The 72,089-nt window shown below is 40.3% G+C and overlaps 1 protein-coding gene and 1 long non-coding RNA gene across 3 annotated transcripts; one reads left to right on the top strand and one right to left on the bottom strand.

The window, feature by feature from the left end:
• The first annotated feature begins 23,156 nt into the window (after window positions 1-23,156).
• On the top strand, window positions 23,157-46,917 carry LOC102542348 (placenta-specific gene 8 protein-like). The gene is made up of 5 exons (XM_006198195.4): window positions 23,157-23,200; window positions 38,405-38,533; window positions 40,265-40,389; window positions 45,010-45,124; window positions 46,824-46,917. The coding sequence occupies exons 2-4, from the start codon at window positions 38,437-38,439 to the stop codon at window positions 45,112-45,114; spliced, it is 327 nt and encodes a 108-aa protein (XP_006198257.1). The 5' UTR covers window positions 23,157-23,200; window positions 38,405-38,436; the 3' UTR covers window positions 45,115-45,124; window positions 46,824-46,917.
• Window positions 29,590-39,344, bottom strand: LOC140687047 (uncharacterized). 2 transcript variants are annotated; one of them, XR_012061080.1, is made up of 3 exons: window positions 39,085-39,344; window positions 33,307-33,649; window positions 29,590-32,430 (listed from the first exon to the last, which is right to left on the bottom strand). It is a non-coding gene; the product is annotated as an uncharacterized lncRNA (long non-coding RNA). The 2 variants fall into 2 exon arrangements; XR_012061078.1 differs by having other exon boundaries at window positions 33,307-33,598.
• Window positions 46,918-72,089: the final 25,172 nt, after the last annotated feature.

Below are 72,089 nucleotides of genomic sequence, written 5' to 3'. Positions count from 1 at the left end.
AGAAGTGAGCACATTAGCATGTTACTTTTGATTTCCCAGCAACCATGAGGGGAAACCGAAAATACTTTGTTCCTCTCCACTCCCCACCCCTCCCCTGCAAGCTTGCTTTCATGTCCTGGGTAGTTTTTCAAAACCAGACCAGAGAATTGGATTTGAAGTATCTTGATTAGCACTGAAATTAAAGTTAAGCTGCTCAGGCCAAGGGGACATGGGATCTTTCTGTAATATTTCTTACAGTTCCATGAGAATCTACAATAAGCTCAAAATTAAAAGCTCAAAACAAAATAATCAAACTACTCAGGATGTACTGAGACAGGAAGAAAGAACAATGCCTGCCCCTCCAAAAAAAAAAAAAAAGCCCCACTCTGAAAATCACTTTTTTGTTATTTTGTTAGATGAACTTCCTCAGTCAAGCGATTGCTATGTAGATGCTGTTCTGTGCCAAGTGGAAGGTCATGCCACAGAAAATGATACCTGCTCCCATCTTCTCCCTTCCCCTGACCAAACTGACAAGTTCCTCAGTAGCAACGGCAAAGAATTATATCTGGTAGTAGAAACAAGAACTGATGAGAGTCGTTCGCCCCAGAGAGGGGAACAGGGGAGGGGTCCAGGAGAGAAAGGAAGATACATCTTTCAAGATAGATCTTTATGGACTTTTGAATTTTACATCACGTATACATGTTACGTAGTCCAAAGCCATCGTCCCCCCAGTCTCTCACAGTCTTCAAAGGTCCAGCACAAATGTGACCAGTTCTGGGAGCCTCTTCCATCCTACCAGTCTGAACTCACTGTTCCCTCCTCTGTGTTTGATCCCACAGTGGTTTTCAAGTCTGGCCACCAGTTGAAACACCTGAGAGCTTTTTAAAAAATGCCCACGTTCAGGCTACTCCCCTGACCAACTGAATGCGAATCCCTCCCAGTGGAGAGGAGGTCAACAGGGATATTTTTTTAATTCCCCAGGTAATAACGTGCGCTCAGGATTGAGAACTTCTGCCCTGACACTTTATAGAGTCAAGATTTAAACACTCGCCCTAAAAGTAAACACTGAATAGCTGATTACAGAAATAAAGACACTTTCACACTTCTTATCTCATTTTGTCTCCAGAACCACCCTGTGAGCTAGCTGGACGTCATTGCACCACTGCCCTGAAGAGGAAGGGGTGAGTCCAAGTGCTGGAAGTTATACCAAGGGGCCCTTTGAGCTTTCTGCTTCTATACTGTATCTTTGATGGTCTCCCCTGGGGTTAAAACTGTATTTTGTATTCCTCACCCATATCCTGGCCCAGTGCCTTACATGCAGGTTGTATTCAACCACAGTGAACTGTGTTGAACCACAATATCAGCAAAGTGAAACTGAGTAGTTCAGCAGAGCAGCAGGAAGTGTCTCTCAATCATCCAGAGCGCCACAGGGCGGCTCACCTGAGAGGCTTCCCAGATTATGAGTCAGAGTCTATCCTCCTGTATCTCTAGCTGCTTGTTTACCCTAATCATATCACCACAGCTGCCTGCTCAAAATGCATATTCCTGGGCCTGGATTCACAGAACCAGGGTCTCTGGGAATGACATTCAGGGCTATCTATTTTTTCATGTCTGTTATTTCTTTCTCTCTGTGTTGAAGTACACATAACATAAAATTCACCATCTTAGCCATTTTTAAGGGCACAGTTCAGTGGCATTAAATACCTTCACATTGTTGTGCAGACATCATCACCATCCACCTCCAGAAATTTTTCATCTTCCCAAACTGAAATTCTGTACTGATTAATCAATGTCTCCATTCCCCTCTCCCCCAGCCCCTGGCAACCTCCATTCTACTTTGTCTCTATGGATTTGACCACGTCAGTTACCTCTCGTAACTAGAACCATGCAGTGTTTGTCTTTTTGTGACTGGCTTATTTCATTTAGCACAATATCTTGAAGTTTCATCCACATTAAACCATATGACAGGAGGATTTCCTTCTTTTGTAAGACTCAGTAATATTTCATGTTACACACATGACACATTTTCTTTATTCATTCACCCATCAGAGGACATCTAAGCTGCTTCCACTTCTTGGCTACTGTGAATAGTCTACAATGAACATGGATGTGTAAGTACTTCTTTCAGATCCTGTTTTCAGGTTTTGGTGTTTTTTTTTTTGATACATACCCAGAAGTGGAGTTGCTGAATCACATAATAGTTCTATTTTTAATTTTTTGACAAAACTCCATACTGTTTTCCTTAGTGGCTTCACCATTTTAAATTCCCATCAACAATGTGCAAGTGTTCCAATTTCTCCACATCCTTGCCAGCAATTGTTATTTCCTTCCTTCCTTCCTTCCCCCCTCTCTCTCTTTCTTTCTTTACTTTTTGGCAGTGGCCATCTTAATGGGTGTGAGGTGGTATCACATTGTGGTTTATATTTGCATTTCCATGATGATTAGTGACGTTAAGTATCTTTTCATGTGCTTGTTAACCATTTGTATACCTTCTTTGGAGAAATGTCTATTTAAGTCCTTCGCCCATTTTTGAATTGGGTTGTTTGTGTTTTTATTGTTGAGTTGCAGGAGTTCTTTATATATTCTGGATATTAACCCCTTATCAGATCTATGATTTGCAAATATTTCCTCCCAGTTCTGTGCGTTGCCTTTTTACTCTGTTGATTGTTTCCTTTGCTGAATAGAAGTTTTAAATTTTGATGTATTTGCATTTGTCTATTTTTACTTTTGTTGCCTATGCTTTTGGCATCATATTGAGAAATAATTCCCAAATACAATATCATAATGTGTGATATGTTTGTGTCTAGGATATTTAGTTTCAGGTCTTACATTAAAGCTTTTAATCCATTTGGAGTTAATTTTTTTCTATGGTGTAAGGTAAGAGTCCAGCTTCATTCTTGGAAGAATGTGTATATCCAGTTTTCTCAGCACCATTTATTGAAGAGACTTTCTTTTCCCCATTGTGGTATTAAAGATCATTTGATCATGTATATGAGGGTTTATTTCTGGGCTCTCTGTTCTGTTCCATTGGCCTAAGTGTCTGTCTTTATGCCAGTACTATATTGTTTTGATTACTGTAACTTTGTAATATGTCTTGAAATCAGAAAATATAAGGCCTACAGTTTTGTTTTTCTTTCTCAAGATTGTTTTGGCTATTCAAGGTCCTTTGATTTCCCATATGAATTTTAGGGTGGATTTTTCTATTTCCACAAGAACTGCTGTTGGGATTTTAATGAGGATTGCATTGAATCTGTGGCTTGCTTTGGGTGGTATTAACTTTTAACAATAGTAAGTCTTCCAATATAAGAACACGAGATACCTTTTAATTTACTTATGTCTTTTTAAGTTTCTTTCAGCAGTATTTCATAGTGTACAATGCATAAGCTTTGACTCCTTGGTTAAGTTTATTTCCAAGCATTTTATTATTTTGGATGCTATTTAAGTGGGATTGTTTTTTAATATTTTATTTTCAGATTGTTCATTGTTAGTGTATAGAAATAGTGTATAGATATTTGTGTGTTAATTTTGTATTCTGCAATGTTGCTGAAATTGTTTATTAGATTTAAGTTTTTTGGTGGAGTCTTTAGAGTTTTCAACATATAAGATAATGTCATCTGGAAATAGAAATATTTTACTTCTTCTTTTCCAATTTGAATGCCTTTTATTTCTTTATCTTGCTTAATTGTCTGGCTGGGACATCCAGTACTACGTTGAATAGATGCAGTAATAGTGGGCATCTTTGCTTTGTTCTGATCTTAGAGGAAAAGCTTTCAGTTTTTCACCATTGAATATGTTAACTATGGGCTTTTCACATATGGCCTTTATTACATTCAGGTAATTTCCTTCTGATCTTGATTTGTTCAATGAATGAAAGAGTATTGAATTTTGTCAAACACTTTTTCTGCATCAATTGAGGTAATCTTTTGAGTTTTCCCTTCATTCTATTAAAATAGTGTATACGTTGATGGATTTTTGTATGTTGAACTATCCTTGCATTCCAAAGATAAATGCACCTGGACATGGTGTATAAACCTTTCAATGTGTTGTTTAATTCAGTTTGCTAGTATTTTGTTGAGGGTTTTTACCTCAATATTTATCAAGAATATTGATGTGTAATTTTTCTCTTTTAGTATTTTTGTCTGATTTGGGTATCAGGGTAAAGCTGGGACTCAAAATGAATTTGGAAGTGTTTCCTTCTCTTTCTTTTGGGGAAGAATTTGAGAAGAATTGGTGTTAATTCTTCTTTAAATGTTTGGTAGAATTCTCCAGTGAAGCCATTTAGTCCTGGGCTTTTCTTTGTTGGGAGGTCTTTGATTACTAATTCAATCTCCTTACTAATTAGAAGTCTATTTAGATCTTTTATTTCTTCATGATTCAGTCTTGCTGGGTTGTATGTTTCTAGAAATTTATCCATTTCTTATCTAATTTGTTAGCATATAATTGTTGAAAGTAGTCTATTATGATCCATTTTATTTCTGTGGCACCAGTTGTAATATCGCCTCTCTATTTCTGATTTTTGTTTTTTGAGTCTTCTCTTTTTTCTCTTGCTCTAGCTAAAGGTTTGTAAATTTTATGGATCTCTTCTTAAATACTCAACTTTGTTAATTTTCTTCTATTGTTTTTCTGTTCCCTGTTTCATTTGTTTTTGCTCTAATCTTTATTAAGCCTTCTTTCTGGTAACTTTGGGTTTTGCTTATTCTTCTTTCTCTAGTTCTGAGATGTGTAAGTTTAGTTTGTTGATCTGAGATCTTTCTTCATTTTTAAAATATAGATATTTCCCTCTTAGTTGTGTTTTGCTACATCTCATAAGTTTTTGTATGTTGTGGTTTTGTTTTCATTTGTCTTAATATTTCCTAATTCCCCTTATGATTTATTCTTTGACACATTGGTTCAAGAATTAACTTCCTAGTTTAGCGGGGATGGGGGGGGCGATTCTATCTGAATGAGGCTGTAGAGCAGGTGCAAAGCAGGGTAGGGCTCTCCTCAGGCATGGCACGGGCTTGGGAGGCTCAGGCAATGAGACACCCATAGTCTGGAGAAGGGTCATCAGAACCAGCTGTGGAGACCATGGGGCTTGTTGAGCATCTTGACCATTATGTCTACCTGGGGCTTTGTGTGTCTTTGTGGTTCTGTCCAGATGGATCTTTGGTTTGTGGTGCAGTGACTATCCCCAGAGCCTAGCACAGCTTTGTCTATATCTGATCTTGTTCCTGTTCTTGAGAGAACTAGCCACAGGCAGAGAGATGGCCTGCATAAGGGCTCATCAAACAACTCACAGGCTTCAGAGTTTTCTAATGCTGAGTGGCAAATTGTCCGCTTGGTCTCCTTATCACGTCCTCTACCTACTTCTTCCTTGGAAACCACTGCTCTCCTTTCTTGTCCCCTCTCTCTTCCCTCATTCAAAGTGAAGAATAATATACCATGTGCTCTATATGCATTATCTCACTGAAGTCTCACTAAGTATTACTAACCCCATTTTATAGTTGAAAGAACTAAAGCTCACAAAGGTTAAGTAATTTGTTCAATCAATGTTGTATAAGTAGATAGTAAGAGGAAGAGACTGGACCTCAAAATAGGTCTTTTGCCTCTAACAGCCAGACTCTTCCTATTGTAGCAACCTCTCTTATTTATTCAACAGATACCTATTATGTGCTTGCCCTGTGCTAGGAGCTCAGAAATCTATACAGAAAAATAAGATATGGTTCCTGGCATCCAGGAAAGCTACTGCTAGTAGAGAAGATAGATACCAAACCTGTAATTACAGTAGGTTAAAAAACTTGCTACGGATATATAAATACTAAGGGAGCATAGAGAAGCAGGGATTCTAGGGTAGAAGTAGGGAAACATGTCACATTTAGGGCAGGACTTCACCAGGAAAACAGGTGGAGGGAAAAGATTGGGGAGCCGTTTTTTTTAAGTATGCCAGATAGTAAATATTTTAAGCTCTGCCGGCCAGACGGTTCCTGTCGCAGCTACTTAATGCCACCACTGTAGCGCACAAGCAGACGCAACCAAAGGGAAAACAAATGAACATGGCTGCGTTCCAATTAGACTTCATTCACAAAAACAAGAAAGCACCTGGATTTTGCCTGGGTGCCTGAGTTTGCAGAGCCCTGCAAAATCAATGATTAAAACAGGGAAGTGACCACATTTTTGTTCTAGAAAGACCACTCTGGGCACTGTCGAGGTAAGAGTCTATGGTCTCGCTATCTTTTTCCTCGGGGCAGCTTGGAGACATCTGTACCACGGTAGGCCCGTGAGGCTTGGATTCTCTAAGTTGAGGGAAGTAGTGGGCCTGGGTATTTGCACACAATTTTCTCACTTGCCCTCCCAGTTCCATTTCCTCTTATATAAGCTTATTGGTTCCCCTTTGGAGTGTTGAGTTGCCAGATTTAGCAAATAAAAATACAAGACACCCAGTTAAATTTGAATTTCAAATAAACAAATAAATGTTTATTGTAAGTATGTCTCATGCAGTATTTGGGACATATGATGAAATGTATTCATCGTTTATCTGAAATTCAAATGTAACTACGCATTCTGTGTTTTATCTGGCAATACTACTGGGGCCCCTTTAGTAAGAATTCCTGAAAAACTTAAGGAAATACAAGAGGACATGGATCAGGGTCCCTGATGTCTTGATTGGGTTGTGGCTGTTGGGCATGTGGGTAGCAGGTAGGTAGTGGGTAAGACAGTAGAGGGAAACCCAGTAAAATGCGTATCAAGGTAGATCACAGCAAAATCCAGAGGCTGAAGGAAGGCAGTGGCCTGAGAAATGTAGGCTGGGCCAGGATGTGAAGCAAGGATAGTTGTGGTGGCTTTTGTAATCCCTTCCGTTTGAATAGAGTTTCATGGCTTCTCAAAAGCTGTCTCCATCAACGCTCAGAAATCTTTCAGGGAGAGGGCTTGAGTCAACGGTCCCACTTTAAAATGAGGAAACTAAAGATTCGATATGAGTCAGGCAAGTTCCCCTGGATAATGATCAAGTTATCAAGTTAATATCCCAGGTGAAGTCTGGGAGAGTTATTCCTCCAGCCTCTTTCTTTCTCTTCAGTAATGCTTTGGCAATTCTAGGTCTTTAATGGTTCCATATAAATTTTATTATGATTTGTTCTAGTTCTGTGAAATATGTCCTGGGTAATTAGATAGGGATTGCATTAAATCTGTAGATTGCCTTGGGTAGTGTGACCATTTTAACAATATTGATTCTTCCAATCCAAGAGCATGGGATATCTTTCCATTTTTTTACAGTCTTCTTTAATTTCCTTCATCTATGGTTTATAATTTTCTGTGTATAATTCTTTCACCTCCTTGGTTAGATTTATTCCCAGATATTTTATTACTTTGGGTGCTATTTTAAAGGGGATTGTTTCTTTACTTTCTTCTTCTGTTGATTCATCATTAGTGTAAAGAAATGCAACTGATTTTTGAACATTAATTTTGTAACCTGCTACCTTGCTGAATTCTTCCATCAGATCTAGTAGTTTTTGTGTGGACCTTTTAGGGTTTTCTATATATGGTAATATGTTGTCGGCATATAGTGACACTTTGACCTCTTCTTTTCCAATTTGGATCCCTTTTAATTCTCTCTCGTGCCTGATTGCTGTGGCTAGGACTTCAAAGACTATGTTGAATAGGAGTGGTGATAGTGGGCATCCTTGTCTTGTCCCAGATTTTAGTGGGAAGCTTTTGAGTTTTTCACCATTGAGTACTATGCTGGCTGTAGGTTTGTCATATATAGCTTTTATTATGTTGAGATATGTTCACTCTATACCTACTTTGGTGAGAGTTTTTATCATAAATGGGTAGAGCTACAGTCATCAAGACAGCATGGTATTGGTACAAAAACAGACATATAGACCAATGGAACAGAATAGAGAGCCCAGAAATGAACCCACAAACTTTTGGTCAACTAATCTTCGACAAAGGAGGAAAGAATATACAATGGAATAAAGACAGTCTCTTCAGCAAATGGTGTTGGGAAAACAGGACAGCAGCATGTAAAACAATGAAGCTACAACACTCCCTTACACCATATACAAAAATCAACTCAGAATAGATCAAAGACTTAAACATAAGACAAGATACAATAAACCTCCTAAAGGAAAACATAGGCAAAACATTATCTGACATACATCTCAAAAATTTCCTCCTAGAAGAAATAAAAGCAAGAATAAACAAATGGGATCTAATGAAACTTATAAGCTTCTGCACAGCAAACGAAACCATAAGTAAAACAAAAAGACAACCTATGGAATGGGAGAAAATTTTTGCAAATGAAACTGACAAAGGCTTGATCTCCAGAATTTATAAGCAGCTCATATGACTCAATAAGAAAAAAATAAACAACCCAATCCAAAAATGGGCAGAAGACCTAAACAAGCAATTCTCCAAGGAAGACATACAAATGATCAAAAGGTGCATGAAAAAATGCTCAATATCACTAATTATCAGAGAAATGCAAATCAAAACTACAATGAGGTATCACCTCACACCAGTCAGAATGGCTGTCATTCAAAAATCCAAAAATGACAAATGCTGGAGAGGCTGTGGAGAAAGGGGAACCCTCCTACACTGCTGGTGGGAATGCAGTTTGGTGCAGCCACTATGGAAAACAGTGTGGAGATTCCTCAAAAGACTAGGAATAGACTTACCATATGACCCAGAAATCCCACTCCTGGGCTTATTTCCAGAAGGAACCCTACCTCAGGATGACACCTGCACCCCACTGTTCACAGCAGCACTATTTACAATAGTCAAGACATGGAAACAGCCTAAATGTCCATCAACAGATGACTGGATAAAGAAAAAGTGGTATATTTATACAATGGAATACTACTCAGCCATAAAAACCAACAACATAACGCCATTTGCAGCAACATGGATGCTCCTGGAGAATGTCATTCTAAGTGAAGTAAGCCAGAAGGAGAAAGAAAAATACCATATGAGATCGCTCATATTTGGAATCTAAAAAACAAAAACAAACAAACAAACAAAAACAAAGCATGAATACAGGACAGAAATAAATTCATAGACATAGAATACAGACTTGTGGTTGCCAGGGGGCGGAGGGTGGGAAGGGATAGACTGGAATTTCAAAATTGTAGAATAAATAACCAAGATTATACTGTATAGCACAGGGAATCACAGAGGAAAAAATGTGATAATGAGTGTGTATATGTCCATGTATGACTGAAAAATTGTGCTGAACACTAGAATTTGACACAACATTGTAAAATGATTATAAGTCAATAAAAAATGTTAAAAAAAAATGACCCAGCTGAGATTCAAAATAGGCCTTTGACCACACTTGGCTTCCTCTGCTTATTGAATGTTTTTCCTATGGTCAAAGAAGTTAACAGCAGTAGTAGGAAGAAGCAACACCAGCACCAGCAGATAGCACTTACTGAGCACTTACCTTGTGCCAGGCCCCGTCCTAAGTGCTTTGTACATTTGATCACCTATTTCTCACAGTCTCCCCATGAAGTAGGTATTACAGTTGTCTCTGTATGACTGGCACAGACAGATTGAGCAACCAGCGCAAGATGATACAGGATAAGAATTCAGATCCAGTCCTTCGGTTCAAGAGCACAAGGATCTGATAAAGACTCAGCTCTCCTTAACCAAACTCGGGCTCCTCTGAGCCCTCTTCTCAATGAGGCCCCATCCTTGTCTTCACTCTGTCCTTGCTGAGTCCAGTTGTAACAATCTTGCTAAGTCAGTTTAGACAGAATCCCCTACCCTTGATATCTGATCGAATTCCTCATCCCCTCATTGATTTCTCATCAGCTTGGCCTCTCTTCAGCAAGAATCCTGTTAAGTCAGTTCAGCAAGAATCCCTACCCTTAATGTCTTCTCTTAGTACATTTTCATTTATCTACTGACCTCAGACTTCGTGTCGGCTATAGATCCCTAGCTGTGTTCTCTGTATTCAGAGTTGAGCCTCAGCTCTCTTCCCTATTGTGAGAGTCTTGACTCCTATCACAGTAGTTCTGATTTAAGTCCTTACCATGTTAACAAGTGTCAGACTAAATTTTTCTTTAACATCCCTAACCAGGGGGTATGTTGCCTTCTCAGGTCAGAGGGCTGAAGATGTGTGAAGAAGGAAAGCAGGAGTTAGCACAAAATGAGATAAGCTGGGTGTCAGAACATCTCATCCTTCCCAGACTCCTCTGCCCTTTTATGCCTTTGCACAAACTGTTACTGAAATGGCCCCACCACTGTTCCCCACACCTCCTAACCCTAAACTCCTGTGCGCCCTCCATCAACCTATTCAGGCATCACCAGGTAGAGTTGGCCTCCACTTCCCTAAGTAGGTTTTAGAACTCCTTTCTCTGAGCAGCAGACTTCTCTCTTAATGCCTGTATTAGAATACTGCATTGCCATCATTTATAAGTCTGTCTTCTTTAGTAGACTGAGGACTCTTCTATGTGAAGGCCATGCCACCTTCTTCTTAAATTCAAGACCTTTAAACCACTGCCTGATTCTCAGTGGCTTACATAATAAAAGCTCACTGTGAATCCCAAAAGACAGTTCCTGACCTGCAGGAGAGCTTCCATGTGATCATTTGGAAGCTCCTTTCATCTTACGGCTCCATCTTCTGCTAGGAACTTTAAGTTCTCTGCATTCAACTGGAAGATGAAAGAGAGGGATGAAGGATTGCATGTGAAAGCTGGAAGTAGCGCTCTCCCCTTCTGCTCACATTCCACTGGCTACAACCCAGTCACATGGCCACAACCTAACTGCAAGGGAGTCTGGAAAATGTAGTCTCACTGTTTGGTCTAGAAAAGGAAATGGGCCACAGACAAGCTGGCTAGTTTTGAATTATGGTTCTGTCACTTACTAATTATGTGAACTTGGACAAGTTGCTCCACTTTTTAGACCCACAATTTCCTTATCTGTGTAAACAAGAATAATGCCTATTTCGTGGAGTTGATATAGGGAATAAATGAGTTAATATATGTAAAGTACTTAGAACAGTGCCCAGAATCTAGTAAATGCCATATAAAGGTTGACTATTATCTGCATTAATATCCTCTAACTAGTATAGCACAGGGAACTGTATTCAATGTCTTGTAGTAACCTGTGGTGAAAGAAATGAAAATGAATATATGTATGTTTGACTGAAGCATTATGCTGACACTAGAAATTAACATAACATTGTAAACTGACTGTACTTCAATAAATAAATATATATATACACACACAAAGAAAAAATCCTCTAATCAAAACTCTCTTCACCTTCCCCTCTAACCCAGAGTAAAAGCTCAAGTTTTTATAATGACCTGTGAAATCTTTAATATTCTATTCCCAATCGTCTCCTGCTTCTCTCACCACTGAAACCACCCTGACAGCTTTTTGCTCTTTTTCGAAAGTGCCAGGCACACTCCCACCTCAGGGCCTTTGACTCTCTGCCTGGAAGGCTCTTCGCCAGGTTTCTGCATGGCTCACTCCCAAACTCCTTCAGAGGTCTGCTCAGACGGACCTGCCCTGGAAAGCTGCAAGCATCCCCGCCTCCAACACTCCCCATTCGCCTTCCCTACATTATTCTTTTTCTTGTCTTCTACCATCTAATATGCCATAGATTCACCTTACTTTTCATGTGTATCTGTCTTCCCTGCTGGGCCTTAAGCTCCACAAGGGCAGGAAGTTCTGCCTGTTTTTCCCAATTCTGTATCCCCAGCACCTGTAATACTGTTTATTCAACGTATCAGTAAGAGAGCAAATGAAGGAATGGTGATTTTTCATGACACACTAACATCTCTGACCTTATTAAACACACATCTGTGGTGACTATGATTTCTGTATTGTCAGACATACAACTGAAGGGGTTCAGAACAAGTCTCCCCAAAATGTGCCACTCTGGCATGTGGGTTACTTTGAGCTGAAAACAATCCAGACCCAGCAGACTCAAGAAGAACTTTCACCTCTTTCTTAACTGCTTAAAAGAATTTGGTCAGGGAGCCTGTCCAGAAAGAGCACAGTTGCCAGAGATGACTTTTCTCTGAATGATGTAACTACTTGGGAGGACAGACATCTAATAACTGAGCATCTGCTGGCCTTATCATCCCGTAAATTACCACCCTCCCCTTTGAAGCTCCAGGCCCCACTTCCATCCCATTTCTCAGCCCAGGAGGACATATAAGCCACAATTACCTGACTTGTCCTTGGGTCTCATTGTTTTTGTGGGATTCCTGTATGTATATAGTTAGATTTGTTTTTCTCTTGTTATCTGTATTATGTCAGTTTAATTAGTAGACCAGCTAAAAGAATCTAGAAAGGTAGAAGAAAATATTTCCTCCCCTACACACATAATCCATTAATTATGGGCAATATGCAAACACGCTATAGGAGACAGTGTATAGCAACACATGAGACAATAGAGTCCCTTGTCTCCAAGGAGCCATGGCTTGACCAGGAACTGAATTATCTGAAATTAGGACAGTCTCAGAAATCCCAGGAAGCAAGATTCTTGTAGTCTTAGACTATAACCTGCAGGAGAATGGCAAGAATAAATTTGCTGGTGCTTCTTTAAAACCCAGAGCCCAGTGCAGTGATCCACTCAGCATGTGGAATCTGGCATATTCTGAGCCTCACAGCATCCAGTGACAAAGATTATAGTTCATACAGTGTGTTAAAATGAACACCAATTAATTGCAGCCAGAATGCAAACAACTGAAGAAATGTGTGTCCCCCCCCCTTTTTTTTAACAGAAGTGAATTTCTTCCAGTGTTACTGTGACCTTTTGTGATTGTGTCCTGTCATTTTCCTGTCAATTTTTCCAGTGATTGTGTCAATTCAGAGGAAGAGAGCAATGCAGAAGTCAGTTTTGCAAGATTTGCATCAAGTCAAACAACACCTTTTCCCCCTCAAAAAGATGAAATATTTTTTCATTGCTTAAAGTAGCACTAACAGAATAGGTGATGGACCAGGTGCTACTTCCCCACCCAGGGGCTAATTTTAATTTTTGTCCCAAAATAGATGTATTTAAACAGACACTTCACAGAGTGTGTATTTCACAGGATGTGAAAACACTGAAACCAATTTCACTAGTCTGGGTGGGGTCGGACTTTCTATCCACAATTCAGTTGAACCCACCTATGTGGTAACTGAACCCTCCCACAAAACAAAACAAGTTTGAATGGGTCTGGCTGCAGCCAATAGCAATTAAGGGCAGGGTCCTGAAGCTTTGTTTTCAGAAAAAAAAAATACTTGTCTGTGACTCCCCCCCACCTCAGATGACTCCCCCACTTCCTACCCCACCCCAACCTAGGTGGGGTTCTTATGTTTGATTTTCTCAAAGCACCTCTTTGCAATGCTTAGCATTTGTGATTGTCTGTGGTTACCTGTCTTCTCACACTACAACATCAGCCTGGGAAGGGACTGACTTGCTTAGATCACATTTGCTACAGTATCCTGGATGTCTGGCACAGTTAAGTGCTCAGTAAATATGTGTCTTGTTAACCAACTGACTGAGAACCTTCTAGCTGTGATTAACATGGAGAAGTCAACGGAGCACTGCATTTAATCAGAGCACCCTAGTCTCTTCTTGACTCCACCTTTTCTAGATTTGTGATTCTGGAAAAGTCACCTAGCATTTTTGAGCTTCTATTTCTCCACCTGGAAAATAAGAATGATAATAATAATATCCTCCTCTGGGGCGTTCTAAGGAGCAAATGTTAACATGGACTTGTAAATGCCTGGGAGACATTCAAAGCACATCAGGCAAATTCAGTTATGTGGTGAACATTTCAGTGTTGATGCTATAAAAGATGGTGGGAAGTGAGTAATTTAAAGATTGCAGATATGACCTTCTATATCTTCACCACCTGAAGCCAGTTTATTTGAGATAAAAACATGGGAACTTGTGCAAGTGGCAACAAATAAACACATATTTATTAACTGCCTTCGCTTGTCTGGACTACTTGACTGCAATCTCCCTGCAGCCAGGGAGCTCACTGAGTGCCGAGTCTTCAGCCAGGGTCAGACCTAAGTGTATTCAACACACGTTAACTGAATGAATGAATCCCTGTCCTAAATGATCTCTACGCGTCCTTGGACTGTTGAACCCGCCCGTTCCTTCATGCACGAGGCATGTAACTAATGCCCAGGAATTAAGTTGCTTTACCTGTATCCAAACTCTTTCCATCTTTTAGTGTTTATAAATTCACCCCTGAATTTTGCTTCCTCTTGGCATAGGATTGTATCTAACCGCTAATCGTCTGGATTAGCCAAATGACACCTTAATTTCAATGGGTAGCTACAGATTCGGGATTTCCCAGTGATGTGTTAAGGCGGAATTTCTAGGTAACTGGCGCAGTAAGAAATTTACCATCAAAGTGGTTTCCTGGGGTTGGTGGGGAAGGGAAATGGGGAGTTATTGTTTCATGGGTATAGAGTTTCCGTTTTACAAGATGAAAAAGTTCTGGAGAGTAGTGTCACAGAATGTGAATACATTTAATTCTACCTAACTGTGCTCTTAAAAACAGGTGAGTCAACAAGTTTTATGTTACGTGTATTTTTACCATAACATTTTAAAATGTGATTGTTGAAAGTCTCCACCATACACTAAAGAAAGAGGGTAAGACCGCCAAGCAATAAAGACATTGCATTATATACAGCCTGGGTGTTCTTACCACCTCTGGAATTCTTACAGGTACGTAAAAGTGCAGCTCTGTAGGTCAAATAGGAATGAAATATCTTCCAAATATTTCATATCCCCAGAGTCAGTGAAAAATGAGCTTAGAAAAATGTGTCCACACTATAAAATAGTATGTAAAAGTTATTAAATGAACAAAATGCATTGACCTAAATGAACTCTGACATTTTCTCTAGAGGCAACTCAGAGTAATTGAACTAAGATTCGTTGCCACAGCTGGGATTTTGGGGGCGTTTTTTCCCAGTTTTATTGAGATATGATTGACATACAGCATTGTGTGAGTTTAAGGTGTACAACATGTTGATCTGATACACTTACACACTGGAAAACTATTACCACCTGTAGCTAATACTGCCATGTGTCACAAATTACTGTTTCTTTCTTGTGGTGAGAACACTTTAGATCTAGTCTCTTAGCAACTTTCAAGTATATAATACGGTATTAATTATTATTAATAGTGCTTGTGTTTGAACAAAAGTTTAGTAATTGGGAACTTCTAGCAACAAATACAAACCTATTTGTAATATATCCACACCGGGTTTTCCGGACGTTAAGATTCTACAGCTCCGTTCAAGTTACTCTGCTGATTTCACAAGCCTTTTGTCTTCTTGCTTCATAGGGCAAGATTACCTAAAGTTAAATGCCTAACAGAAGTAGGAAGGGTTTCAGTATTTATATTTCCTTTCTTTAGAAACCTGGAAACTATTTCCAACCAACAGTTCTGCCACTTGTCGTATTTAAACCATTGTTGAAATGGCAGCAACATTCTAATCGCAGCAATGTACAGTTAATCTGGGGCTTTCTCACATTCCTCACTCTATTTTGCTTCTTAAAGCATTCAGCATCGTTGATCTGCTTCTTCTGTGAAAAAGGTTTCTACTACTTTGACTCCCGCAGTGATTTTCTGTTTTTCTTCCACCTTCTCTGACTCTACCCCTCCTGCTGTCTTTGCTTACTTGGTTTCCTCCTATATTCATTCAAGGAATATTTCTGGAGGGACTGCAATATGCCAGACACTGTGCTCCCAACAGGGAGCAGAACGGATGTGGAGCCCCTGAAAGCAGAGGGACAGGTGTGGGCTAAACCAGTAAAAAGGGTGGATTTGCAAGGACAGCCTGTGATGGGGGTACTGGGCCACGGGGAGCTCAGGGAAGGCCACTGGGGCTGAGATCTGAAGAGCAGGTAGGCACCTGTGGATGAGGTGAAGAGGTGAGGCCACAGCCCCAGTGTTTCCATCTTGATCAGCATCCTTGATTTGCATAGTGTTTGCTGGTTTAGAACCACTTCCACACACATCACGTCATGCTGATGCTCTGTGGAGGGGAGGGCAGGCATCAGTATCCCTTCATGTATTGAGGGCACAAGGTTCAGAGCCATTAAATGATGTACTCAGACTCACGTGGTCAGTAAGCAGCACTACTAGATTGATCCCAGGTCTCCAACCCTAAGTTTTGAGAACCCCATTTTCTCTTCCTTGGTGACTCTCTCACTCACTCACGTATGACCTCAACAGAAGACCCACTTCTCTTCAGATGCATGTTTCACATTAGCAGCTGGATAGTTTCACATGGCATCCCAATTATGTCACTTAATGAAATATCAGAAACCATTAGTCTTCCACAGAAAAACAGTTTTGCTCTTAAAGTTTCTTACATTCGTTCTAATAATTTTGTTCTTCCAGAATCTTGAATTCATTCTCTCCTTCTTTGCCTTGGCTTCTGGTGAGCCACCCAGTCCACTGAGGGTCCCGTCACAAAAACTTGTACATCTGTTTTTCCAATTTCATCTCCATTTCCATCCCCTCTCCTTATGTCAGTGTTTCATCACACTTGTCAGGCAAAAAATGTCTCTTGTTCCTTCTGTGTGTAAAATACCATCTTGCCCTCAAGAAGTTTACAACCCAAACTGAAGATCAGACATACCCACAACCATCCAGAGAGCAGGATATCACGAACATGCAAAGTGCTGTGTCGTTAGATCACACATGTCAGGAACTTTTCTAGGCACGAGAATAAAAAGAAGAAGACATGTTTTCTGTGTTTGAGGGGCCTTACAGTTGAGGAGGGAGGGAAGGACCAGAGCATAAGCTCCACGAGAGTGAGGACTTTTGTCCGCTTTGGTTCACTGCTGTACCCCCAACCTTTAGAATAGTGCTGGGCACACAGCAGGGTCTTGGTAAATATTTGCTGAAGGAATCAGTGGATGAGCATATCAGTAACAGCCCTCTGGCTTCACTTGGTTGTTTTCAAAGGTCCCGCCCTAGAACGCAAGCACGAATTGAGACTGGACTGGGTATTAGTTTACAAGGCAGATATGTACTCAGAATTTTCCCTCTGCTCCCACACTGATCAACTGTTCTTGACCCCAACATATGACCCTTGGTTCTTGTTTCCTTTGGGATGAGTTATTTCATAGGGTGCTGCTTAAGTCCTCATAATGATATGAGGGCTCACTCCATCAGTCTTCCTGAGTAAACATCCACTGCACCCAGCTGGCTAGAATCCTAAAATACCATTCCTGGTCCACACCCCCAACACCTTCAGGTCACCTGAACTCACCACCTCGACAAACCTCGTTAATATGTTGATGGATCTCATTGTATATTCATACATCTAGTCTAATTTTAACTAAAGGGGGCCATATCACACATGTTCTTATCATGGATCCCTTTTTCGCTCCTTTCTCCTTTTCTCCCTTTGTAGCCACGTCCTGCCCTCCACCTCCACCCCAGGTAAATCATGCTGACGATCTCATGTGTCTCTCCATATCTCTCTATTTCTCACACAATTCTATGCAGATTTACATATTCATACACATGGATGGCTTTTTGTCACAACTTTACAAAAATGAAGTCGTATCTACTTTTTGCATCTGGCTCTTCCCGCTCAAGAGTACATGGTGAAAATCTCAGCAAGTCATCAGTTAAAACTCCTACTTCATTCTTCTTAAAGGCCACATACAGTGTGGACACATCAGTTTGTGCATCCGTTCTCCTTTGATGGTCATCCACTTTGCTTCTAGCTCTTAGCCACCATGGACAATGCTATAAAAACATCTTTGCATGTCTGTTTGTACCACTAGGATAGAGTCCTAGGAAAGGAACTATTGAGTCAGTAGAGATATGTATTTTATTTTTCAGAGAAGTTTCACTTAATTAACCAGAAAATCCATAGCATTTATTATGTGAAAGCATTTCATGAATATTAACTCATTTTTTGATGCCTTCCAAAAAACTATAACACTTCCCATTTCCACCAGTAGGAAGCCCTGCCCATATTCTACTTCACATTGCTGGTTTTATATAAATACATAGTTTATTAGTTTATCCAAAACTTTTGGAATTATTTTCAGTAGATTTTGACTTATTCATCTTTCCTACTATTTTATCATTTCTGGTTTTTTTTTCTGTCATTAATTTCAACTTTTGCCTTTACTGAGCTCAATTTCCTGATTTCTTTTTCTAAATTAAATAAATATTTAGCTTCTTTTTTTGTTTGGTTTTACTTTTAAATTGCAAAGGCATTTTTAGAGCTCTAAATATTCCTCTTTGGCACCGTTTTCTCAATACAAGTGTAAATCTGTACATTTCAATAGAAGTGATTCCCTTTTCATTGGTTTCTAGAGACTAATGAGTTCCTTTTTATTTCCACTTTGATCCAAGACTTATCAAGGAGTTTTTTCCTTAATTTCTAACTACTTACAATTTTAGGTCACCTTTTATCATGTATCTATAATTTTACATTTTTATGAAAAAAATTTTCTTTATTTTTAGGATGGGAGAGGTCCTTATATGTACTATATCAAGTTGTTTGATTATATTATTGAGTTCATCTGAATAATGTTTTGACTAGTATTACATTGTATTATTTTGGTGGTCTGAATTATTTTTTTTCCAGTTTTATTGAGATGTAATGAAATAGAGCACTGTATAAATTTAAGGTATGTAGCATAATGAATAGGGTTTTTTTTGACTATTACTTCTGGCTAATTGTGAGAGAGCAATTTTGAAATCTCTCATTATAATTGTGTGTTTATAAGGTTTTCCTTGCCTATGCGTGTTTAGCTGCTAAGTCCTTTGATGTCTATTTTATGACTGTTATATCCCCTTTATTATTTGTCTTTTATTATTACTATATAAAGATGTTCTTTAGACTGTAAGTGCTTTTAGACTGCAGTTTCACCGCGTCTGATATTAATGTTACTACCCCTGCTTTCATTTGTTTTTCATTTGCCCAGTATTTCTCTGCCTATTATTTTATTTCCACCCTTTTAATATCACCTTGTTTCAAGTATAACTCAATAGGTCCAATGAGCCACATCTTCACATTAATGCTTTTCTAGCACTTTGAACTCTGGCCTTCTAACACCAAGCTCATCGTCTTCTCCCTAAAACCCTTTTCTCTTCTTTATTTTCTATCTCAGTTGTGATGGAAAGCTCTTGTTTTGCTGTTTGTTCTGAAGAGAGTATCCAAGAGCCATTTGCTGTCCATCTCTCCCTCCGCACCCTCCCCAGCCCAGGAGCTCTAGGTGGCATCTCCCCATGCCCACTTCAGGACAGGCACATGACTGCAGCCTAGGTGACTGGACATCACCTCATTCTAGCCTTAGGAACCCAGACAGAGTGAATGCACTGAGTTGGATCCAAAAAGATTGTGGCTGTCTTTCAGAACAGGCACTTCAGAGCACAGACCTTGAAACCAGACCACCTGGGCCCAAATCCTGGCACTGCCTCTTATTTGTAACTTTGGGCTAATACTTAATCTGCCTCAATTTTCCTGTCTTCCTCATTCTTGTGAAAATTACAAGTTTCAGTATATGCAGAAGGTTATGTACGCAGTAAGCCTGTGATGCAGGAAGCAAGTATGGGTGCTAACTATCGTTGTGATGTGCCTATTTGTTATACAGGCTCTGAGAGGACAAGCCTGGAGCTGTCAGCAGTCCCTGCACCGTTACAGGGCACGCGAAGTCTGAGAGGGAATGAAGTCCACACCGAGGAGAGGGGAGTCAGGAGGACAGGCCTGGGCCCTGATCACAGAGAGGCCCTGGAACAAGTTGGCACTAAAGCCAGTTGTGTGCCCAGGATTCTTCAGAGATGAGGCAATAAACCCCTTTTTTTTTTTGCTTAATATTCTATGACTTAAGTCAGAAAAAGCCTTAAGTGACACAACTGTCAAGCAGTGTTGCAGGCTAGTACTCAAGAACCGTTGCAGTTTTTCTCTCTCCCTCACTGTCCGTATCCCACGTGGACAGCCTGCATGTTCTACTTCTTCTGTTTCTTTTCATTTTTTTCTACTTTCCTAATTCAGGGAAGAAGAAAGAAAAGCAGTATTTTCTGAATACTGATCGTGTGCTTATGTGCTGGGACGTGTTCATGTTTTAATCCTGACGGTTACCCTCTGAGAAATTTGAAGCACAGAAATGGTGGCTACCTAGTCCAAGGTCACACCGTGAGCCAGTGGTGATTCCAGCTCCAGAGGCCACACTCAGCACCACTCTGCTCTATTGTCTTGATAAACATTTACTAAATGGCTAATCCCAGGGACAATGTCAACAGAACTTGCTACATGACACAGGCCAGTGGCTACTTTGCCCTTTTTGAACATGGCAATGACCCTCTGAAGCAGTCTGGTCAATGGCAGGAGTCACACACACCCAGCCTGATCAGTATTCTCAGGGAATTGGTCATCAACCACTAAGTCTACCCATTCTCAGCCCCAAAGCTACAGAGCCTGTTTGCAAAGCAAAGAGCAGCACCAGCTGGGTGGTGTGGCCGTGCCACAGCTCTCAGTCATAAAAAGCCAGACAGACGGCCTGGTGACTTTCCCAGCTCGAATTCACACACGCACGCACGCACGCACGCACGCACTCACCCCAGGGCACGGGTCTGTCTCCTCCAAAGCGTAGCTCTTGGGGAATGGCGCCATCAAACTCTTTCCGCCACCACTCCTGGATTCCTGGGCCCCTCGCAGTGTGCAGGAGAATGCTGAGTGCTTCTCTTCCAGGTGCCTCCTTTCAGTTCCTCGGGTCTGCTGAGCTCACACTGGGACTTGTGCCCTCTCCCTGGACGCCCCTCCCGCCCGTCCACACAGCCAGCACCTGCTCTTGCCCACGTGTCTGCTTCGGGGAGGCCTCTCCTGCCCACCCCCTCATTCAGACCCTCAGCCCCTTGAGGACTTTCTTCCCAGCCCTTAGAACAACGTGCAGCTGTTTCTTTCACTCGTGTGTTGCCTGGGCTGTGTTTGTGTTGCATGCGTTTTCCTTTTGTCTTTCTCCTTTATTAGAATGAAACCGAACAGGCAGCTTGAGAGCGGGAGGAAACCTGTTGTTGCCATTGTACCCTAGCACTGCACACGGGCCAGATGTACAGGTACTCAATTCGTATCTATGTTTGTTGAGTGAATGAATAAAAGAACCAAGGACTAGAACACAGGACCCGGCGGGGGGGTGCTGATTTCACCCCAATTGCAGGTGACTTCATGGGCCCCTTTTAAAATGCTTGATCGGTATAAATGGGCAGAATGGGTAAAGTCCCCGAACATTGGATCCTTCTCCATTAGATAGAATCAATCAATCCCTGGTTCTATTCCTATTCTTGTGTGACTGGCTTAGATCACAACTCTAAAGACATTTCAGCGTGATCCCATAGCTCCCTGAATCTCTCTTGTGCCTTCATCTGACTTGGCTCCAGCTTTTAAAGTCACGCTAATGACAAAGGTCTCCGCCTCTCATTCAGAGGGCTCAGCCTCCAGCTGGGGAGAGAGGCAGATGAGGCTCCTACTGAGGAAGTGAGGGGGACACAGGCGACACTGGAAGAACCTGAAAAACGGAGCTTCGTCCTGAGGAAGAGCAGGGATGACAGGGGAGGGGGAAACACACCCTCCTGCATCTCCTCCATGTATCCGGGCACTCCCATAGTATCTCATTAATCCACACCACATTCCTGTGATATGGAGGCTTCACCACTGTTTTGTGTTTGAGAGTCATAGTGGGGAAAGGGGGGCTTTGTGTCAGAGAGACCTGGGTTCAAATTTCACCCTTCCAAATTATTCATTGTAGAGCCCTTGGGCAAGCTACTTAACTTCTCTGGGCTCAGTCTCCTTATCTTTGCTATGAAGATAATAACAAAGAGGGTTGTTAAGAATATCAGATGGTAAAGATATATATTGACACACTGGTTGAAATGATTTTGTGCTCAGCACACACTAGGTACTCAGTAAGTCACAGCCTTTTTTTATTATGAGATTTGCCCAAGATCCGCTAGAACTTGATGGCCTCTTGCCTCGTAAGATCCTAAGGATATTTTCTATACAGCCCATAGGCTTGTCTCACTTCCCAGGATGTGAGCCCTTCCAGGTCGGGAATGATGTCACCTCCCTCTTTGGTTTAGTGGCCTCGCTATGCAGGCCTAACTCACACCCCAGTCTCCTGAAATAAGATAGCACTGATCGTGCAGACATTTGGTTTTCTACTCAAAGGTATGTGCGAATGTTCGCAGACAAGGCAAATGCCCCTCTGAAATAAATGAGCACCCAGGTACCCCTCTTTTCCCCTTTCACCTCCAGGAGCAACTCCCTTTGTGCACACACCTTACCTAGGGTAAAACCGTTCTAGTGAAGTGACTCATTTGCGTTTTCTGTTCAAATCTCATGACAGAAAATACGACTTGCCAGAGTCACACTGAGAGGAAGGAAGGGCATTTTAACCTCTGCTAAACTAACAGATTTTCAGTCAGCAACCGGAAACAATTGAGGTTTTTATTTACAATATTGTGCATCTTATGAGCCTATCTAATGACTCATGAGGTGATTCATTCCCTCTCTCATCCCTCTGCCCAGTTCCTAAGATCTGCCCATCCGTCTTAAGATTTCCTGCTAAAGCCATCCTTTGCTTTCCATCTCTGTTCAGGCCCCTGCCTCCTCCTTCTCTTTGTGAAATTGCCCCTCCAGTGGGTTCTCTGACGACAGTCATGCCTTCTAGAACCCCACACTGGCACCAGACAGGTAGCTCCACATCCCACGCCACCCACCACCCTTCAATACCTTCCCTTGTCTCCACCACTCAGCTCTTGAGCTTGAACAGAAGTCTCAACAACCTGACGAGAAGGAAGGATGAATAAATCGTTCGCCTTTTAGAGACCTAAGACCAGTTGCCCAGTTCTTACTTTTAAACGTGTTTCAAGATCCTTAAATGCCTTAGGAAGTAAATGAATTATAGAAATCCTAAATAAATAAGCAAGCTTTGCGCTTTCATAAAATATTTTGTTGCCCAATCATAAATCAGTCTTGCTGTCTAAGGGAGCAGCGTTGTCAGCCAAATATCACATAAAATAAATGGAATGAGATACAATGAGGTGCTCACTTTCTTAAAAGGAAAGCATGGATCCCCAGGCAGTAGAGACAACCTTGGCACAGTTCCTCTTTCCCAGATCTGCCTCCTAAGTTACCACACCCCTAATCCCACCCCTGCTAATTACACCCTGGGCTACGGCAACAAAACAGTCCTGTTCCAGAGGCTCCACCTGGTTGATCTGGGCTGCTGTCCTCTGTAGATAACCTGAGTGTGGTAAGTTACTTTTGCAGTAATTTCCATGTAGCAAACCTCTTGTCTTTCTCTTTCATCTTCTTTCAAAAGAAGAAAAATTATTTTAAAAATTATAAATTATGGAGCCAGTAAAATTTTACCATGTATCAGGATAAGGCAGAATTGAATGGTAGGTATGAATCATTTGCCCAGGTGAATTTTTGTTAAAACCCGCATGTCTGCAACATGTAATTGTCTTTTAAATTAAATCTGACAGTGGTGATTCTTAAGAGCCTGTGTATATCATGACTTTCTTTAAAATGTGTTACTCGTAAGAGGAAAAACATTCTTAATCATGAAAGAAGAAATAATTGTATCATCATTAAGACTGTTGTGTATAAACAGAATAGTCTAAATTCCTTCTAGAATCTGTCTTATTTTGTAATTGGTTTCAAACCACCTGCAATTTGCTGTTGAATTACTTTTGCCAGTGGTTGGGACACAATGTCTGCTTCAGTCATTTTGATGTGTATTACTATTTTATTGTCTGAAGTTCATTCTAAATGTCTCTGTTTCTATATAACAAAAACAATTTTTTGAGATCATCACAATCTGGCCTCTCGTTACCTTTCCTGATTTGTATCCTTGCTATTATTGTCACTATTACCAAGGCAGGTCTCTGTATTTTCACTGTTGAGGGGGGAAAAAAAAGCGTCTCACTTGCATGATTTAAAGAAATGAGAAAAAAAGAAGCTTTTTTTCCTCCATCTTACTTCCAGATCCCTAAAGGCAAATATATTTCTTAAAGATGGTTGATAAAAGGCAGAGGGTTTCAGGAGGTGGCATTTCTGTTATATAGATAGATATCAAACGTAGAGATTTTGAAATTGTGCATAGGAGACCTGCAGTTTCTATATTCATACACTTGTTCACTCATTCATTTTTTTAAAAATACTCATTGAGCATCTACTGTGCTCCAGGCACTGTTTTAGGATAAAAAGGTGAATGGCCAGCACCTGTGGAGCTCAGACTCCAGTAGAGGCAAGAGACCTGAAAACAGCTGATCTTAAGATACAACCAGGACCAGATAGGCATCTTGAGAGGTCTCAGACACTTCAAAAAATGTGTGGTATGCTGCCCATCCACACCACTCCCTATGTAAAGAAGTCCAATATAATTGTGGTTATTTTCCTCAAAAATTACTTTTATTTGAAGAAGAGGGCTAAATACTTTCCCCAAGCTTTCCCTCTTTTGTTTCACTTTGTTGCTCTAAGTTTATTGGTGCCCTGAGGTTACGCTTAGTTTTACCTCTTGGCAGGTAATCAACTCTAAGAATAACCCTAACAGCACTTGAACACCTTAGCAAAATGCAGAGGAAACTGGGAGGACTGAGCGGGCATCCATGGTCAGCCAATAGTTTTATTGAGAAATTGGCACCTGACACCACTTTGAAACTCAGTTGGGTTTTATGGAGGGAGGGAGGGAAGATGGAGACAAATGCACGTGAATTTAATGGCTGCCCATCTTAGTGCACAGATCGTGTTCTGTAAGAGTACACCTGGGAGAAAACATACTATATAATGTTTATACAATATATAATGCATATTATACATTATATATCAAGTGTTTGTCTAGGCTGCTGCCTTTCTCCTGAATTAAACTTGTCAATATTTAAGTGCTTCATGGCCACCAGGTAACTGTATTGTCACCAAAGTTTTGAGATCCATTTATACTGACTAGAGCATTCACAAATGGTTTTGTAATCTTCTTAAAAAGTATTGGATGGGACTTGCCCAAGTTATAGATTATAGACACCACTCAGATTCGATTTAATAGCTAAAAACCAGCACTGTCTTAACCCTCTTTACTTCCATCACCAGTGCAAGTTGTTGGTGTTGGGTGGCGGTAGGGGGCTCTTCCCCCGACCCCTCTCCGTTAAAACAAAATCTAAAATCATTTAACAAAGTTGACTGTTTGCCAAAAAGTCTTTTCTTTTAAGTCAACCAAGTCCCTTCACAATGTTTGTGCCAAAGTAGATACATCTGTTAGCTGCCTTGACTTACCAGGTAAGTGATCTTCAACCCACATGATTCAAAAGACAGATAATTCCAGTTCAAATGTGACTCACAGCAAGATTTAAAATACAGTTCTGTGCTTCATAGGTCTTCTGGTTCTTTTAGCTAAGACATTAAATCTGAGACATTCACAGGATTGCTATACTACAATGACCAGATATCAGACATGCCAAACATGGGTGAAGCCAAGCCCTCTGCAAGTCCAGGATCTGGTGATGCCCTCTTCCCCTCTTGGGATTCCCCCCTGTTGAGCTCCTATTGGAGATAGAACTCCAAGAAAGATGTGAAGAGAGAAACAAATAGAACAAAGGCAAGATGTGAGTCTGGGAAAATAAATAATTGCCTAAGAGAGGAGTCTGATTTAGTTGAGGGCTTTCATGATATCTGCATATGAGTTGAGACTGCAAAGGTAACTCAAAATTCACTCACTCAACCAGTAGTTTTTCAACCTATGATTCTGCAGACAGAAGTAAATTGTGGGATGAGCTGGAAGAACTCAGATTAAATTGTTTCTTAGACATTTTATGCTCCTTTATACCAACTCAAGAGTCATGGTAGAAGTCTTAACTAATTAGATAATAATTCTGAGACAGAGCACAATGATTGGATCTCACTTCTAAGAGAGATGAATGCTTGCTCCCCAGGTACAACAGAAAGGGAAGCACCCTTCTCTTCACTGTAGGAGGAATTGTTTTATTGCCACATTTGGGAGTATTCTCATTAAAACATGGTCCTGCACACAAATTTTTTTTCATTAAATGGAAGGACATACATCACAAATGTCAATGGTGGTTAGCTTTGTATGGCAGATTTAATAGAGATTTTTTTTCTTTTGATTATGTGTGTGTGTGTGATTTTTAGACTGGTCTTCTTTGATCATGTTATTTGAGCTAAATTTTTTAAGTTACACATGTTGGGGGTAAAAACTAAGTGGTAGAGGAAATATGAAGTTAGAAGGGAAATGTGTGTTTTATTTTTGTGTTTAAGAGACTTAAGCTCCACTACTTCAATACTCAAGTCATCATTTTGGATAGACTTCCTTTAATACAGTGATTCTCAAACTTCCCTGAACCATGGAATCACCTGGGAAGCATTAAAAATCTGAATTCCAAGGCCACTAACCCCCTTTATTTACCCCAACCAATGGGTCAGAATCAAAATAGAGTCAAGTGGTTGGTATTTTTAAAAAGTCAACTCATTATTATTAAGGTTCCATACTGCAATTTTTTTTTAACCTCTATAGCATTGACCAGGAAGTTACATTACTTAAAATTAGATTCCATGAGTGTTTTACTGCTTTCTTTTATTGTCACTTTCTTTTATTGGGTGGGTTTTGGTAACATCTGACATAAAAGTTTTCCAGGTTCTCTGGTGTACAACGTTGGGACTTCGATCAGTCATATAGGCACATGTGATTTATTAGTTGCTTGCACAAGGTGGGCCGCTTAACAAAACACTATGGTTTGTTTTAAATGGATCATTTAAATATCAGTTGTAGCCTGTGTTCGCTGATTCTCCTTTCTAAACTTCCCTACTGGTCACTCACTAAAGCAGTCCCAGAATGGGTTTCTGAGAAAAACACAGACTTTGCCTCAGGTACACCTTTGCCATACCTCCATCTTGAATCAGGACGGCCATCAACTCAGCTCCATCTACACCAGGGTGGCCTTCCATTCAGGCCTGTGTCCTGGTTGTATCCTTTAATTTTTATAACAATGCATTGCCTTATATGCCTTTCCTTCTGCGTACCTATTCCTACATATGATAAGCAGCCCCAGGTAGAAATATGAGCTCAGGTCCTTGCCAAAGTCTTCTGATTCAGCCCCACAGCTGCCCAACCCCGATTAAACCCCAGCTGGTGAAAATACAATTCATGGAGGGTTGTTAAAGAACATGTATCCATGTGTTTCACTGAACAATCTAAAAAGTCTGATTTTTAATCTTAAATCATCCCTGATTATCAGGGAGGTAAATACTTAGATGGGATCATTTTAGCTTCTCAGTGATCCCTTTCAGTGGTTCCACCCCAGTACTGCACTTTAACCCTATATTAGGGAATAGGTTCGGGAAAGTCACTGTTGTGTTTATCATAGAGATACTGATAAAGGCTTGGCCACTCTACATCGTCTGTCATCTTTTTTTTTTTTTTTTGAAGCACTTGTTGAGAAATTTCTCTATATCTCAACCTGTTTTTATTTTATGGGCATGGTTAATCTTCTGAATGTTTGTGTTTCCTCTTTGCTTTGCCTGGTAGGAAGCTCAGAGTCTACTTTGCAGTTCATGTCAAGCACTGTATAGGAACCTTAAAGCAAGCAGTAAATTTGCTCCAGGCTTTTATTTTCCCTGAGCCTGATTTCTTCATCTTTGTATTTTATTATGTATGTAAATTTGTAAACTGCTAAAGCCTTCTTAAAAACAAAATGAGAGTATAAATCAGAATTTCTCAGCCTTGACACTAGTGAGTCAAATAATTCCTTGTTGGTGGAAATGGTGGAGTGGGAAGGGGGAGGCAGAAGGAGGGGAGGCATCCCGGCATCCAGATGCTAGATGACAATAGCAGTTGTTCCCCTCACCCCAAGTCATGACAATCAGAATGTCACCAGACATTGCCAGATGTCCCGGGGTAGGGGGGCAAAATCACCCCTGATCAAAACTCACTGGTATAAATGAATAAATAGAAATATAGAGCATGTAGGATCCCTGGCTGGGTCTGAAAATTAAACTGGTAAAGACAAATTGACAAGAGAAAAGCATGGAAATTTTATTTTAATTTTTACATGTACATGGAAATTTTCATAAAAGAATAAAGACCCAAAGAATTGACAAGAGCAGGAAGCTTTTATACTTTTTAGATAAAGAGACAATTTTAATTTGTGAAGAATTGACAAGACAAAGGGGTTGGCTCTAGGGGCACTAAATGGTGAGGAAGTAACAAGATTTGTTTATTCTGGCCCTAAATTCCGTCTCTGATGATAAGAATGTCTCCCTTTCTCCTGATGCAGGGAGGGTATCTTTCACATGAGACATTCATTTCTTACTTTCAGGGAAGATGGGTAAAGGAAGGGGCCTTCTTGTTTCTGCCATTTTCTCAGGCTCCTTCAGCTTGAGCTATTCAGTATGCCAAAGTGCCAGATTTGGGGGTAGTTTGTTCTGAACTCCATCAAACACTTGGTATTTTCTAGGCTATGTGGAGGCCACTGTCTTTGGGGGGCACAAAGATCACTGAAGCCCAGTGACTGCCCTCAGAAAAGCCTGCAAACAAAGAAACAAACAAAAACCAAAAGGAGAACCTACGTGCTCAGAATGCACATAATTGGGTATATCTCATATATGAAGTTAGTATAACTTCCTATAGCTTTCTTAATGACCCTGGGAAAAAGGAAGTGAAGATTATTATCATCGTTATTTCAAGAAAAGGCACAGAGGTTGCCAAGTACCAAGGCTGTGGTTAGAGCCCACTGCCCTACTCCCAAGTCCAGTAGGCTCTCCACCACACCATCAAAGAGGTGAGCAACTTCAAAAGAGGACAAGAGGCAAACCCAACTTGGAGAATTAGGAGTGGCTTCCTGGAAGAGGTGGCATTCTCAATGAAAAGAGGGTGACTCCTGGTGTCAGAAGAGTTTCCAGTCTTGAACCATCAAAAATACAATTAAGTGGGGGAGGAGGTAGCTCAGTAGTAGAGTTCATGCTCAGCATGCACGAGGTCCTAGGTTCAATCCCCAGTACCTCCATTAATCAATCAGTTAGTTAATTAATCCTAATTACCTCTCCCCTCCAAAAAATAATAATAATAATAATCCTAAGAGGACTTCTAATCGAAGCATTATCAGACATGAGCACCATTTGAACATGAGGGAAAGTGTTTTAGAGGGATTTTTTTAATAAAAATTATTTTGCTTCAATTAGAAAATGCCATGCCTGCAATTAGGTATAACCATTTTTTAATTTCCTTCGAACTGAGAGCTTTCATTGTTTAGGCTAAAATTTCAGAGATGACATAATTGGTGATACATTAGGCAGAATCCTGTTGGGATGCAGACAAGCCAAATTCTGTACAAGATCCAGATAACTGGCTCCAGATGCAGACTCAGACCCAGGAGTAAAAGCCACACCTGCTGGGGAGTGTGGACAAGGTCAAGAAAGGATGTTCCCTGGGAAGGGCAGGATCTGAATGTATGGGAGACAATAATGGGAAACAAGGCTTCAGTGGAGTGGAAGCCAGATGCTGGTAAATGACTAATCTTTCTTCATGCCCAGTCTGTCAAAAACAAGGGACCATTTCCTCAGCTATGGGCCTAACATGGGGACTTCCCTAGGTTGGGCAAGTAGCCCTCCTCTCACCCCCCAGGTCCTTTTGTTAGCAGCAATTCTTTAGCTTAAGTTAGGGAACCGCCATACCTTCAATTATGCAGAGTCATTTTTTTAACTTCCTAATAACTGAGAGTTTTCAGTGTTTTGGCTATAATTTCAGAAATGACATCATAGAGAAGGAAAAATAATTTCCCCTCTAGTCCTCTGTGTCCCTGGCTGGGGCCCCTGTAACAAAAGAGAGAGCAATAGGAGAGAAACAGAAGTGTATTAACACGCCTATCTCACATAGGATGGAGATATCCAGGGAAACGTGCAATTCTCAGAGGTGGTTTAGAATTCAGGCTTAAATGCCATCTTCAGCTAAAGGCGAAAGAGAGACATTACAGGGAGGTGGCCAGGTAAACAGCGGTCAGGTTTATTACGCAGGAAGGTGCCTTCTCCATTGATGAGTATCTTGGGATCTGGAGTCATCTTTCTTTCCTTGGTGGGAGAGGAAGACACCCTTAGAAACAGAAATTTCCTTTATGTGTATATATTTCCTTTGAAGGGCAACTTCTACTCTGTTTTCTGATCTTCTCCCCTGTCTGCTGTTTCTCAAAATAATCAGCTCAAAGTAACTGCTATCCTAAAGAGGCATATTTTGCGATGGCATTTTCTGGGCTCGTGTGACAGAGAGACTGCAGAATTCTGTTTGAGACACACAGGTGCTGGGGAAAGGGGTCCACCTGCTCCAGACGTAAACTCAGACCTCAGACTAACAGACAGGCCTGCCATGGGATGTTGGGTGCTGGAGAAGCTCGAAGTTATAAAAAGCAGGGCCTTCTCGAGCGACTTTATTTTACTTTCTTGTTCCAGAAAATGAGTTACATATAACCCATGGAATTATTTGGTAGGAAGCTGAAAGTCAGCAGGAGGTGGGCAGAGGAGAAAGGAAGGGGTCTAAATAGAGGGAGTGAAGGGCCCTGTGAAGGCCAAATGAGGGAGAGTCAGCGGTCTTGTCTGCTCCCATCAGGATGGTTCAGACTGGCTGAGAGAAACAGAGCCACGCAGGACCCGGGCTAGTCCGTGAAATGCCTTGCATAAGACCGAGGACTTGGTAGAATGGAAGAGTTCTGACTCTGCCTTTAGCTCACCTGGCTTTTAACTTCTTAACTTCTCCAAGTACCAGATTTCAAAATAGGAAGCCTGATTGTTATGTGGCTAGAGGCCAACAGCATGCAATAGATTGCGAAACATGGAAACTAGTAATGTAAACTGCTCAAGAAATTTCAGTTTTTCTTCCTTTATCCCATGAATTGTTTAATCCATGGATAAACCATTGTTTGTTCCCAGAGGAAGTGCTCTTATGGGAATTTAGATAGAAATCAAATAATAAATCATTGTTGCCATTAGGATCCTTTGGGGCACAATCTGGACAGAGGTGCTTCCCGCACAACTTAGGAAAGCCCATTGTTTCTGCCTGTGCCCCACCACTTCCTGTTCCTGTGAACATAAGGAGCAGTGACAGCTGCCCCCACATTGCTATATCTAATACCAATCTCATTCCCCTAACCCTCCAGATAACACACAGGATGCCCAGTTAAATTTGAATTTCAAATAAAGAACAAATAATCTTTTAGTATAAATATGTCTCAAATATTGCTTGGGACATACTTCTTCAGATTTAACTGAATATCCTGTATTTTTTTTTCCTAAATGTGACAACTCTATTTAATCATTTAACCATAATTTTTGTTTTTTCTCAATCTAAAACCCAGGCTCCAGCTTCTGAGATTCTTTAGCAACCTATGGGTAAAAAGCAAGATAGTGGCCATACCAGGTATTGGCTGGGATGTGGAGCAACTGGAACTCTCATACATTACTGATGGGAGTGTAAATTGGTCCCACTGCTTTGGAATACAGTTTGGCACAATCTACTAACTGTAGGACCCAGCCAGTCCACTCCTAACTATAGACGTAACAGAAGTACATATGTAGTCCACCTAAAGATCTGTACAAGAATGTTCATAGCAGCACTGTACGTACTTTTGATGAGAGTCCAGACTGGAGACGGTATGGGGTGGCACAGATAAATAAATTGTGGTGTATCTACATAGTGGGATGCTGTACAGCAGTGAGGGTGAATGAACTACTGCTGGACACAACATGGTTGACTCTCACAATCATAATTTTGAGCAAAAGAAGCCAGGAATGGAGGAATAAATAATGTTTATAATTCAATTGATATAAGGCTTAGACACAGGCAAAATGAGCCTCTGGTGTTAGAAGACAGGGTAGAGGTCCCCTTTGGGTGGAAGGTTAGATTCCCAGTGAGGGTAAAGAGGGCTTCGGGGCACTATCACCTTGAATTAAGCTGTGATTACAAGAACTGTGCACTTGGTGAAAATTCTCTAACTGTGCTTCAATTTCTGCACTTAACTTTACCCGCATACATGTTGCCCTTCAATTAAAAGTTTACTGGAAGAAGAAAAGAGCAGGAGAACCACACAGGTTCAGCTGTTAACACAGGAACAATAAGCGGGAGAGAGAGAGAAGAGGCAGGTTGGAGGGGAGGGGGCGCCTGGCAGGTCCTGCCACACAGAAGAGGCGTTTCAGAAGAGGATGCGAACAAATCTGTGGAGGGACCGGGGTCAGGTCATGATTCCTAAACTCCAGAACTCCCACTTTGAACGTTTTTGAACTCAGACGCCACGTGTTGAGTTTCATCCCTTACGAGGACTGCTTGTCGGGCCTGTTGCAGGCGCGACGTGGGCACCTGCTGGGCAGCGGCTCTGAGCAGCCTGCAGGACCCCTCCCAGCGCTCAGGCTTCGTGGTGCTGTCGACGGTCTCTACACCACAGCTTCTCCCCTCAGCACAGTGGACATTTGGTGACTGAAAGTTCTTTTCTGAAAAAATTAAAAAGTCTTGTGCTTTTCAGGATATTTGGAAACATCCTTGGCCTCTGCCCTCTAGGTGGCCTGCACCCCCAATTATGACAGCCAAAAATGTCCCCTGGGAGGTGAAGTAATCTTTGAGGGAGAACCAGTTCTCTAAACATGCATTGTGGAACTCTAGGGCAAGTTTTTATTGACTGGTTTCAAGATATTAAAAATCCATACATAAGAAAGGGAGGATATTGCTCAGTGGTAGAGTGTATGCCTAACACAAGGTCCTGGTTTCAATCCCCACTACCTCCATCAAACAAAAAAGAGAAAAATATATATATTCATACATACACATGTACGTGTAAGAAAGCAGTTAGTCACAAACCATCTAGCTTCCTGTAGTCCCAAAATTTACCTAAGAAAGGACAGCCTAGGAGAACGTTTACCTTTCCTTCCTGATCCGGGCTTGCTCATTTCAGCTGGCCAAGATTATAGTCCCTGACTGGTAGAGTTCAGTGGAAAGAAGAATAAAGGCTTGGAGTTCCCTAGAACTGAATTCACATCCCAGCCCTGCCACTCTGTCACTTGGGACACATGGCTTATTTTCTGTTTCTTTCCCTTTTCTCGGTAGACTTGCTGGAGAACTAACCACATCTAACAGTTCCTAGGAACCTAAAGGGGTGGGGGGTAGTAACATGTTTCCCCCACAAAGCCAACTACTACTCTCTTTTACTTAACTAACATTCAAGAAGTATCTACCCTCTGCCAGGAACCACTCTGAGGGCTTTTCAAATATTAACGTACTTAATCCTTCTGACAACTTTGTAAGCTATGTATTGTTAGTATCCCCATTTCATAGATGAGAAAACTGAGGCATAGAAAGGTGAAGTAACTCACCCAAGGTCATGGAGCTCATCACTGGGAGAGCTGGAGCCTAGGGCCAGCGTCCATGACCTGACCCCCTTGATTGTGCTGCTTGGTCCACTTTCTCATCTTCTGGTTCTGGTAACATTTCCTGTGGGGTGCTTGCCATGTCTTTTCCCTGAAGAGACTAGGACAAGGGTGCAGGGCCAACACTCAGTCTTTGAGACAAGCCTCATTTTCCCATCGAGAAATTCAATAGGGTAGACCAGCAATTACGATTTCTCCTTGGCCATGGCACTTAACTTCTTTGCCTCCATTTTCTGGTCTGCAGTGAAAAAAGTCTTATCAGCCTTAGTTCCCTGAATGCTCTGGCCTGCTGTGAATATTAAATAGAGATCAATGTTAACTAGAGGTCAAACATGGAAAGCATAGGTCTCTCTACAAGTGAAAGCCATTGTCATATTGGCAGCATATCACACCAGGCTTGTCTATCATCTTTCACTGGCACTTAGACATCTCTCCCACGTAAATGGTGACTTGCAGTTTTCAAAATGTCTTCACATACATGATCTGATTTGAGCCTCCCAAATACTAGCAGTGACTAAAATCCAAGCCTTCTGATTCCTAACCCGTGGGTCCTCCTAGCACCACACTGCCATTAGCCCCTGGGTGCTCTGCTCCCAGGTGCCTCTCCATACCATTAAATCAGGCATAGACCCTGCTACTTGGCAACATTTGGTTTAAAACAGACACAGTGGTGCATCTGTCAAGTCACTGACACATAGGTAACACGGTATTTCATAGACACAGTCTCATTACATTAATACAACAACCCAAAGAAGAAAGTCATATTGCATTCATTTGAAAGATGTTAAAACTGAGGCTCAGAGAAGTTAGTTTACTTGTCCAAGGACACACAGAGGGTAGAAAATAGATTTGAATCCAGGGTCATTTGCCTCCACAGTTCCTAATTGTGATCTAGACCCCACCTGGTCAAGGTGTGCACCAGACACCAGCACCACTGGCACCACCTACGAGCATGTTAAAAAGTCTCCCTCTGGACTTACTGAGTCAGGATCTGCTTTCTAAACAGGCATTTAGGTGAGTCCTGTGCACGTTATAATTTAAGAACCATTGATCTCTGTTGCCACTCAGTGCAGCTCTATTTATGATATACAGAAGTACAAAATCTATAAACACGTATACACATCCATACACACATATATTGTAGTGTGTTTTAAAAATATACTTCTAACATTTTTACATTAAGAAAGGGAATTTAGAGATTTAAAAGCAAGTGACATGAGTCCCTGTGTTAGATCAGGAATTGAATTAATAGCTACATAATACATACTAAGAAAGAAGTGATTTATACATAAAGCAGTGGCAGCATACGCCCATTCCAGGATTTACATCAGAACTTCTTATTTTTGAAACTTACACACTGGTATTTTTCTTTACATCAAATACAGAAAATTTTATCCTCACTCTAAACTCTTCAACACAACAAACATGTGTCCAGTGCTGTACAGTTATGAAGTGCTCGAAGAATGTTTAAGATACAGTCTTTGCCCTGGAGTAATTTTTAGCTTTGGGGTCTCTTGGGAACAACTTTAGTGTAGTTTCCTTTTTTTTTCCCCCCAAATTCTTTAAGTTGAACCCATGTACGCTAAGCAGGACCTCGTGCATGCTAAGCACTCTATCACTGAGCTATATCCTCCCCCCCACCCCCCACACCCAGTTTTCCTTTTTAATATACTGGCTAGACCGATTTTGATTGGCTATACTGATTTTTTTTCCTTAAGCATTGTTTTTATTAAAGGAGCAATTTTCTGTTAAGAATATAACTTCATTGGTACTTTTTTTTTTTAAAGGAGGTACTGGGGATTGAACCCAGGACCTTGTGTTAGGCATACACTCTACCACTGAGCTATCCCCTCCCCCACATATTTCCTTCTTTAAAAGTGCACACACACCCAGCAGCAGAAGCTTTCTGTTTATTTTAACTATACTGATTTTCCCAGTATATATTTTTAAAGTAATGGGTAATTCATCCTTGAGGCCAGGGATATATAACAGTCAGAGTTTAACCACGCATTACCTGTACAATCTATTCTTATCTGTAACTATCTCTTGGATAGTAGATTGAGTTCATATCATGTGCCAAGTCTGATCAAACAGTAGTAGCATTCTATACCCTGTCTCGTGAAGGATTCTAAGATATGTCAAGTGAGAATGTTCCGGGATCATTTAGCAATGTCTGCTGCAGGTGTGGGAAGGAGATCTTGAGGTACACCAGCCATGCATTGCCATCCGTACACTCTGACCCTGCTTCTTGCTCCAAAAAGCTGATGTCTTTACTCTTCCTCATGCATTCCACACTCTTTCTTTCCCCTGTGTCCTCAAGTTATTTCCGCTGCTTAGAATGTCTATTGTCTATGCCCAGACAAGAATCCCAAACCCTCCAATCAGCCTTCCCCAAATTCTTCAAAACCGAATGATAATTCTACTTCTGTTACTTTGGAGGGAGAAGGGGAAACAGAAAACAAAACACCCAGTCCCAAATCATATGTTTGGACTTCTTCAGCTCAGGGCCCTGGGTCAGATGCTTCTTTTCCACCTCCCACAGGACCAAAAAGATTCTCGGTACAGACTTGTTTTGATTGAGATTAAATACCACGACTTCCTTTGCGAGTTACACTTGTCCTTCTGGAGCTATGCAAGTGTCTACAGTTTTAGGTCCTTTATTTCACTACTGGAGATTACCACCTAATGAGTTCTCTTCTTTAGCTTCTCTTACTTATTCAAAAATTCTGTTATACCCTCTCTAGCTCTGTAACTACACCCAATTTTAAAATAAAGCCAGGCTCGCTGAATAAAAAGATTTTGAATGAAGTATGCTTTTCTCTTCTTGTCCTCCCCTCTTTGGTTTGGTTCTCAGAGGAATCAGTGTCTGAGAAAGGAGTCAAACAAATATGATTTAGATTTAAAAGCAGTCAGATTAGGCAATAATACTTGTGGTCCCCTTTACCATTCTTGGTTGTTTGTTTTTTTTTTTAAATCAATTCATCTCCCTTAAGAAGCACTTGGGTACTTATTAAACATACAGATTCCTTAATCCCTATCCAGACTTATTAAATTAAATCCAAATTTCTAGAGATGTGTCATTTTTAAAACCCCCTCAAGTGATTCTTACCCACATTAAAGTTTGAAAAATAAAAGGAAAATTTGCCAATTAGAAGCAAGTTTTCTCTTGTATTTAAATAAGTAATATCACAAAAGTTATCTAACAATACGACAGTCGTTTTCTAAGATGGAATGGCTATAGACAAACCAGGGGAAATAACCGCTACTTAGAATATGTTAATTAATAAGACTTCATTATAACAAGAAACAAAACACTTCTGTACACACACTAAAAAGCTTATGTCTTACCCTGCACAAATTTGAATTCACTTGATTAGGCAAGGCAATACAAACCATTCTCAAGACTTTTAACCAGCATCTCTCTGCTAATTCATTCTTTCAACAATATTCATTGCGTGTCTGCTGTGTGCCTGGCGCTGTTGTAGGACTTTCTGGTCAGCCCTTTATTACTTTCGCCTCTCAGTTAATAGTCTGCATCACCACGTAGCCATATACTTTCTCACATTATCAGCAAAGATATCATTACCCTCTGAAATAAAGAGGAGAGAGAACTTCTGATTCTAGTTAAATATTTATCTACAGCTTGCAGTTTCACACATGATTCCAGGTGTGATTTGACCATAATTATACAGCCTTCTCAGTTTCAGGCGGTTTTCCCTTTGTGTCATAAAGCAAATTCTTGGTAATATGTATTAGAGGTACCTTTCTAAAGCAGTTCAAAGTGCCTTGGCATTTATTGTTCCATGAACTTCCACTTTGAGGCGACTCGGCTGTTGGTGGGAATCAACTGATAACGGCCTCGGGCCTCTGGAGACAAAGCAACCAGGAGGAAGAGCAGGGCAAGGTGAAGAGCTAAGAACACTGATTAGGAAGCACTGAGAAAGAGTGAAATGACGTGAACACAGTCGTCCCCAGAACCAGCTGTATCAGGGTCGCCTCTTAAAAACTGTGCACACGCATTGTCCAGCCCCTGCTACGGAATCAGAGTCAAGTTTCTGTATTTTTAACCAAGTGCCAGGGATGAACGTAGTTCACAGTCAGGACTGGGGAGCATTATGGGAGAATCTTTGATGGGGGCCTCCCCTGGGAGCACAGTGGAGGAGAATTGAAGGGAGCAGAGTAGAGGGATAATGCAGGTGGGGTCTGTCTCACAACCCATCAAGGGGAGTGTTAGAAGTGACCAGGGACCAAGACTACAGAGCACAGCGTTACAGTTTGATTTGAAATAGTAAAAGAGAGAGTTTTAACATTACTCATTAATGAAATCAAAGTTTCTCTCTTGAGACTTCTGGCTGGGTAGCAGCTCACAAGCTATAACTTGATGACCAAATGAAATATGAAAAGTATTGGCACTCCTTTCATGGACACTGTTTCCCAGTGGTTTTGCCACAACTAGGTTTTTTAATGGGAACTTGATGCCTGTTTTTTCAGATCCTGACCTGACACCTTCACAAAAGGAAATTAATGTTTTTAAAGTAACCTAGGTCTTGTATTAAAACTTTAGTTCTCAGGATACCACTGATAATTAAGCAATGAATGCTGACATTAGCTAGAAGCATCTATTTTAATAACAACAGTTTTATGGAGAAGTAAAGAACACTATCCCACAGAGAGCTCTTAAAGAGCAACTGATGTAATGTCTGTGGAATAGCTTTGTAAGAGTTGATTATACTTACTATTCACTAGAGACACTTCAAATGCAAAACAGACATTGTTCAGGATAGTTGTCTTGAAAACAGCAAAAAAAAAAAAAATCACTTTGCTGATGAAAAGAGAGATTAGTGAAAGGAGTGAAAAACAAAGAAACCAAACAACCTGAGAAAGGACCCTCATTTCCTTTCCTTTACATTTTTAATTCTCAAATATCAACAATAGTCTAGAAATACTGTGCTAAGTTAGAGGAATATGTCTTCTAAATGGCTCTCTACATTGTATCCAACCGGTACAGTTAGGGGTTTAAGACTTTTTGGTTTTGTTTTCACAGGTTGTGGTGCCCTTTTGACCTTCGCCTTAAAAATGAATCCAGTTGTTTCCCAGCCAAGATATGGTGCAGGGGCCACGGCTAGTGACTGGCAAACCGGAATGTTCGACTGCTGTGATGACATGGGAGTTTGTAAGTGCATTCGGTTGTTGCTCTCTCCAGCCTGCCGACACCATAAAAATCGTTTGTGTGTCCTCTCACTGAGTTCCATGTTTTAGTCTAGAACTCGGGAGTCACAACCTGGAAGCCCAGGGGCGGGTTGTGCCTCTGGATGTGTTTCGTTTGTCCCGTGCCTAGTCACCCCTCTTGCTGCCTTAATTTTAGAATAGTAAGATTCATATAAAAATTAGATTCCAAAGAAAAATCTAGTGTTCCAATCTAGGTCTCCAAATTCTCTTGACAATTTGGGAAATCTGGAAAGAGGTGTCTTCATTCTCAGCTGGTGGAGGTGGGCTGCCGTGGTGTAGGACCCGACCCCATTCAAAGTGACCTTCACTCTGCAGTTTGCCACATTTCCATCCACCAACCATTGTGGCTTTTTCTGTTTTGTGGGTTTTCCCCAAGCTATTTCACTCATTTATTTTACCAACCTGGCCTTGAGTTTTGGAGCCCTGGTCATATCAATCACCTTTTTTTTTTTTTTAATTTTTTGCAGAGGGAAGTAATTAGGTTTACTTACTTACTTTTTTCGTGGCGGTACTGAGGATCAATCCCAGGACTTCACGCATGCTAGGAGAGCACTCTACCACTTGAGCTATACCCTCCCCCACATCACTTCTTTTTATATTTTTCATCTCTTTAGTATCCCCGTGGTCTTGACACGTTTCTCCAGTTTTCTCTTTGCCTTTTCTTTTCCTCCGGAGCTTTATCTGTGTTTCTGGCTTTCAGTTATGTTCTTGTGGCTCTTGTGGCTGTCCCATTTCGGGAAGCATTCAGGTTTCTAGCTTTCCTCTCTTAGAATTCTTTCACATCACCAAAACATTCTTTTGTGTGAGACAATTTCCTTGTGTGAGGCAACTGCCCAATGAATTGCCAACATTCTCCCTGTGGATTGCCTCTGTATTGAGAAACAGCCTCTTTTTTTGGATACGGTGGAAGTTTCCAGTTCCAATGAGATATAGCCTTTTGCTAAAACAATCAAAAACCAGGGGCTTTCTTATCTCATCTAGGGTACTGCCATATCAAAACTCCACCCCTGAACTTTTCAAACTAGACTTGTACTCAGAGCATGTTTGAGAACAGTTTCCTGTTTGCTGCTATTTTAAGGCCTTTCGTGTGTGTGTGTGTGTGTGTGTGTGTGTGTGTCTTATACAGACTCCTTCAGGTAAAATTTCAGTATGATTTTTAAGTTTTTGATGCCAGTATCCCTTAATTTCTATTTGCCTCCATCCTCATAACAATAATAAGGCTCTCCTCTTTGGCAGAATGACCATCTAGAATCTACTTCCTACTGCTTTTCTCATGTTGGCCCTAAGTATTTCTTCACTCAGCACTTTCTGATCCTAAACACACTCCCACAGTTTTCAAAGGGTTCCTCAGACATCCTGATGCCACAACCTTCCCATGCAAACATGATCCAAAAGTAAACAGGAGCAGGGAAGAAAGATAATTTGCATGTGCTCAGATCCTCAAGGCAAGAGCTTTTGCAATTAAAACTGATCTGGTATATGACAAGCCAATTTTCCCCACATCCTGGACTATAGGGTCTAGAAGCAAGACATAAAGAGCCAAGTGACCCCATTGTTTTTGCAGAGTGTCTGTGAAGGCCATTTCCTGAATGAGGATCTTTTTGAGAGTGCTATGATTAAGTCAAACCATGGTTCCCTTGACTAATTCCTCTATGTAATTTCACCCTGCACTCAGGCCTCTGTGGGACTCTTTTCCCCCTGTGCCTTTCATGTCAGATCGCCTCTGACATGAACGAATGCTGCCTGTGTGGAGCAAGCGTCGCCATGAGGACCATGTATCGGACCCGATATGGCATCCCGGTAGGTCACTCGTGTCCACTGTGAAGTGGGAGCCCAGACGGCCCGAGGCCCTTCTTTCAGTCTGACTGGGCCTCCGTTTTTGCCCTCCTCACCGTCATGGCTTGACTCTAGTCTTTTTTCCACTACCGTCTAAAATATTTTAAGTGACTTACAGAGGCCATGCGGCTATCTATACTTTGGAATATATTCCTAATAAAATCTTTTATTGACCCAATAGATGTGTCTCTGGAAAAGTTGCTGGAGGTGAGCAGGTGAGGGGCAGAGATCAGCGTGAAGTCCTTAGTCTCTCCTGGCTTTACTCAGAGTCAGAGCGAGGACCCTGCAAATCTGCAAAGTGGGTGACAGTTGCCAAGGAGGCCTTGGGTTAACAATGGGTGTGTAGTGGATGCCCTCCAAGCTGGCACATTCGCCTCATTGGTAGCCCATAAGCCAGTGCTCATCCATTCAAAAGAGAGTATTGAGCACCAAGAACCTTGTTAGGTCTTAGGCTGACACTCACTCATTCAACAGGGATTTATTGAGTACATAGAACAGGCCAGGTACTATTGCGGTTGCCAGAGACACGTCAGTGAAAAAGAAAATCAAAATCCTTGTCTTTAAGGAGTTTACGATCTGTTTTGTGGGGGGAGGATTTTTATTTTAACGTAATTTCAGATTTAAAGAAAAGTTGCAAAAATGGTACAAAATCTTCCTGAATACCTTTCACCTGGATTCCCCAAACATTAAAAATTTGCCACATTTTCTTTATTTTCTCTCTTTCCTCTGTGTGTCTATGTACCTATTCTAATTTTTTCTGAATCATTTGAGAGCAAATTATAAACTTGAAGCCGTTATCTCTATTTCAGTGTATATTTCTTAAAAACAAGGATAATCTCTTACATTATCACAAAACAATTATCAAAACCAGAAATTTAATATCAATATAGTACTACTAGCTAATCTATGGGTGTTATTTAAACTTTATCAATTATCCCAATAATATTCTTTAGGTGAAAAGGAAGTCAATCTGGAATCACGCATTGTGTTCACTTGTCATGCCTCTTTCTACGACGGGAGAGAGTTTCTCGGTCTTTCTTTGTCACAGATCAGCTATTTTGTAGACTACTCCTCAATTTGCCTTGTCAAATGTGTCCTCATGATTAGACTTAGGTTACACATTTTTGGCAGAAACTCCACAAAAGCGATGTTGTGTTTGCCATACATCACATCAGGAAGCACATGATATCATGTGCTCCACTATGGGTGATGTTAACTTGGATTCCTTGTTTAAGATAGTGTCTGCCAGGACTCTCCACTACAAAGTTGCTATTTCCTCTCCATAATGGATAAGGATCCTGCAGAAAGATGTAAATATCCTGTCCCTTCACCCACTGGCTCTAACACCCTCTGAGGATTCTTGCCTGAATCAATTATTATGATGATGGCGGTCAGCGATAGAGCGCACACGTTCATGGGAGAAGACAGCTGCAGTGTAACTAAGTGGAGTATACAGGATGCTGATAAGTGCTGCAGAGGAAAATACAGCAAGGAAGAAGAATAGAGGGCTGAAGGGCTGTGATTTTACATAGACCTAAGTAAAGATCTGAAAGGATGAGAGGATGACTCATCTCAGGAGAGTCCAGGCAGAGGAGAGAGCCAGAGCCAAGGCCCTGATGCAGAGCTTACTGGAATGTTCCAGACCCAGCAGGCAGCCAGAAAGGTGGAAATAGAGTGTGTGCACACAGGTGCGCGTGTGTGGTTGGGGGAGGGGGATATTAGAAGAAGATAATGTCAGAGCATTAGCAAGAGTTAAGACCTTCTAGGGCATTGCAGACCATAATAAGAACTTCAGTTTTTACTCTGAGTGAGCAGGGAAGCCGCTGGAATGTTTTTAAACAAAGAAAGGATATGATGGATTTGTATTCCTGGAAACTTAGCCTCTGCCCCATGCGTTGTGACCAAGAGCAAGTGATTAATCTTCCTAAGCCTTGGTTCCCTCACTGATAAAATGGTAATAATGCTGCCTCTCCCATGGTGGTGTGGTAAGGGTCACATGAGGAAATATGTGGAAAGGACTTAGCCCAGGGCCTAGCAGGCAGTAAGTGCTCAGTAAGTGACTATGTTTTTGTTCTTGTCTCAGCTGTTTTCTCAGGCAGGCTTCCTTCCTCCTGTGGGTTCGCTCAGCCGCCTCTCTCAGCACTGCTGGCCACTCTCATTTATGCCACTCCCAAGGCAGCATAACTCAGCACAGGGGTTCTTTGTGACTGGACCATAAACTCCTCAAACTCTATGCAAAGTTTCAGGTGTATGGAGTTATGTGTATGGGTGTGTGGGTGAGGTTCCCGAGGTGGTCTGTAATGGCACAGAGGAAGGGGCACTCAGCTGGATTCTGGAGCTGAGAGTTCTGTGCACAGCTCAGCAAAGAGCTAACTTCTAAGACTCTCCGATAAGTCATTGGGCGGCTTCAGTCTTCTCATCTGCATGAGGAAGTTGCGCAGTACGATTTCTAAGGTCACTTCTAGGTCTAAGTTTCTATGATATAATCAGTCTCCTTGGCATACTTTAAATAAGTGTATTTATAGACTGTGTATCTCTGTTCTTCCTCCTTAGAACAAACCTGGAAAATGGCTAGTAAATCCTAGGGCTGATTTGTATAATTCAGGCTCTCTGCTTTGTTTCCCCTTTCCATCTATGCAAACTTTTATAGCACTGCCCCAACCTAGCCTCTCTGACCTGCCCCTCCCTTCATGGACACAGGCAAGAAACATCCTTTTGCCAGGACCCCAGTCTCTGCAGGAGAGAAGGAGAAAGAAAATGAACCACCACTTGATTGACTCCTATGTGCTGAGACATTATCTGGACACATATTTGCTCATTCATTACTTACAAACTCTGTGTTTCAGGGACTATTACCAGCACTTTATAGATATGAAAACCAGGAATGAGAAAGCTAAAGATCACAGAAATCTAAATGCTGAAATTTGGGCTCAAGTTTATTCTGACTCCCAAGGTCTGGTTTTTCCCACTGGACCACCTTGCCTTCCCATTGATGTGTATTCAGCCACGTACCACAACTCATTGGCTTATTTGCTCAATGATTCTGTAAATGGTGCTCACAACAAGGTTGCTTTTTTAACAGCTTCCAAGCAAGTAAAGCACCGTTCCCCTTTACCAAACAGAATCGTGACAGCAGAATCTTTGTTCCTGGCACCCGTTCCCTGGGAAGATGCTCTGGTCAAGGTGTTTATGACCCTTATTAACTTCAGCATGGTATAAACCTATAGTTCACTTCCTCTTACTTTGAAAAAAAGAATGCTTTTTCTTCTCTGTGGCCTCTGTATTATGAAAGACTTTAGAGAGTGTTTTCTAAAAGTTCCCCTAGGTTTCTCAGAAAATAATAGTGGACTTTTCCCCTCTAAAAGCTGCCCATGGTAAAAGACAGACATAGGCATGCTGGAACAGTAAAGTAATTACATCTTTGTTGAATGAGAATATCTTCTTCTTTGTAGCATATTTTATGTGTGCAATCAATGTTGGTTTAATGAAGGTTTAGAGATTAAAAGAATAAAAAATAATGAACTAAAGAATGGACAAAAGGTACTATGAAGAAAGGATTTGGATGATTTATCATGGAAAAAGAGAAGGCCAAGAGACTGAACTGTTTTCAAGCAGAATATCTGTTCCTCCATCTGTTGAGATGAGGGTCATAACATCAGAAAAATGTTTACACTGTTACCTAGTTGTCCACTCTTTGTGCACATGCTTCCTCTGTTAGATGAGACTCAAAATCACTGTCACAAGGGAAAAAATGTTTATGAAAAATAAATCATTCGTAGTCTCACTGTTTAAGAGCTCCTAATCCTTATAAACTAAGTCTGCTATAGATCTCTCTCTTTCCCACTCTCTTTCTTTCTGCTCGCATTGCACATTGGAAATTGTATTAAACTCAACATTGTAAAAAATAAGTGTAATCCAAAAATGGAGCCCAAACTGATTTCAGTCAGTCAAGACACATGGTCATAGAACCCGACTGTCAGATTGGACTCCCCCGGATCACCCAGAGAGATGTCAGTGAAAATGGCTAGAGGGCTACAAGGTGAGGCCTGGTCTGGCACTATGCTCACAACCAACTGGAAAAATTGATGCATTACACAACTGGCTTTAAAGGGAACCATCTCACCTCAATATAAATAAATGCATGCATACATACATACATAACATACATACATAACATACATACATACAAGGATTTTTTTCTTTTAAAAAAGGGAACCATTCCACTTCAATAAAAATTAATTAATTAATTGATTTAAAGTTTAAAAATATTCCAGAACAGATGCTAGAGAACTGGGCCTGGAATTGTAAACTGCAGATCATTTGAAAAGGTCTATGTTATGAAAAGAGCACTGGCTTGAGGAGAGAAAGACTAATCTCTGCCACCAATTTGTTGTGTAATCTTAGCAGGTCAGTTAGCTTCGCTTGGTCCTCAGAAGAATAGGGATAAGAGCACAGAATTCTCATGATAAACAAGTGACAGAAAATGTATGTTTTAAAGAGGCTGGAAAAGCTATATGAATGCAAGGAACTGTGTGGCCATATTAATAGGCTACATATTGATCCATTTATTTGTTTTTTTAACAGGGATCTATTTGTGATGATTTCCTATGTATGACGTTTTGCACTCATTGTGCCCTTTGTCAACTCAAGCGAGATATTGAAAAAAGAAAAGCAATAAATGCTTTATAAAAGGTGCTTGGTAAGTTGGTGAGAATTCTTTGATTTATGAGGATCAAAACAAATTCTCAAAGACATCTCTGATTTCCTTGGTACCCTCACAGACACATGAGCTATCCCTTAACAAATGGAGGGTAAATGGCTTTAAATGGCCAGTCTACACCAGTCAGTTGGGAGTTAGCTTTCCAGAACCTGGGTGGAGCGGGCTGAACCTGTTTGGATAAGAAGGAATTCTGTGATTTGTTAAGATGTCTGCCACGGGTGGAGTGGCCATGTGATGTACCAGATAAACATGCCACACGTCTTCCACACTTATCTTAACTACACCCTGATTTAAGGTGGTGGAGGTATGTGTATGACAAAACATTCATTTCCCGAAGCCTAGATATCAGGTCCACTGCTACCAACAGTTACCTACTGAGATGTCATGCTAAGTGTGACTGTGTAACGTATCTAGTTACAGGTTCTTGTCAACACCACAATATTAAAATAATAATTCATTCTCCAAAGTGGTGGAAAGCTGTGTTAGTCTCTGTAAGTTAAGTGTGGCCAGTTTACCCAGTTATCCAAAATGCCCAAAGCTCCCATTTAGGAAGAAGAGTACCGATTTTTTGGTGGTGGTATCACCAAAGTTGGGCAGCTACTCATTTGCCTCGTTTCCTAAGTCCTCCTGTCACCTATTTAATCTTCTCAGTTCTTCCCGTTTTTCTTAAGGCAATGGCTTATCAGTCCTGTCTTTCCATCTCTTACTGTCAGTCTCATGGAATTTGTAATCAAAGTTTCATTTTCACCTGGAAATGGCTCTTCTCTGTGAAGTCCATCTCCCAAGAGGCCTTTGAGAGTGTTTGATCAGGACGGCACATCCATCTGCATGACTGGCTGACGCTGGCACAGTCTCTGTCTCTCTTAGCTATTTTGCCACATGCGGCACAAAATAATGTCCTCTTCATGAACATTTTAGTTCGTGTCATTTAATTTTAGTACCATTTTAATATCCAGGTATTAGTCTTCTGATTGCTTTCCTCAGTGACGGAAGTGCTTTACTCATTTTCAAGCAGAGTCAAGATGGTGAGCCTTCTTATTCTTTTTTCCTCCTTGTATCCTACCTCCTGAGAATCGGTTGTTGTTTCTCTTCCCAAGCAGTAATGTTTCTTTAAAGCCTTATGTTACCAGTGTGACTCAGAATTGGATGCCCAAGTAGACCTGAGGGAATTGGAAGGTGGCAGTTTACTGGTCTAGTCATCCAGCCAATGAAAAAGATTGTTTTGGGGTCTCTGCCTTTTGGAGTCTCTTACCTTAGCATGTTTGATGATTCATTGACATTTGGTAAGGGAAGTTAGCTCTGGCAATCTACAGAGCATTCTGTTGGTTTACCCAACCACCTAACAGCAGTGCCTGCCACATAGTAGGCACTTAATAAATATTGTGGGTAAATAAATGAACCCAACTTTCAAGCAAGGAATCATAATGAGACTCTAACCTGGGGACTCATCTGAATCTTAACTAGTGGTCATGACCCTTCCAAATAGATAGTAGTGAATCAGGGGCCATTATTTGATATAGATTTTAAATATGTAGCAATTTGGTGCTAGGGTAGCAGGAAATGAAGTTTTAATATTTGGAACAAGATAATATAAAGAAAGATGGAATGATAAGTCTTAATTCATTCATTTATTTATTCTTTCTTTTCTTTTCTTTTCTTTTTTTCCTTACCTCTACAGGCCAAATTCACGTTGTGGTAAAAGAAAATACTGGAATGAAATCCTGCATCGATTCAGTGCTATCTCATTTCGAGTCTTAGAAATTAATTCAACTAATCATACAGTTTCAAATGGCTTCAAAACATTTTTAATTTCTGGTTTATTTTGAAAGAAATGTATTTCCAATACGGTTTTCCAAGATGATTGCCATTAAAAAATTAATTTTGTCAACAATTTGTGTGTCTTTAAATATTGCTTCATGGAAAATTACAATATGCTTTGTTTTTTTAAAATGAACCCAAGGGTTGTCAAAATGTAAAAGTTGAATAATGGGTACATAGAAAGTCTTTATTCTACTTTTCCACCTTTACATAAGTTTGAAAATATCCAGAATAAATTTTTAAATATTGTTCAAGTAAAAGGCTTTTATTATTTTAGATTTTCCCTCCACTGGGAGACCAGATATTACCCTGTGTGGTCCCCTCACCCCAGGCAAGTACGATTTCCTCCCTTAGGGAGCCTGAAGGGCCGTTAGCACTTCTTTACAGCACCATAGAGTAACTCCACTCCAAAGACACAAAAGGGAGGATTTCTGTCATCAGTCACACAGCAAATCACCTAATTAAAATTTCCATTGGACAACTCTCTTCTCCCCAAAGTCATCTTCTGCAGCAAGACAGCCACATACCTTTCTTTTCTCCTTTTTTCCCTGGTTAAGGTGACATTTTTCTAATTGAGATATAGCTGACATATAACATTGCATTAGTTTCAGGTGCACAACATAATGATTTGATAGACTTATATATTGCAAAACGATCACCACAATAATTGTAGTTAACATCCATCACTGCACAGTTACAAGCTTTTTTTTTCCCCTTATAATGAGAATTTTTAAGGTGTAGTCTGTTAGAAACTTTCAAATCTGCAATACAGAAAAGTTAAATGACATTTACAAGGTCACCAGTGTACACCAATGTATACAGAATGGCAGTGCTGGGTCTAGAAAGCGGGTCTTTGAGTTCTATGTCACTGTTCATGGCAGTACACAGGAGTGTTTTTTATTTTAATTGTATTTTATTTTTCTTGTAAAAAGTAACCCTAGGGGAATGAAATTCAAGAGTGGGAGAAAGACTGTTCCACTCCATTCCCTTTTTCATTATTTTAGTTTTTTAATGTGAACTGTGCATGTAATAAAAAAGTTTAAAGACAAAAAAAAAATAACCCTAGTGTTTAGGCTGTCAAGGATTGTTCTTATAAATTTATAGACTATTCTATCGTTTATCTTCCTAACAGTCTTCATATTCTATTTTTGGTTTGTTTGTTTAACATCTGCTTTGTCAGATAAGCATCATGAAAGCAGGGACAGATCATATACGTTCCAATTTCCTTTTTACTCCCCCAGCACATGGAAAGTATTGTGGTCAAGAAGTCAGTAAGACTTGAACATAAGACAAGATACAATAAACCTCCTAGAGGAAAATATAGGCAAAACATTATCTGACATACATCTCAAAAATGTTCTCCTAGAACAGTCTACTCAAGCAATAGAAATAAAAGTGAGAATAAACAAATGGGATCTAATGATACTTACAAGCTTCTGCACAGCAAAGGAAACCATAAGTAAAACAAAAAGACAACCTACAGAATGGGAAAAAATTTTTGCAAATGAAACCGACAAAGGCTTGATCTCCAGAATACATAAGCAGCTCATACAACTCAATAAAAAAAAAAAACAACCCAATACAAAAATGAGCAGAAGACCTAAACGAGCAATTATCCAAGGAAGACATACAAATGATCAATAGGCACATGAAAAAATGCTCAGTATCACTAATTATCAGAGAAATGCCAATCAAAACTACAATGAGGTATCACCTCACACTAGTCAGAATGGCCATAATTCAAAAGTCCACAAATGACAAATGCTGGAGACGTTGTGGAGAAAAGGGAACCCTTCTTCACTGCTGGTGGAAAACAATATGGAGATTCCTCAAAAGACTAGGAATAGACTTACCGTATGACCCAGGAATCCCACTCCTGGGCATGTATCCAGAAGGAACCCTACTTCAGGATGACACCTGCACCCCAATGTTCATAGCAGCACTATTTACAATAACCAAGACATGGAGACAGCCCAAATGTCCATCAACGGATGACTGGATAAAGAAAAAGTGGTATATTTATACAATGGAATACTACTCAGCCATAAAAACCGACAACATAACACCATTTGCAGCAACATGGATGTTCCTGGAGAATGTCATTCTAAGTGAAGTAAGCCAGAAAGAGAAAGAAAAATACCATATGAGATCGTTCATATGTGGAATCTAAAACAAACAAACAAACAAACAAAGCATAAATACAAAACAGAAATAGACTCATAGACACAGAATACAAAATTGTGGTTGCCAAGGGGGCAGGGGGTGGGAAGAGATAGACTGGGATTTCAAAATTGTAGAATAGATAAACAAGATTATACTGTATAGCACAGGGAAATATACATAAGATCTTAAGTAGCTCACAGAGAAAAAAATGTGACAATGAATATATATATGTTCATAAATAACTGAAAAATTGTGCTCTACCCTGGAATTTGACACAACATTGTAAAATGATTATAAATCAATAAAAAATGTTAGAAAAAAAAGAAGTCAGTAGATTAGGTTCAAAGATAGAAAAAGTGGCAATGCTAGTCATCAGATAAGGCATTTGGGCAAGATGAAACTCTTTGGGGGTCTTTTTTCTTAGTCATGGGGTGATAGGATGATGTTGTGCATACTATTTTATAAATTATTTGTTCTGTTTTATGGCTTAACCACAAATTATGAATGACTTCCCATATTAATAAGTACATATAAATAACATCAAAATATGCAACACAGTGTTATTAACTATAGCCATCATGCTGTATGTTACATCTACATGACTTATTCATTTTATAACTGAAAGTTTGTACCTTTGACCACCTTCATTCATTTTGCCCACCTCCCACCTCAGACAACCACCAGTCTGCTCTCTGTATTTATGATTTTGGGTATTTGCTTTTGTTTTTGTTTTCTGGTTTTTGTTTGTTTTTTTTTTTAGATTCTACATATAAGTGAGATCATATGTTATTTGTCTTTCTCTATCTGACTTATTTCACTAAGCATAACACACTTGAGCTCCATCCATGGCAGAACTTCCTTCTTTTTATGGCTGAATAATATTCCATTGTGTGTGTGTGTGTGTGTGTGTGTGTGTGTATAGATATAAATGCATAATATACATATATATCTCACATTGTCTTTATCCATTCCTCTGTCAGTGGACACTTAGGTTGTTTCCATGCCTTGTGAATAGTGCTGCAGTGAATCTGGTGGTGCAGTCCACATATATTTCTTATGCAGAGCAATTTAGTTCTATCTCAGCTTTCTAGTCCTAGGAACCACAGGCCCAAAGATGCAGGATGGGGGTGGAATTCTGCTGTTAATCAAAATAATGTGTTTTGCATGTAACTTGTTAAAAATTACTTAAACGATACATTAAGTAAAAAGGCTTTTTTTTTAAAGCTTGGATGTAGCTGAGAATAGTTATTACTAGTCTCCTTCTCCCACTCTTGATATCATGCTTTATCCTGTGCATTCCAAAGGCCTAAGGCTCCCTCATGGCAGGACACTTTTCTTAATTAAATAAAAAACCTCCTCTTTAAACACTATTGCATGCTAGTCATAAACTTCTAGAGCCAAGAAAAAGCAACTCTCAGAGGAAGCTGGCGCAGGGGCAGGGGAGGGGGCACATAGAAGCAATTGACAACGAACAGCAGGAGAGAATTCATCTCACTTTTCCAGAGTATAGAATGATTATCCCTGCATTCCACCTCCCACAGATGCTGTATCGGAGTTATCATTGCTGCTTCGTGACTTAAACAACAGCAGTCATTTCTGCTGCTCAAGAGTCTATAATTTGGGCCAGATATTCTGTCTCTGCTCATGCAGTGGGAACTGGGGTAGCTCAACTGAGCTGGAGGCTAGTTGGTGCTGCTTCTTGGCTGTTGTTGTAGCCGTGGCTTGAGCCTGAGGGCCTGGGTTCCTCTTCACATCGGCCACGAACCGGCTGCTTGGACTGGCTCACAGTATGGCTGCTGAGATGCTTGTCCAGGGCAATATGGACAAGCAATATGGAAGCGCATGACATTTTTATGATCTAGCTTCAGGAATCACATAGCATCACCTCTGCTGAACTCTCTTGGTTGAGGCAGTGACATAGGTCCACCCAAGTTCAAGAGAGACGGGGCATAGACTAACTCTTAATGGAGGATGGCAAGGTGCTTGAAGAGTATAAGGGACGGAGATACTGTTGCACCCCTCTTTGGAAAATACAGTCTATCACAGATGCCATGAGGCGCTCTGTGTTGTGTCTCCCAGGATCAGAGCTGTGGTCCATCTGTTCTCAATAAAGCCCCTCTTGGAGGGTCACAGCAGAGCGATGGCCCACTGTCCAGCCCGGGCTGTCAGTTATGGTGGCATAAATTCCATAATACCAGCTGAGTCTTTCTGGGGACTTTGAAAAGATTTCAGAGCCTAAGTGTGGCTGTTGCGGGTAAAGATAGCCTATTCTTCCAGAGATTCTGATTCAGATCTATGGCGGGATCCAAGAGTCTAAATTTTAAAAAGGACCACAAGTATTTCTGATGCACGTTGTCGCCCTGCTGTAGACCACGGCTCTCCCCAGTAGGTACAAACTGAAGGGGCTCTAATGCAACAACTCAGATACGGACCACGCTTTCAGTGCTGGGGGTCAAAGTTCAGAGCTGGGTACCCTGTTTCACCCGCTGCTCCCTTCCTCTTCCTCTCCACTTTCTTTTTCTTTTCCATTTCTTAAGGCTGAATAATGTTCCATAGTATATATATACTACATTTTGCTTATCCATTCATATGTTGTGGGACACTTGGGTTGTTTCCACATTATAATTGTTGTGAATAATGCTGCTATCAATTTAGGCATCCAAATATCTCTTTGAGACCCTGCTTTTAATTCTTAGAGTATATATCACAGGGGGAATTGGTGGATCATATTGCAATTCTACTTTTAATTCTTTAAAGAATTGTCACATTATTTTCCACAATGGCTGTATCATTTCACATTCCTACCAAGAGTGCACAAGAGTTCCGATTTCTTCACATTCTCACCAACACATTTAGCCATTTAGCCATTGGCTAAATCACACCGTTTTCCTTCATTTTCTTTCTCTTTTCTGTATTTCCTGTGTTGACCACAAGTTGAAAACCTGTTATTACAAAGCTGAAAAACTGAACTCATCTTTACATCATTGTATGTGATCTTTCTTTTAAAGACTAAGCAATAATTTTGAAGTGTAAAGAGACAAAAAGCATTTGAATTCAGTAATTTATGCATATGGTTGGTTTAAGAAGCCTAATGAGGCCAGAAGGAGTAAAGACAAGTGTCAGGCTCAGGTATCTCTTCTGGGCCAAGGGTGATCAAGCCTCTGCCGGGTTCCGAGAGTCTCCAGCCCAACAAATCTGGGGATCCTGAAAAGCCTGTCGGGTATCTTGTTTCCTGACAACCACCGTGCACGGATTCCCTGGACGTTGCATCCCTGTTGCTTGTGTGCAGAGTGAAGAAACAGCCGAGAGCCAAGTGTTCAGGTGCAGCCAGACGGGCTCAGGATGGGAGGGGACCCGGGCAAGCGTCTCTACCAGCAGATTTGAGGCTAGGAGTACATTGGACTCAGATCGCCCCCCAACCCCCGACCCCTGACAACCCCAGCATTTTATTGAATTATCAACCAGTCAAGCAAAAGGGCTAGGGTGGGGATTTTGGAGGATGGGGGGAGAGGGGTGGTGGTTAGTTTTTGACTGGTGACCTTTAAAGCATTAGGGGACGTTTAGCCCCTAGAAGGTGTAGGGTGCCTCTCCATTTGCCTGTCTACCTGGCCTGTAGTTACTGTGCTATTGTGTTCGGCCAGGGGTTGCCCTTTGCAAGCAAGCAGCTGCTGTTTTTGCTGGCCTGTTCCTCCAGCGAAGCCTTACTTTAGGTTTCCCTTATGATTCTAGTTTCTAGTTTCGTTTCAGAGCTAGCTAGCCTGCTTGAGCCTTACAGATAAGAGTGAGAGAAAGATAAGAATTTCCTATACAAATGTAGGGAAAAGTTCCAAGTATCAATAAAGGATGTAAAATTCTTTGTTTTATATATTATTCCCTAAATATTCAAAAAATGAAGAGCTGCTTAGTATAACATAGTCAAGGTCTTTTGGTTTGGTTGTTTTGACTCATGGGACACGTTACAAAATATGCTTAGTACCAACCACCTCACCTCTGAATCTTCAGTTGGGCTTAGTTTTGAGTTTTCTTACCTTTTCACTGGAGTTTCCTAACACCAAAACACCCGATATTCAGAACTGGAGTATTCTTGTTTTTTTTTAAACATCCTTATTGTGGTATGGTGCCTGTACAGTAAACTACACATATTTCAGATGTACAACTTGGTGAGTTTTGATAGATGTATACACTCATGAAACCACCACCACAATCAAGATAGCTACCATTTCCATCGCTCCCCAAGAGGTGCAATTTTCGAATTCCTAATTTATCCCTTCCCACCCTCTTTAGCCCCTGGTAACCATAGGTTTAGAACTGGAGCGTTCTAAGCATGGCCCTTTTTATCTTCTTAGTTGGGTCTAAGACCCAATGCATTTTACTTTCACTTCAACTCTGAAGATGATACAATCCCTGTACAGTGGAGGGTCTTCATATGTCCTTCTCTTTCTTTGTTTATTATTAATCTAGACCTGGTACTACCAGAGACTCCACTTTAGGTGTCCAGAATCCACAACCATCATGGAACATTGGTAAGAAGGTAGGATCAGTAAACACAAAACTGCCAACTAATGCCCAACATGACTCTCATGCCCAACTCTACAGACAGTATCCTTGCCTTCTTTCTCGGGACCTATATCACTTGATTGATACCTATGGCCCAGTTTCCATGACCATGATCCTACCTGGTCACACTATCCCTCCCAAGGTCTTGAGTCCTGCCCCACTGAGCCCTAGTCTCCAGACCCAGGTCTCTGTTTCCTGATGCAGACAGCAGTAGGTGGACTGTTTGGATTTTCAAATTTGGATGTTTGTACCCTAAAAAGTAAATGTCAAAAGAAAACAACAAAAAAGAATGGGGAAAAAAAGATCTTTTTGGTAAGACAAAACAAAAAAGAAATTAAAAAAACGGCAAAGCGAAATTCCTACTGAAAAGAGGACAGTTCCTTCCAACACACTTCAGAGTACAGGACATGTCTATGGATATTTTGAAATGCTGCCTATAAGTTTAATTATTTCTCCATAGTTTACAATGATAAATATTTTGTATTCAAATGCCAAAGTTAGTCATTTCATGGTCAATTTAATTGTGTGTGTGTCCCGGTGGCCTTAATGGCTGTTTTTTTTTAATTGAATTATAATTGACATACAATATTATATTAGTCTCAGGTATACAACAAAAAGGTTTGATATCCTCATACATTTATAGTAAATGATCACCACTGTAAATCTAGTTACTAACTGTCACCATGCAGAGTTATTAAAATATTGACTATATTCTTTATGCTGTATATTGTATCACATGCTTTACTTACTTTACAACTGGAAGTTTGTACCTATTAATCCCCTTCACCTATTTCCCCCATTTCCCCCTCCTCCTCCACTCCGGTGGCCATCATTTTGTTCTCTGTATCTATGAGTCTGTTTCTGCTTTGTTTTGTTTGTTTATTTGTTTTGTTTTTTAGATTCCACATATAAGTGAAATCATACAGAATTTGTCTGTCTCTGTCTGACTTATACCCTCTGGGTCCACCCATGTTGTCACAAATGGCAAGATTTCATTCTTTTTAATGGCTGAGTAATATTCCATTTATACATATACAACATCTTCTTTACTCATTTCATCTATGGGTGGACACTTAAGTTGCTTTCATATCCTGGTTATTGTAAAATAGTGCTTTAGTGAATATAAAATATGTTTCAAATTAGTGTTTGGGGTTTTTTTTTGTGTGTGTGTAAATAGCCAGAAATAGAACTGCTAGACCATTTGGTAGTTCTATTTTTAGTTTTTTGAGAAATTTCTATAGTTTTCCATGGTGGCTATACCAAGTTACATTTCCACCAACTGTGCACCAGGACTCCCCTTTTCCCACATCTTCACCAACACTCATTGTTTCCTGTCTTTTTGATAATAGCTATTCTGACAGGTGTGAAGTGATATCTCATCATGGTTTTGATTTGGATTTCCCTGATGATTAGTGATGTTGAGCATCTTCTCATGTGCCTGTTGCTCATCTGTATATCTCCTTTGGAAAAAGTCTATTCAGGTACTCTGCCCATTTTTCAGTCAGGTAGTTTGTTTTCTTTTTTATGTTGAGTTGTAGAAGTTCTTTCTATATTTTGAATATCAACCCCTTATCATATTATATCATTTGCCAATGTCTTCTTCCATTCAGTAGGATGCCTTTTCATTTTGTTTATGGTTTTCTTGGCTACGCAAAACCTTTTTAGTTTGATTTGGTCCTAATTTTTTTTTCTTTTGTTTCCCTTGCCTGAGGGAACAGATTCAAAAAAATATTGCTAAGACAGATGTCAAAGAGATTACTGCTTATGTTTTCTTCCAGGAGTTTTATGGCTTCAAGTCTTACATGTATGTCTTTAATCCATTTTGAGTTTACTTTTGTATATGGTATTTTAAAAGTGGTCCAATTTCATTGTTTTGCAGTTTTTCAACCACAAGTTATTGAAGAGGATGTCTTCATCCCATTGTATATTGTTACCTCCTTTGTTGTAGATTAATTGATTGATCATAGTGTGTGGGTTTATTTCTGGGCTGTCTATTCTGTTCCATTGATCTCTGTGTCTGTTTTTGTGTCAGTATTACACTCTTTTGATTACAGTGGCTTTGGAATATGGTTTGATGTCAGGGAATGTGATGCCTCCAGCTTTGTTCTTCATTCTCAAGAATGCTTTGGCTATTGGGGTCTGTACACATTTTAGCATCATTTGTCTCTGTTCTGTGAAAAATGCCATTGATATTTTGACAGAAATTGCATTGAATCTGTAGATTGCTTTGTGTAGTATGGTCATTTTAACAATATTAATTCTTTCCATCCATGAGCACAGTGCATCTTTCCATTTACTTGTGTCATCTTCAATTTCTTTCATCAATGTCTTATATAGTTTTCAGAATTACAGATCTTTGCCTCCTTGGTTAAATTTATTTCTTGGTATTTTAATCTTTTTGATGCAATTGCAAGTGGGATTGTTTTCCTCATTCCTCTTTCTGATAGTTCATTATTAGTGTTTGAAATGCAACATAGTTCTGTATATTTATTTTATATGCTGCAAATTTACTGAATTCCTTTATTAGTTCTAACTGTGTTTTATTGGCATCCCTAGGGTTTTCCATATATAGTATCATGTCATCTACAAGTAGTGACAGTTTTACTTCTTCTTTTCCAATTTGGATGCCTTTTATTTCTGTTTTTCATTTGCCTAATTGTTCTGGTTAGGACTTCCAATACTAAGTTGAATAAAAGAGATGACAGTGGTAGCCATGTCTTCCTGATCTTAGAGGAAAAGCTTCCAGCTTTTCAACATTGAGTATGTGGGTTCATCAAATATGGTCTTTATTATATTGAGATACATTCCCTTCATATCCTTTTGTTAAGAGTTTTCATCATAAATGGATGTTGAATTTTGTCAAAAGCTTTTTATATATCTATTGAGATGATAAGACGATTTTATCCTTTGTTTTGTCAGTGTGGTGTATCACACTGATAGAATCATGAATGTTAAACCATCTTTGCATCCCTGGAATGAATCCCACTAGATCATGGTGTATGATCTTTTTAATGTATATTAAATTAGTTTGCTAATATTTTCTTGAGATTTTTTCATTTATGTTCATCAGGAATATTGGCCTATAATTTTCCTTTTGTAATGCTTTTGTCTTGTTTTGTTATCAGGGCCTTTTAAAATGAGTTTAGAAGTATTCCTTCCTCTTCAATTTTTTGGAATAATTTGAAAAGGATAGGTATTAAGTTTTCTTTAAAGGTGTGGTATAATTCACCTGTGAAGCCAGCTGGACCTGGACTTTTGTTTATTGGGAGTTTTTTGATTCCTGATTCAATTTCATTAGTAGTAATTAGACTATTCAGATTTTCTATTTCTTCAAAATTCAGTCTTAGAATACTGTATATTTCTAGGAACTTACCCATTTTTTTTCTAGGTTGTCTAATTTGTCGGCATATAATTGTTCCTAGTATTCTCTTATGATCCTTTGTATTTCTCTGGTATTGGTTGTAATTTCTCCTCTTTCATTTCTGATTTTATTTATTTGAGCTCTCTTCTTTTCTTGATAAGTCTGGCTAAAGGTCATCAATTTTGTTTATCCTTTCAAAGAACCAGCTCTTAGTTTCATTGATTTTTTTTCTTTTTTTAAAGTCTTTATTTTGTTTATTTCCACTCTGATATTTATTTTTTTCATTTTTTATTTTTTTAAACATTTTTTATTGATTCATAATCATTTTACAGTGTTGTGTCAAATTCCAGTGTTCAGCACAATTTTTCAGTCATTCATGGACATATACACACTCATTGTCACATTTTTTTTTTCTGTGAGTTATCATAACATTTTGTGAATATTTCCCTGTGCTATACAGTGTAATCTTGTTTATCTACTCTACAATTTTGAAATCCCAGTCTATTTCCACTCTGATATTTATTATTTCCTTCCTTCTATAACTTTGAGCTTTATTCTTCTTTTTCTAGTTCCTTTCAGTGTAAAGTTAGATTATGTACTTGAGGTTTCTCTTGTTTCCTGAGATAAGCCTGTCACACTATGAACTTCCCTCTTGGACTTGCTTTTGCTGAGTCCCATAGATTTGGCAAAGTTATGTTTCCCTTTTCATTTCAGCTTACTTTCTATTAAGTATTTCAGAGCTGCAATCAACTACGGTCTTGGTAGTTTTTATTATTTTTTCCTCAAATGGATATTTCTACCTGTTACATATTTTGTCATGTATTAAAGTCCTGAAATTGAAATTAAGAAGAGTAATCAGACAGAAAAACCTAAATTCTCAGAAAGGAAAAAAAGTGAGAAGGAGAAGAAGCAAGGGTGGGAGGGAGGGAGAGGGCGTAGGGAGAGGGGAAGGCTTAAGTGGAATAGATCGCACAGTTTGGTTGCGGACATGCTGAGTCTGAGATGCCCGTGACCCTCAAGTGTCGATATTTAGCCGGCATTTGAAGTCATGAGCTCAACAGGATGGTCTGGGCTGGAGACACAGGTTTGGAAATCACCAGCATGCAGCTGATAGTTAAGACTGGGAGGATGCGGTTGCCCAGAAGGAGTGCAGAGAGTGCAGAGAGCAGGGCTAACGGTCACAGCCCACGGTGGCATCAGTATTTGGGGCTGGCAGAGGGAGGGCAGACCACAGAGAAAGCCGAGACTAAGTGTCCTTGCCAGTTGTGCAAGCTTCAGCAGATCCCTTGGCTTTTCTGAGCCCCAAATTCCTCACCTCTGAAATAGAATTAAGACTTTTCCACTACTCACTAGATTTCAAGGTTTAAAAGAAATAATTCACTGGTATAGGAACAGGATTTGTCAACTACAACGCGTAATACACATAAGCATCAATAATTTCTCGGGTCCGAAAGGTCACCTGAGTTTGGTCACGTACACTGTGCATGGGAAAGGAACATGCTCCGTAATGTCAGTTCTTATAAAACACATTACAGAAAGCCTCTGTGAGCATTGACCTTATCCACTTGCCAAGAGAGGAAAGTAGACAACACAACATAGCCACATCTGTGGGCCAAAGATCTGTTTATCATCTGGAATAAAAATAAGCAACAAGCAATATCTTCAGGAAGCAGTGAACCTTGGTAGCATGATGACTTTGCCTGCAAAGCAATCTGTTGGATTGTCTCCTTTGTGGGTTTCAAGAATTTTTGGCCAGTAATAGTGAAGGAATTAAAATTGTGAAAGCTCTCCGAGTGAGGGCTGAACATCTGCTTGTGGAAGACAATCCAGATTGCTGCTTTCGTCACCAAGCCACAACCCGCAGAGAGGATCCAGCGGCAGAATCTCACGCCTTGGAGCTGGGGACATGGCTGTTGGGTGACCATGTGACTTCAGAACAAACACTAAATGCGGCGGTACCTGATTTCAAAGCCATACAATATATATTATAAGCTTAAGGATGAGCAAAGACATTTATAATATTGTCATTCAATGGCATGTCGTTGCTTTCAGAAATAAGCCTCAATACAAGACTGTTTAATGGAGAAAAATAAAAGCAGACCCCCAGCCATCCTATGCTTCTTATTGAGACTTTTCTCCCATCTTCTCTCCTCCCTCAGACTCAGAAACCTCCAAAATTTATTCTCCTCTCTCCCTCTTCCTCACGGCAGCTCATGACAAACATCTCCCAGTGAACTCCCTCCCCTGCCCACCAAGTCTCCCAAACCACCACCAGGGGAAACATTTCTAGACTAGGAAGTAGTACATTTACTACCCTAACCTGATGTATCTGCCTTTGGACACCTTCATCAAAGCCCAGATGTTCTTGGAGACAGTGGGGGAGAGACAGGGAATGGGGACAGTTGGGGGGGGGTCTTATACTTGTATGACCAAGAATATTCACTTCATTGTTCGTCTTTTAGTTTTCATTGATTAAAACAAAACAGAGATGTGTTCATCTGAGACCCAGGGGCTGATGGGTCTCCAGTTTTAAATTTGAAGAACAGAAACCAATACACTTTCCCCAGAATGATACTCCTTTTGTGTTCCTTTAGCCCCTAGTCCAGCATTATCCCAGTTGGCCCACTTCCCGGAGACAGTGCACAGCAAAGCTCTCAGTCCGGCCCAGAGCAGTCCAGGGACGGCTGGTGGGGGCAGCGCTGCTTGTTTGGTGCGTTCAGGTTCTGCTATGGCCGTCAAGTTACTTACATTTAAAACAGAACTAGTTTTCTGCTTCTGATCCCTCTGGACTCACCTGGCTAAAGATAGACTTTTAAAACATCTGATGATCCTTTCAAACCAAGAAACTACATTTTCCACCCCTAAAACTGAAAACAAAATTCTCTCTCCCAGAACAAAAGAAGAATCTTCCCCAAAATCTGCAATTTTCACTGAGAGCAAAAACACACATTTCTGGCAGCTCAAGGGTAGCCACTTTTTAAGGTTTCCAGCCATCAAACACATTTAGGTCCAACGTCTGAGAGGCACAATCAAGAAAAGATAAATGCGAATGAATCAGGCTGGGGGACTTGAAGAAAAGGAAGAAATTTAGGATAGTGTGCTTTCAGCTTGAGCAGCCAGGTGGAGGGGAGGGCCACTAAGCCAAATGGGGAAGTCTGGAGTGGGGTGGGAGGAGAGGTTTTGAGAAAACTGAAAGCTCTCTTTGGACTCGTCAAGTTTGAGATGTCTATGCAGCATCCAAAGGAACAAGTCAGGAAAGCAAACATCAAGAGGTTGTCGGTCAAAGGAGAGACCCAGTGAGGAATCGCAAATTTCGGACTTGATGGCACTACACTGGTGCTTGAATCGATGGCAGTGAATGAGAGGAGCTAGGAAGGGCAGAGACAGAAGAAAGAGGGTCTAGGGCCAGGCCTGAGGAACTCCAAGATTTGGACATTAGTTAGAAAATGAAACATAAACAAAATTCAGAAGGAGCAGCTTGTGTGGAGGGGAGAGTGAAACCAAGGGAGATAGAAGAGGATAGTATTTCAAAAGTGAGAGACCAAATTATATGCAGACACTTGAACTGTGCTGCTGGAATGGAACTGAAGACGTTTTGGAGAGCTTCTCCCATTTTGCAGTATGTGTGCGGGGGGATGGGGGACAGCAGCAAATGATTTAATGATTTCTCCGGGGGATGACTATGAAAGGGTAACTATCCTGGGGGAATAAAACGGTCTGATTATTCCTTTCCACATTTAGAGTGTGATCAAGGCCAGAAAAATGAATGAGTGGAAAGGGTGGCTCCGAGAGGGGCAAGGAGACGGTTAGACACCAGTCAATTTCCCTTTTTTTGAGTTCCTCTAAATCCCGAAAATCAACTCAGTTTAATCGTGTGGCTCACTAACCAGTCAGGTCCCAAGGGCTGTCTCTGTCCTGAATAATCACATGCAGGAAACTGATCGCTTAGTTTTCCGGATTTCCTTAGAAATAAGCCATCTTTCTGGTGTTCTGCAGGAAATGGCTGTCATCTCATCCTTGGGTCAGTTTTTTAGGACATGCTGACTTGCAGCACATTCTCACACTTCCAGCCAGGACCCTCGGTTCATGGCAGGATGGGAGGTGGGGGATAGAGGGAGGCAGGCTCTGTCCACTTTTCTCGGCGTGGTGAACTGAAGTCTCACAGAACAGGCTGGCATGTAGACCCCCTAAGACAGACCACGTTGTCTTCATTTCTTCACCCGCTTCAGAGCTTGGCAGAGAGTGTTGCCATAGGAAGCACTCCACAAATAGTTCATTCAGTAAGTATTTAGTCAGTGCTACTATGTGCCTCTCTGAGCCTCGGTTTATGAACTTATAAAATGGGCATCATAAGAGTACCTACCCCATAGGGTTGATGTAAAGATAAAATGAAATAACATGGACTGAAAGTAATTAGAAGAGTCCTTGACACACAGTAAGTGCCCAAGAACAGTTGATTACCTTTGTTATCATGGTTGTCATTTGCCAAGCATCATCTGCAGCTCTGAATAGAAGGTGGTTAAAAAAAAAAAAAAGACTATCATCGTAGAGCTAAAATTCAAAAGCTGTTGTTGAACAAATAAATTACTTTCACCAACAATTTCCGCAAAGGAGTGTTTTCCTTTGTACTTTCACTGAGTGTCTCTACTCACTCCCTGTAAGCTCCCCCATCTCTAGTCATTAAAGAAACACTGAAGAATCAGGATATTCTTATGAGACTCGCAGGTGAGTCATTTCCCCGGAGTGGAAGCATTTGCTTTGGGAGCTCGGCAAGAGTCTGGCCACTTTGTGAAACTGGAGGGGACACTGCAGCAGTGATGACCTTCACTCAGCCAACATCTCCTGAGTGTGCTCTGTGTGGCCCTGGGGACACGAGGATGGACACCGGGACATGGCATCTGCCCTCCAGAGCTCAGAGGAGGGGCGCAGCCTGGTCATCCCTGCCTCGGCCTAAGCTGTCCGCACTGCCAGAATTCAAACATGTTTTCTACTATGGGATGAAGATGCGCTGCCTGTAGTCAGCTTGCATGAAGACTGAAGAAATACTGATTCCCACACCTCACCCTGTGTGAAAAAACTCAGAGGGAGGGAGGGGGTGGGAGCCTGTGCTGCTAACACAATCACTGGTGACTGCAAGACACACCAGAGTTTGAACATTGCTGCTTATGGGTTAGCGGAAGCTTGATTCTGATCTATGGTCAGTTTCATATTACTTACAGGCTTTAATATCCTGGATTTGTTCCAATTTCTGAGCTCACAAGCCTTGTATGAATTATCAGGGTGTTAGTTGTGTTTATACCAACTACTCTGCTTTTGGCTTTCCAAAGCATTTTCCTAGATGATCATTTTTAGATGTTACTTCATTCATCAACACCCAAATAAAAAGTGCTCCACTTTAATTTTTTGCAAATAATAAAGATTAAGATGTTCGCCATTATTCCAATTTCTCATGTCTTTCTACAAAAAGAAAAAATCCTCATAAACAGCTTTGTACATTGTATTAGTCACCTACTCACGCATAATAAATTTCCCTACACTTAGTGGCTTAAAACAACAATGATTATGTATTGGGTCTCATGGTTTCTATGAATCAGGAATTCAGTTGGAATCAATGGAGACAGCTTGCCTTTGCTCCATCATATCTGATCCTTGTTTGAAAGACTCAAAGGCTAGGATCTGGGACCACCTGAAGTTCATTCATTCACATGTCTGGTGGTTGATGTTGGTTTGTTGGCTGAGGGCTTTGCTGGGACTGTTGGCCAAAACATCCACATGTAGCCTCTCCATATAGATTGGTCTTCATTCAAATACGGTAGTGGGTTCCAAGGACAAGCATGGAGGGTAGGGAGATCCTTTGTATGACTGAGCTTTGAAGTCATATGGCATCACTTGGGCTGCTGGTCCACTGGTCAGGCAGTCAAAAACCTCCACCCAGATTCAAAGAAAGGGAACACAGACATGTGGGAATATCAGTCACAATGTAAGAAGAGTAGGTGAGGTGGGATAAGGGCGGCCATCTTCAGAAAATGCAATCAGCTATATGCATGTAATTGGTAATTGGAATTTGTAATAAGATACTCCCAGCACACGCCAATAAAATTATCCTTGAGCATGGACACATAATTAATGAGGTTAGTAATCTAGAAATACACGACTGAGACTAGCTTAGATTGCACCTAAGTTAAGCCCCTCCCGGTGTGATATCAGAGCATCCTGTACTTACCACATGGAGCTGAAATTGCCCTGATGTCTGTCTCCCCTGAGAGTGACCCAAAGTCAGGGATTGTGTCTTGTTCACCTTTGGATTCTCAGGCTCTGTGCTGTCCAGCTATATGCCTTGCGCTGATCATCCCAAGAACGCTGGGCGACCCAAGAAGCTGACCAAGCACATGCCCAGGGTCCCAGCAAAGCAAGGACACAGAGAGAGAAGAGAGACAACGAGGTGCTTCTTATCGTTTATCTAGGATTTGGCAAATTAAAAACGCATTTGAATTTCAGTTCATGTAAATGACATGTCATTTCAAAAAATAAACATTTATTTTCTCAGAGCATAAGAGCTTGCAAGATTCTGCCCACAACTCCTTTTCTGCTGTTGAACTCTTCACCATGGTACAGTTACCACCACGCCTGTTTATCCCCACAGGTGAGATGAATGTGGAGAGATGCCACTCTCAGTACTGTTCTGTCCCTTTGTTCCATTCTACCATCACAGACATGGAATTATAAGTGTATTACGCTTTTCTAAAACACTGGCAGCTACTGGAATTACAATGGACAGGAGTTAAAAAAAGAAATTATTAAAATGTGTATATAAAATTTTATTCTGTATGATACTACAGTGGTGGCTACATGTCATTATGCATTTGCCAAAACCCATAGAATGTACAACATCAAGAATGTACAACCCCTAATGTAAACCATGGACTTTGGTTGATAATAATGTGCCCTTATTGGTTCATCAGTTGTACCAAGTGTGCCACACTGGCGAGGGATGTTGAGGGTAGGGGAGTATCTATGTGTGGGTGGGGAGGGCTATGTGTGAACTCTGTATTTTCTGCTCAATTCTGTTGTGAACCTGAAACTGCTCTAAAAGAATAAAGTCTATTTAGAAAAGAAAAAGGAAGAATAAAATCTATAACTCAAGGTACATTAAATACTTTGAAAAAAAACAGTTGTGCATATGTGGGTTTATTGTGTATGTTAGATTTTTTTGGAAACAAGAAATCTTCAGAATAAGTTAATAAAAGAAAACAAGGCCCAGAAGAGCATATAGTTATTGTGTGTAAGAAAAAAAACAATATTGGTGGAGATAGATTAGGAGTTTGATATTAACAGATATACATTACTATACATAAAATAGAGAAACAACAAAGACTTACCGCACAGGGAATTATATTCAATTTCTTGTAATGAGCTGTAATGGAAAAGAATATATATGTGTGTGTGTGTATGTATGAATCGCTTTGCTGTACACCTGAAACTAACATTGTAAATTGACTACACTTCAACTAAAAATTAAAAAATTTTTTAAAGAAAGAAAAAAAACAATATCTAGATGGACATCCTTGTAATAAATCTACTATTGCTGAAAGATACAAAAGAAACTGGCATCCATAAAAGCTTCATACAGGGGGACGGTGTAACTGGGGGACCAGAGAGGGAAGGAGACTTACTTTTCACTGCATACTCTTTTATGGCTTTTGAATTTTGTACATTTACCTATATTATTCTTTCCAAGTAAATGGCACAATATTTAGAGAGAAAATTAATGAAAGTGATCAGTAAGTAAGAGAAAAAAAATAGAATTCACTTAACCAGCAGAACCAAACAAGGCTTTGTCAGCAAGAAAATCATGCCTGGGTCAGCAAGACAGAGGAAATACTGGACAGTATGACATTCTTGAGATGAGAAACAAAACAGAGGTCCTGAGGGTGAGAGGAATTTAGGAGGAATCTGTGCAGAGGTCATATAATAAAACCACATGGAGGAGGTTTTCTAGTGGGAGGATGTTGTATCAGCAGAAAGAAAAACAGTTTGAAGAGCTGACGGTAGCAGGGTTGACATGACCATGATCTGGGTCCGGGAAAGCTTCCCAAAGAAACTGACAATTGAGCTGAAATCTAGAAGACAAATAGGACTTAACTAGCCAAGAGGGACAGAGCAGTGTAGGCAGTGGGTGAAAGAGTGTGTGCAAAGGCTCTGTGGAGGGAGTGCACAGACTCAATTCTCCCCCAGTGCCACACACACAGCTAACCCACTGCCACCAGTTTATCCCGATTTAGCAATCAGAATGTTCAATTCTCCCTTTGTCTGAGAGAAACCCTCCTCCATAAGGCTAAACTAGTGGAAGGGGGGCAATCTGTGTATCAGGGGTAAGATATTTGATGTAAATTGCATGAAGCCTGCGATTTTCTGTCTTGTTCACTGGTACATTTAAGATTATTACCTCCATCTTACCCGAAACTGAAGCACAGATAAGAGAATCAACTTGTCTCTCCAAGATTGCACAGTGAGTGACTAAGCAGTATTTTTGGGTGCTTATTCAGGTATGCAGGTATGGCTTCATCCAGGCTCCGGCTCCAAGTCCCTTGGTTACACTCAATCCTCCCCCACTGATTTTCTCTCTGCATCTCAGAAAAACTGGAGAAGCTTTGGGCTGAAAAGCCAACAAACGAGCATTTAAGAATCATTCCTGGAGACTTTAAGTTAAAACCCTGGAAAAACAGTCATCAGCAGAAAGGAGAGAGTTCAATGAATTCCTAGAAGACGTAAAGTAAGTGGAGAAATAGTAGTTGAAGAACAAACAGAGGAAGCTGTGGTCTAGAATACTTGTAGAGGAGGCCAAAAGGAAGTGGGAGTTTTATCTTTCCTATAAGAATCCCAGTTACTGTTTCAGAAATAATGAAAACAATGGAAGATGGAATTAAGACATGCATTGGCACCAGAAACAATAACTGAATGAAATAATATAAGAGATTTTCCTAGCACTGAAGGATATGTCTTTGGGATGAAAGGACCGACAAAGGACTCAGCACAATGAAAGGAGGAAACATAAGCATAAAAACGAAAATGCTAAAAGCTTCCAAAAACATATTGCTTCCAAAAGAATAAAAATTAAATTGACTTCTCAGTCACATCTGATGGTAAAAGACCATGGAGCAATGCCTTCAAAATTCCCAAGGAAATTTATAGACAAGGGTGCACGTAACATACAAACATGGCTTAAAAATAATAGTAAAATGAACACCCATGAACCCAACACTCTGCTAAAGATATTTCACATCACTAGTGCCTGTGATGCCTGAGGGCCCCGCCCTGATCCTGCTCCCCTTTTCCCAACTTTGCGCTAACCATTTCTTTGATTTCCTTTACAGTTTCACCACATATGCATGTACTGCTGACCTATAAAATTTTGGTTTGGAAATATGTATTAAAAAACATATATTCATTATATGAAATTTCTATAAGTATCTTCCCATCACATGCATTCCTCTGACTAGCCTTTTCCACTTGTGTTTTTGAGCTCACCCGTATTGGTGCAGACAGCTGGACCAGCTGAACGTCAGGGTTCATGCATTTTCACTGCATTCTAGTATTATTTGTCTGATGGTAATACAGTGACGCTAGCTTGCTTTTGGCTAGTTGCCTGGTAGACTTTTATCTATCCGTTGACTTTAAAAGTTTCTTTGTATTATGTTGCTGCAAATCTTGATAAGAATGTGTGGCTACATTTGCTTATTTTAAAAACCTGATCTAAGAACTTTCTGTTTTAACTTAGGAATTGAAAGTGAATGCTCACAGTGAAAAAAAATGTGACAATGAATATATATATGTTCATGTATAACTGAAAAATTGTGCTCTACACTGGAATTTGACACAACATTGTAAAATGACTATAACTCAATAAAAAATGTTAAAAAATTTTTTTAAATTAAAAAAAAATAAAGTGTTTAATACGTTTGGCCGGGGTGGGGGGAAACTGCCATCTTACTTTCTGCTTTCTATTTCTCTCTTTTCTCTCTTCTTTCTTACCTTCTTTTGGATTGAGCCCCCTCACTTTCAGCTCATCCCTCCTTCCCATCAGAGAATTTATTTTAAACATAGAATTCTAAATATAATTAAACTATGAAGTGCGAAGGAAGAATAAAACATTTTTCAGACGTGGAAAAACTCAAAAATGCTCTTCCCACCCCTCCTGTCTTAGGAAGTCACATTCAGTGTGAGTAAACAACGCGAAAGGGTGATCTGGAGTTTAAAAAGCCCTGGGGAGAAATAAAGAAAAGTTTTGGACAGAGAGAAACACAGCAGGTCTAGAGAACAACTGATCCAAATTGGAACAAGAAGATAGATGTTTTAGGAAGGAACAATCTAGAGAAAACAAAATTCCCAAGATCTGAAACTGATGTTCAGAAGATGTTTAAAGTGCATAAGAAATAAAGAACAGTGAATAGAAACTTCAGGGGGAAAAAAGTCCTGACTCTTCAGTTAACTAACTGTGACCTTTCCCTGGTTGTTAACTTTTCTGCCTGGCCATCTCCTCACTCTTAAAATAAATTTCCTAAGGTTCAGCCTTCCTCAGAAGGCAGTCATGAGGACCAGGTTAGTTAATAATTGCAGAGTGATTAGAAAAGTGCCCAGCAATTAGTAAGTGTGCATTAAATGGACAAAGAAAAATGAACCTTGGCTCTGTCCTTAACAATAGTCATACAGTCACAATAATACTAATATTGCTTTTTTGAACTATTTAGATTCAACGATTGGACAATATACAAATTACTTAATTACAGGTACAGAACAGAATGTAAGTTTTATCAACTTCAAAAATAGAAAAGTATAAATAATAAGCTCCTAAAAAATAATAAGAATTAATTAATTAATTAATAAGGTACTACTGTATAGCACAGGGAACTATATTCAATAGCTTGTAATAGCCTGTAATAAAAAAGAACGTGAAAAGGAATATACGATGTGTAACTGACTCACTATGCTATACCCCAAAAACTAACACATTATAAATCCACTATACTTCAATTTTTTTAAAAAAATAGAGAAGTAAAACCAGAGAGAACAGAAGCTAGGAGGCAGAAATGGGGAAGAGGGCAACAAGACAGGGTCAGGTCACCACTCTTCTTGCCTCACAAAACAGAAAATCGAGGGATACTGTCTAAATAAGAGAGAACCAAACACAAAGGTCTACGTGTAGCATTTAAAGTTATGAAGGAATTAAAGTAGAAACTGAAAATAGTCCTGGTGCTGTGCTGGGGGTGGGGACTGAGGGGGAAACTAGAAGTGCATAACCTTCCTCTACCTCCCTGCAAGCCATAGATAATGTCCAAAATTATTATCAAAAAAGAACAGTATAATATATTATCGAGGGATGACATGACAATATCCCAGGAAAACTAAAAACAAAATCAGAAATATCTGAGTTAAAATGCTTTCCCTCTGTGGAGCAGGATTACAATGACAGAAGGGTAGAGCAGGAAACTGCTGCTTCTCTGGTTATAAAGCCTTCTGTATTATTTGAAAATGTTTAATCATGTGCACGTCCTACTTTCAAAAAAATGAAAAGAAAACTTTCTAAAAATATGCATTCACAGTTTTTCTGGAGACAGCATTGCAATTGTCGAGTTCTGAAGGGGTTCCTACAATTTGCCGTCACTGGCGTCCTAAATTGTTTTCAATGTCTTAAACGAAGATGAAATTTCTCTCTGATGCAGAGAGGAGGCTGGAATGCTGAACAAATATTTTTTAAGTGTGAAGAGGTACACATTACTTGCCTTCCTAGGGAGTCCTCAAGCCTTAGTGTCTCAGTTGTAGTTATATATTCCTTTTTTCCTTTGGTGAAGAACTGGCAGGCTTGCATAATAATTAAAGTCTTCTACAACCTCCGGAAGCTTCTCCCATAGCTACGATTTCTCATTCGCACCTTGGTTTTGTTGTTGGGTGGGATGGGGAGGAAGCTCTGAGGGATCAGGGCCCTGCCTTGATATTGGCTCAGAGGTTCAAGATATCTTGAGGGTCCTTGGGCTCAATAACAGAGCTGAGTCTTGGACCATCTGAGCACGGTGGGATGCCAGGGAAACCAGAAACACAGCTAGGACCTTGGGTTCCTACTGGGCCATCACACAGGGACCAAGGGACACACCGGGGTAAACTGTGCCCTCCTCTTCTGCAGACTCCTTCCAAGTGCCAGGCAAGCCTGTGCCACCCAGGCTGAATCTTTTCAGTCTCTGCTCCAGCCTGTTGAGAGGAAGCCCGTCACTTTATATGATGTTGCCTTCCCCAAGCCATGCGGCCACTCCTTACTTCAGACAAGGCCAGTCTGCCATCAGAAGGAACAAAAATAAGACAGAAAGAGATCTCAACCGTGCTCAAGTCCCCAGTTCTGGTTATTTCAAAAGGCTGTTCAGATCCCTGTCCTCAGGCTCTTGTTTCTTTTTTTGTTTTGTTTTGTTTTTTGTTTTGTTGGGGAAAGAGGGGCAGGTGAGTAGGTTCTGTTACCTGTAACCTATGCATGGTCTCTCCCTAATGAGAGTTACCACATTTCATGAAGAAAGCTGGGCCTGTCTACAAGTCTGTAGCTCTTGAGCATGGAGACAGTGTTCCCCCAAGAAATGGACAGTCTCTCATCTAGCTGCCAAAGGACAGGAATTTAACCCACAATAAAGATAAAGCTTGCCCAGGGAAACCAACGTCACAGCCCCTTCCCCAGTACATCCTCCTTATCATAAAACCAAATTCTCAATTACAACTTTCTGGAAAAGTATTTCCACCAGATGTAAACTGACACGGTGTTGGCATGAGCTGGAGGTGGGTGAGGATCTAAGCACAGAAATAGCTTGCCCACAAACTGGTGTTGTAATATTTATAATTCTCCTTTACCAAGTGTGTTGTAAATCACCTGGCCTTTATTCATTTCATTTTTCTTCCTCCTAAGAGAATGTTTGTTAAGGAAATGTACCTGTGAGCAGGACTACTTCTCTCTGCTGCACCGACAGTCAAAGCAGCTCCCCCACAGTTCAAGCTCATAGACTCCACAGTCTTCTCCCCACATGAAGTTTAATGATGTGCGTACTTCCACTGAAAAACAGGAGATAATAAACCAGAATGATCTTTGACATCACTCCTTTTAGGATAGAATATTACTTCTGAAGAAATACAGTGATTTCTAGCAGTGTTTATAACAATGGGCCCAGAGTACAAGAAAAGGAAATCAAGATTCATTTACACGTGCCCTGATAAAAGCCTGAGAAATGGAAATGTTTTACCCTCATTCGCATCTGGAAATGCTCGATTTTTCCATGCAAATATTTATACAATGGCCAGTTTTCCATGTAGAAGAATATTAATGATAATTTCACAAGAAGCTGGCCCTCTATTCCATATGAATGACAGCACCAGTTGCTCCAGATGCTAAGTAGAAAAATACACGGACAGTGGGGCTTAGCTCCAGCTGTTTTTTTTTAACGATGAAAAGGATTTCTAACTCCCAGCTTTTTAAAATTTGACATATAACTCACATACTATAAAATTCACCTTTTCAGAGTACGATTCAGTGGGTTTAGTGTATTCACAAAGTTATGCAAGGGTGGGGTTATGGGCTGGGTCTCATTTCCTCTCTACACAAGTGCGAAATAGATGAAGGAAGATAAGCCAGAAACTAAAGAGATTAGTTACATACAGGGGTTGTGTAGACACAGGGTGATGGGAATCAGGTACCAGAGATGAAGAGAGTGTAACTCTTTTCTGAGTATGTTTTCTGTACCCACACTAACGGCAGCAACAAAGAAAAGAATTAACTGAAGTAACTTTGGGAAACAGTGTTCTGGCCTGATCCTGTAAAGCAAAAAGCAAAAGAACTGTACACGACAATGACACTAGTTAGTAAATCAGTGTATCACAGAGGTATGGGTTAGCAATTCTGAAACCATCCGGTGTACATACTAGGATTGAACAAATAAGTAAGTGTATCATAGATAATGAGAGCTCAATTTTTCATGGTCTGAAAAAGAACTGAAAATAAGGCAAGGAGGAAAGCTAGCATTAATCCTTGCGGTATTGAATTAGAATTAGAGGTGTGAACTTTAGAATTAGAATTATCAGCATGAACACATGGTTTTGGTTGATAGAGCTGTATGTACACACATCCACATGTGTATCCATGTACATACTGATGCACATGTACACGTAAATGTCTGTATATCTCCTCACTTTACCTAAGCAGCCTAAAAGCAATGAGAACCCAACAGCAGTGAGCCCACCTCGCACCCAGATCTTTTCTAAATACCATTCTCGAATGAAAGGAACCAGGGCTCCTTGGAGACGAGGTTAATTTAGCATAGGTACTCTACAAACAAGTCATGAAAAGCAAAGAAAAACTGGGGCATTTCTCCAAGTTGGAGAAGATTGAGAGAGATGACAACTAAATGCAATGTCAAATCCTGGGTTGAATCCTTGAGCAGAAAATGGAAAAACGCTTAAAATTCAAATCATGTCTGTGGCTGAGCTAATTTTATTGTACCAATGTTGATTTTATGATTTTGATCACCTTCCTGTGGTTATATGGGATGTTGATTTTAAAGGAAATTAGCTGAAGAGCACATGAGAAGTCTCTTCTATTTTTGCAACTTTTCTGTCAAGTCAAAAGTTGTTTCAAAAAATGTTTTTCTCTTATCACTCATATGTAGAATCTAAAAAAAAAAAAAGACAAACGAACTTATTTATAAAACAGAAATAGACGTAGAAAACAAACTTATGTTTACCAGAGAGGAGGGGGCTAGGAAGGAATAACTGGGAGCTCCAGATTTGCAGATACTGACTGGTATATATAAAATAGATAAACAAGTTTATGCCGTATAGCACAGGGAACTATGTTCAATATCTTGTAGTAGCTTACAGTGAAAAAGAATATGAAAACGAATATATGTATATTCATGTATGACTGAAGCATTATGCTGTACACCAGAAACTAACACAACATTGTAAACTGACTGTACTTCCATTTAAAAAAAAGTTCAAAAATAAAAATAAATAAATAGATAA

Source organism: Vicugna pacos, chromosome 2, assembly GCF_048564905.1.
Source record: "Vicugna pacos chromosome 2, VicPac4, whole genome shotgun sequence".
Taxonomy (NCBI): domain Eukaryota; kingdom Metazoa; phylum Chordata; class Mammalia; order Artiodactyla; family Camelidae; genus Vicugna; species Vicugna pacos.
Note: the sequence above shows the minus strand (reverse complement) of the source record. Positions and strands in the feature narration are given on the sequence as shown.

Bases quoted from the DNA above. Each gene is read 5' to 3' on its own strand.
- LOC102542348 (XM_006198195.4), top strand. From the start codon at position 38,437: ATGAATCCAGTTGTTTCCCAGCCAAGATATGGTGCAGGGGCCACGGCT. The intron at 38,534-40,264 runs GTAAGTGCATTC...CCCTGCACTCAG, and splicing joins CTGTGATGACATGGGAGTTT to GCCTCTGTGGGACTCTTTTC. The intron at 40,390-45,009 runs GTAGGTCACTCG...TTTTTTTAACAG, and splicing joins GGACCCGATATGGCATCCCG to GGATCTATTTGTGATGATTT.